This window comes from Anser cygnoides, chromosome 29, assembly GCF_040182565.1.
Source record: "Anser cygnoides isolate HZ-2024a breed goose chromosome 29, Taihu_goose_T2T_genome, whole genome shotgun sequence".
Classification (NCBI taxonomy): Eukaryota; Metazoa; Chordata; class Aves; order Anseriformes; family Anatidae; genus Anser; species Anser cygnoides.
In genome coordinates, this window is record NC_089901.1 from 857,104 (window position 1) to 918,051 (window position 60,948).

Genomic DNA, 60,948 nt, shown 5'->3' on the forward strand with positions numbered 1-60,948 from the left:
CTGCCTCAGCTTAACACTGTTCCCGCAGGTCCTGTCTCTGGTGTTTACAGTGAATAGGTCACCTGCCTCTCCACTCCCCCTCGCGAGAAAGTTGTAGACTGCGATGAGGTCCCCCCTCAGCCTCCTCTTCTCCAGGCTGAACAGACCCAGTGACCTCAGCCGCTCCTCATATGTCTTCCCCTCTAGGCCCTTCACCATCTTCGTCGCCCTCCTCTGGACACTCTCCAATAGTTTAATGTCCTTCTTGTACTGTGGTGCCCAGAACTGCACACAGTACTCGAGGTGAGGCCGGACCAGCACAGAGTAGAGCGGGACAATCACTCCCCTCGACCAACTAGTGATGCTGTGCTTGATGCATCCCAGGATACAGTTGGCCTTCCTGGCTGCCAGGGCACAGTGCTGCCTCATATTCAACTTGCTGTCAACCACAACCCCCAGATCCCTCTCTGCAGGGCTGCTCTCCAGCATCTCGTCACCCAGTCTGTACGTATAGCCAGGGTTGCCCTGTCCCAGGTGCAGGACCCGACACTTGCCTTTGTTAAACCTCATGTGGCTGGTGATCACCCAGCTCTCCAATCTGCCCAGATCTCTCTGCAAGGTCCACAACTCCTCCAAGTTTGGTGTCATCGGCAAATTTGCTCAAAACACCTTCTAGTCCTACATCCAAATCATTTATAAAGACATTGAAGAGGACTGGCCCTAAAATGGAGCCTTGAGGGACCCCAATAGTGACCATCTGCCAGCCAGATGTGACCCCATTCACCACAACTCTTTGAGCCCTGCCCATCAGCCAATTGCTCACCCATTGTATGATGTTTTTGTTTAGCTGTATTCTGGACATTTTGTCCAGTAGGATCCTATGGGAAACTGTGTCAAAAGCTTTGCTGAAGTCCAAAAAGATCACATCAGCTGGTTTCCCTTGATCGACTAGATTGGCTGACAGTCATTTGAATACGAGCCAGCAGTGTGCTCAGGTGGCCAAGAAGGCCAACAGCATCCCTGCTTGTGTACGAAACAATGTGGCCAGCAGGGCTAGGGAAGAGATTGTCCCCCTGTACTCGGCTCTGGTGAGGCCGCACCTCGAGTAATGTGTTCACTTTTGGGCCCCTCTTTTGGGGTGACCTTATTGCTCTCTATAGGTACCTTAAAGGAGGCCGTAGTGAAGTGGGGGTTGGTCTATTCTTCCACGTGTCTGGTGACAGGATGAGGGGGAATGGGCTAAAGTTACACCAAGGGAGGTTTAGGTTGGATATTAGGAAGAACTTCTTTATTGAAAGGGTTGTTGGGAAGTGGTTGAGTCACCATCCCTGGAGGTCTTTAAAAGACATTTAGATGTAGAGCTTAGTGATATGGTTTCGTGGAGGACTTGTTAGTGTTAAGTCAGAGGTTGGGCTAGGTGATTTTGGAGGTCTCTCCCAACCTAGATGATTCTGTGATTCTGTGACTCATGTCGCTCAACAGCCCCGTGTTTATGAGCAGCATTGGAGGCCAGCTCTGACAAGCACCTCACACAGCCCTGGCATTGCTCTGTGTGCCTCCAGAAACAACCCCCAGTGTCCCTGTGAGATTTCTGTCACACCCTCTCACAGGTTCATTGCAGGTGCCCCTCTCTGCTATGTCACACTACCCTGCCTTTCTGGACCGGGCCATCAAGCATTTGGATCAGAGAGATTTCAGGGGACTTGAAAAATACGGGCATCAAACGCATCTTCAGGAAGGGCAAGAAAAAGGATTGGCAGAATTGCTATTGTCACCTCTACCCCTGGGAACATGATGGGGAAAGTCCTGCCACAGCCATCTTCAGACACTCGGAGGAAAAAAAGGAACTGCTGAAATAGAAGGGGAGGGGAAAGAAGGGAACGTGGTGAACCTGGACTTTAGCAAGACCTTTGCCATGGTCTCCTGGAGTTTCTCTTTAGCCACATTGGTGATATTTGGACTGAAGAAGGGGATGATGTTGTGGGGGGGAAGGTGGCTGGACGTTAGTGGTACAAAGTCCTCCTTCCAGCCAGTTACCAGCAGCATCCCTCAGTGAAGGGCACTTGCGCCAACACTGTTGACCCTCTTTGTTCTCTCCCTTCAAGATGGCATGGAGCGCATTTCTCAATCTCGGTCTTTTAAACATGCATTATTCTTTAATTCAATGACTCTTTCCCTCGGAGTGCTCTTCGAGGACAGAATAAGTGGAAGGAAAAAATAGAGAAAAAGAAAGAAGCATTAGCATTGTTGGGAAATGTATTTTGGTAAATGTGTGCATAAAACTATTCATCAAGAAAGCATAATCTGGTTTATTGCACTTCTCCATGGTGCTGTCAATAGAAAACTGTGAAAATAAATAATGAACTTTCATAGAAAAAAAAGCTGGTGGTGCTGGCAAGGGAGACTCTTTAAGCTATTACATAGAGTCCTTTTTTGCAAAGCTTTCAGCTGTTTCCTCAATCTACTTTCATGGCTGGTTTCAGTTTTCCAGTCAGAGGTGGCCACTGCCTCCAGGATGTCCTGGGGTAGCCAAGACACCCAGGTGGGAAAAGTGACACAGGACCTAGGGGGCCCTTCTGGAGCACAAGCTGGGGGTATGAACTGGGGCTGGGACCCTCAGGGGCTGTGCAGGGCTGCTAGGCGTGCTGTGCAGGGCCTGCCTACAGCACAGTGTGTCCTTCCATCCCACTAAGATGTCACTTCTGTCCCAGAAACTGACCATCCCCATGCAAGGAGACAGGTCCTTGCAGGTCATGGAAATGTTTGAAAAGCTGCCCAGAACATGAGGACACATTTGGGGAGGTCAGGAGGCAAGATATCCAGAACTGCTCCAGACCATGTGGTCCATCCGACAGGAGCGAACTGCTCCAGACCATGTGGTCCATCCGACAGGAGCGAACTGCTCCAGACCATGTGGTCTATCCGTCAGGAGCAAACTGCTCCAACCTGGGTCCCCCACGGGCAGCAGCTCCTGACAGGTCACCTGCTCCTGCGTGGGCTCGTCTCCACGGGCTACAGATCTGGCCCAGAATCTGCTCTGGCAAGGGTCCTCCACAGACTACAACCTCTGTGAGTGCAGGACCACCTGCTCCACCATGGTCTCTTCTACAGGTTGCAGGGGGACAGCCTGCTTCACCATGGTCCTCACCACAGGCCGCAGGGGACTTCTGCTCTGGGACACGGAGCGGGTCTCCCCCTCCTTCTTCACTGACCTTAGCGCTTGCAAGGCTGTTTCTCACTCCTCTCTCTCTCCCAGCGCTGTTCTGCAGCAGCTTTTTTTTTTTTTTTTTTTTCTGAAATATGCTCTCACAGAGGCGCAAACAATATCGCTTATTGGCCCAGTTCTGGCCAGCAGTGGGGCCCTTATCTAACATGGGGCAGCTTCTGAATTCTGCTCACTGAAGCCACCTCTATGGCCCTCCACTAACAAAACCTTACCACATAATCCCACTACATGCAGTCACATGGCATTCAAAGATGAATGTGTGGGGCCATGGATCTGATCAGCTTGTAGGCAACAAGGAGGAGATGGGTGGGAATGCTCTGATGAGCTCAGCTCTGCCTCAGGATCTCCTGCACCAGCAAGAGGAATGTGACTGTGGCAGTGACTGTGAGGTCAATTCTATCTCTGCAGTTGATAGGGCAGCAGCAGGAACATGCCACAGAAAGGGACTAAGAGGTCACTTCTGCCTGAAGTAGCTGACAGGTCACCCTTGACTTAGACCTGGGATCTGTACTTTTTGGCTGACATCTGCCAGTGGCCCTGGTAGGCCAGCAGAAGGCACCTGGTTGGCATGCTGACTGTGGGATCCCCTCTGCCGACATACCCAGGAGGACCCAGACAGAAAGAAGGCCTGGATATGGGTTGTCATGTCCTTTCTGCTTGAGTACATGACTGGACGGCAGGAGGCACAAGGTTTGGGTGTGTCTAGCCAAGAACCTGCAAGACCAGCAGCAGGCCCATGGCTTGGAAGATGGTGGTGAGGTGACTTCTGTTTGTTTGGGTGACAGGCCTCAAGAAGGCTGATGGGTTGGAATGCCTACTTAAGGAGTGGTTTCCACCCTGATGAAGCTTTCTTTGGTAGTAGGAAAGAGCAGGAGAGAAAAACTGCCACAAATTGTGCTTGGAAGGTTGACATTGGCCACGAGGAGGAAGAAATGTCCCTCAGAGTAGTGCTGTGTTGCCAAAGGTCACCCAAAGAGTATCTATGATCAGACCCAAATTTTGTGTTTCAAGGAACAGATGGTGATGGTTGACAAGACATCAGTGAAATCACGGCAATGCCAGGATGAGAGCAAGGTGGTGAACAGAGATAGGTGTCTGCAGACTTCCAGGGAATAGGACAAAGTATGGGACAGCATAGGAAAATGTGGAGAGGACAAAGAGGTGGGTGCTGGCAAGAAGGACAGTTTTGTCCCCTTGGCTAGAGCTTATGAGTATATGAAATACAGTCATTGCAATGAGCCTCATTGCTTTCTTGTGACCCTGTGCAGAGGCAGGGGGGTGTCATACCATTGCTCTTCCTGTGGCATCACACTGCCCACCACATCCCACAGACCCCCGGGAAGAGCCCTGAGCCAGACACGGGGGTGCAGGATCTTCTGTCCCAGTGGCTGGGGTCAGAACTTGGCCCTTTTACTTCACCAAAACAAACCAAGACTTTTCTCAGCACAGTGCTTTGCCTGTCTTTAATCATGGCCTCCAATTATCTGCCCTAACAAGTCTCTGGGGAGGCTGTCTTAGTAACAGCCCTCAGTGGGGCCCATTAATACTCCAAGTCACTTCAACTTTTCCTGCTGACTTTACCGTCTTACACAGTTGCATCATTCTCCTCTCAGTACCTGAGCTTCATCGACTGAGCACCAAAATACACCAAGGAACTTATTAAAATGCAGAAAATCCTAAGGCGCCATATCTCTCCCACAGTTTTCTTCAAGTCTTCAAGACTTGTTCAGCTAATTGGAGAGCTTTCATGGAATAGTTACGAAGGAAGATTTCAAAAAGTATCTATTAGAAATATTTCTCATTTTAAAGGGTGAATTTTCTTGTGTTTCAGTTCAGATCATCATTCTCCAATTGATAGCGATCCAGGGATACTCCTAAGGGGATATGCATAGGGAGGAAAAGCAGACTCTTTGGTCTGACACTGCATGGACAACCTTGTTCCTCAGTACCTGCCATTTCTCTCAATGGCCACCTGGTCCTTGCATCACTTTTACTTACACCAGTCAGAAGTCTTCAGCTGGATGTTACAGCTCCTTTACACTAACTCCCAGCTGCTTTCCTTTCCTGCACTCAGGTGCAGGAGGGTTTTTCCTGCTTCAAACCAAAGAAAAAGAAATCATGTTGCAATTTTCCAAAGAACAAAGCAAGCTCCTCATCTTTTATGCCTCCTGTAAAGTTTACCTTCCCAGAAGGATGACTGCACAAGAATTATTTTATAATGACAGATAGGAAATTATAAATAATAGTGTTAGTATTAACCCATATCATATGAATTCAATGAGAAATGATGAGGTTCTTGCTAAGGAAACAATTAGACAGACTGCTGATAGATGGGCAAGCTGAGCTGTTTCTACCTGAAGCTTGAAGCGGCAACTGCGTCACTGAGCCCCTCCTGTGTGCTGGGGCTGCTCCCCCAGCTCCAGAGGAGTTGGGAAGAGTTGCCAGCTGATAACAGTGAATTTCTCTTGGCTGCTATATTATATTTATCTACACGTAAAGCCCAGTTTTACAGGTACATGAGACTATTAGGACATAGTAAGTTAGAAAAAACAACAGTCAGAATATTAAGAATAACATTATTTAAATGAAAGCACAGCTTGCGGAAAATATTAATAAAGAAAAATAACAAGAAATATTTTCCTGTTTCTGTATTAAACCTGGAAGTCAAGTAAACGTTATTGATTCCAAAAACGCATGTATTCAAAAACTTTCTTCACTGCATCCTTGAGGTCCTGGTTCCTCATGCTGTAGATGAGGGGGTTCACTGCTGGAGGCACCACCGAGTACAGAAAAGACACCACCAGGTCCAGGGATGGGGAAGATATTGAGACATTCAGGTAGGCAACCATGCCAGAGCTGACAAACAGGGAGACAATGACCAGGTGAGGGAGGCATGTGGAAAAGGCTTTGTGACGTCCCTGCTCAGAGGGCATCCTCAGCACAGCCCTGAAGATCTGCACATAGGACAACACAATAAACAGAAAACAACAAAAGCCTAAACATACGCTAAAAACAAGTGCTCCAACTTCCCTGAGATAGGCATCTGAGCTGGAGAGCTTGAGGATCTGGGGAATTTCACAGAAGAACTGGTCCACAACATTGCCTTGGCAGAGGGGCAGGGAAAATGTATTGGCCGTATGCAGGACAGCAGTGAGAAAGCCACTGCCCCAGGCAGATGCTGCCACCTTGGCACAAGCTCTGCTGTCCAGGACGCTCCCATAGTGCAGGGGCTTGCAGATGGCAACGTAGCGGTCATAGGCCATGATAGTGAGGAGGGAAAACTCAGCTTCAAACAAGAAAGCAAAGAAAAAGAGTTGGGCAACACATCCTTGATAGGAGATGGCCCTTGTGTCCCACAAGGAATTGGCCATGGCTTTGGGGAGAGTGGTGGAGATGCATCCCAGGTCGAGGAGGGCGAGGTTGAGGAGGAAGAAGTACATGGGGGTGTGGAGGCGGTGGTCGCAGGCTACAGCAGTGAGGATGAGGCCGTTGCCCAGGAGGGCAGCCAGGTAGATGCCCAGGAAGAGCCCGAAGTGCAGGAGCTGCAGCTCATGCATATCTGCGAATGCCAGGAGGAGGAACTCGCTCACAGAGCTGCAGTTGGGCATTTTCTGTCTTTGGACATGGTTGTCTGTTGAAGTGGAGAAGGCAGAACAAAGCTGGAAGAGAGTTCTCAGAGAAAAACCCATTGCAAGCTCACAGAGCTGCTATCGGACGTTATCTTTCTCTGGGCATGGGGTTCTGCCCAAGGAGAAAAACAAAACAAAACAAAACAAAACAAAACAAAAAAAATAAGAAATAAGAAGAGTACTGTGAGAAAAACTTGTTCCTTATCTTACTTAACACCCCCAAAATGTTTGCCCCCTTAGAGGCAGACTTTTCGCAGGTCACTTTCAGGAGTTCTGACTGATGCTGCCTGAGGGTGTCCCTGTGAGTAGGGGACTCTGCTGTGGGCAACAGAGGAATCACTCCTGCCCAACAGCAAGAGGTAAAGAGGAACATAAGGTAATTTCAGATTCAAGTCATGGATAATAACAAGCTTTCCATATTGTTGCTCACCATTCACCCAACTGCAGAGCAAGCAGTGGGGATTTCTTTTGGCATTTTTTGTCCAGCTGCCCACCCCACTCCTGAGGACTTTTACTAAGAATCACTGAATCAAAGAACAGTGGGGATTGGAAGGGACCTTGAAAGATCATCTAGTTCAATCCCCCTGCCGGAGCAGGAACACCTAGATCATGTCACACAGGAACGCGTCCAGACGGGTTTTGAAAGTCTCCAGAGAAGGAGACTCCACAACCCCCCTGGGCAGCCTGTTCCAGTGTTCTGTCACCCTCACTGTGAAAAAGTTTTGTCTCATGTATAAGTGGAACCTCCTATATTCCAGCTTGCACCCATTGCTCCTTGTCCTATCATTGGGTGTGACAAGAAAAGCCTGGCTCCGTCCTCCTGACACTCACCCTTTACATATTTATATATATTAATAAGGTCACACCTCACTCTCCTCTTCTCCAAGCTAAAGAGACCCAGTTCCCTCAGCCTTTCCTCGTAAAGGAAATGCTCCACTCCCCTAATCATCCTCGTGGCACTGCACTGGAGTCTCAATCTCTCTTTCTCTAAGGCAGAAATCCCTAGCAATCTGGGCGTTTCTGCTGCACTCCACGTAAAACCTTTTGGATCCTCAGAGACAAAGGGATGCTTCCTTTAATGCAGAGTGTCCTTCAGAGAAGACAGCCAGTCTGTCCATCAGGGCTGGTCTCCACTGCCCTGTCCTGGTGTCGCTTTGAGCGGCAGGTCAGTTGTACTCACAGGTTCGTAGAGTCATAGAATCATGGAATATCCTGACTTGGAAGGCTTCCACAAGGATCATCAAATCCTACCCCTAAATCTGTACATGAATACCCAAAAATCAGCCAATACGCCTGAGAGGATTGCCCAAATATTTGTTTAATTCTGGCAGCCTCAGTGCTGTGATCACTTCCCTGTGGTGTCTTTTCCAGTGCCTACAGAACCAGGACACTGCTGGGACCAAAGGAATCCAGGCTCAAAGTGCACATCTCCAGACCCCTCGCCCTAATCTCCTACTCCCCTTCCCCCAAGCACACTGAGGGCTCACTCCCTGTGCATGAGAAACCCCCATCCCCAGCCAGCCTGGAAATAAGAACAGCAGCAGCACGGCCAGCTGGAGAAGCCAGCAGGAATGCCAGCATGCTGCTGCCAGGGGAGGCAAGGCCAGGGAGGGACAGACGGACATTCAGCAGACCCTCCTCTGCTGCAGCTCTGCCTGCAGAGGAGGCAGCTCCTGCTGGGGACACCAGGGGCTTGAGGGCAGAGGCTGTGCTGGTGGGAGAGGAGAGCAGGGGGTGTCTGCCCTTCAGGGGATGGCAGGGAGCTGCTGAGCCCTCCCTCGCACAGCATTTGTGGCAGCAGCTCCCTCTCACCACCTGCCCATGTCCCTGTTGCCTGCCCATGTCCCTGCTGGGAGCTGGTTCTCTGTCCCCACGTCTCCTCCCTCTCCACGCTCACAGACCCCATCCAACAAGCAGTGTGTGCAGCTCTGCCCTGCACAGGACTCCTGAGTACAGGGCACTGTGCATGGGCATCACAGGGGCTGCTGCTCCTAAAGATCAGCTCTGATAAGCCCTGAGAAGACCACAGACATAATGCTGGTGTAGTCTTCAAGCTGAGGTGGCTGAAAGGACTTTAGTAATTTCATCGCTGCCATATTGATCTCTCAGCACAATACTGTAGGAGTCTCAGTCTCTTGTACAATCCTGAAAATCCTTTGCCATGAAACCTGTCTCCCTTCCACTGAAGGAATCTGAAAGCACAGAAACCAAACAAAAGCCTTCACTTTCAGAAAAATCAACCCCATCTGCATTGCCCTGCTGCAAGAGATCTTACAGTGTCAAGATTCTGCAAATCTGTCCTGCCACAGGCTGCCCGCCACCTGCTGCCCTCTGTTCTTGCACTCCTCACAGCCTCCAAGCCCTCTCTCCTTCTCCCCTCTCCCTGTGCCACCTGTGGTCAGAGCCCCCAGCCCTGATGCGCTGTGCAGAGGAGCTGCTCCTGGGCAGAGCTGTCTCTCTGCAGTGCTGCTCGCTTGCCGGGAGCTCCCTTTGGGCCCTGAAGCCCGGCCCAGCTCAGCAGCACAACACCCGACCATGGCATCGCTTGCTCTGTGCCATCGGGCTCCCTCGAGGTGTCCCCAAGGCCTCAGGTCTAACAGCTCCTGCAGGCAGCAAGGTATCTCCTGGGGTGTGGTGTTTGAAGCAGACTGAAGTTATCACTGACTGCTTCTCTCTGAACATGGGAGAGACGGATTTTAGAAGTGTGATTTGTGCTATTAAAGTTTGGTTGTTAAACGTGTGAAGAAATGATACCCACCCTTAACCCCTATTGTGTTCCCACTGTCTGGCAGGACACCTCAGCCATGACTGCTTGGGATCATTTCACCCCACTGAATACCCTTCTCCATTTCTTTTAGGAACTGAGAAAGAAACATCTTGCTCATTGGTGTCCTAACAAAATGGGAAGGGGGGATGGGGGGGTGGGGTGGGTGGAAGGATGCTCTAAAATGGTTTCCATGAAGGGAATGGGACACTAAGACACCATTCTCTGAGTTTCCCCAGCTGTCCGTCTGGAAGATCCTCTACCCATAGAGAAATCTCTTCTTCCTCTTTCACATGACCAGCACGGTGACTGGGATGTGGAACACCCTCATCATTGTGATGGTGGCTACAAGCAAACACCTGCAGATGCCATGAGGGTTTCACTGTTGGAGGCAACACTGAGAACACTGAGTACAGAGCTGAAACCACCAGGTCCAGGGATGGGAAGGTGATGGAGGGAGGCTTCAGGTAGACACCCATGGCAGTGATACTGTGCAGGGAGACCATGGCCAAGTGAGGGAGGCACGTGGAAAAGGCTTTGTGCCATCCCTACTCAGAGGGCATCCTCAACAGAGCCCTGAAGACCTGCACATAGGACAGCACAATGAAAATAAAACTACCAAAGACTAAAGAAACACTACACACAAGTGCCCCAACTTCCCTGAGGATCTGAGCAGGAGAGCTTGAGTTGAGCTTTGAGGAGAGCCTGAGGAGACCTTTGACTTGAAACAGAGCACTTTGACAGGAAACAGCACATCTTTACACCTGCTGAGGGTTCTGCACTCTATTCCATCATCCAGGTCATTGACAAATACGTTGAACAGGACTGGACTCAGTGTAGATCCCTGGGGGACACTGCTGGCTACAGGCCTCCAACTAGACTCTGCTCCACTAAGCACAACCCACTGAACTCTGCCATCTAGCCAGCTCACAATCCACCTCACTGTCCACTCGTCCATCCCACACTTCCTGAGCTTGCCTATGAGGATGTTATGGGAGACAGTGTTGAAAGTCTTGCTGAAGTTAAAGTACACAACATCCACTGCTCTCCCCTCACCCACTCAGCTAGTCATTCCATTATAGAAGGCTATCAAGTTGGTGAAGCATGATTTCCCTTGGTGAACCCATGCTGACTGCTCCTGATCACCTTCTTCTCCTCCATTTACTTGGAGATGACCTCCAGGATGAGCTGTTCCGTCACCTTTCGAGGGATGGAGGTGAGGCTGACCGGCCTGTAGTTGCCTGGGTCCTCCTTCTTGCCTTTTTTGAAGACTGGCATGACATGAGCTTTCTTCCAGTCTTCAGGCACCTCTCCTGTTCTCCATGACCTTTCAAAAATGATGGAGAGTGGGCCAGCAGTAACATCTGCCAGCTCCCTCAGCACTCATGGATGCATCTCATCGAGGTCCACAGATCTGTGGGTGTCAAGTTTACCTAAGGGATCTCTGACCTGATCCTCTTCAACTAAGGGAAAGTCCTCGTTTCTCCAGATTTCTTCCCTTGTCCCTAAGGTCAGAGATTCTGGAGGGCTGGTCTTAGCAGTGAAGACTGAAGCAAAGAAGGCATTCAGTAATTCTGCCTTCTCTGTATCCTTTGTCACCAGGGCAACAACCTCATTAAGCAGTGGGCCCACATTTTCCTTCATCTTTCTTCTGCTATTTATATATTTGAAAAAGGCCTTTTTGTTGTCCTTCACACCTCTTCTAAGATTTAACTCCAAATGTGTCTTGGATTTCCCTGTCGCTTCCCTGCATCCTCAGACAATGTCCCTATATTCTTCCCAAGTGACTTGTCCCCTTTTCCACATTATGTATACATCCTTCTTCCATTTAAGTCATTCCAGGATCTCCTTGATCATCCAAGCAAGTCTCCTGCCCCCTTAGTTTGACTTTTTGCTCACAGGAATACATAGCTCTTGAGCTTGGAGGACTTGGAGGTCAGTGTGCTATTGCTGCCGGTGTGGCAGCCATCGGCACTTGCTCTTCTTCAGCTCTCAGCAACCCCACAACAGAAGGGTCCTGTGTGAGACCAGGCAAGGTAGACAACTATTTGACGTTCTCTGTATTCAAGGCAGTTATGCCAACAGCCCACTGGTACCCTTTAGTTCAGTTGCTTACCCTTGGAAAAAGCCAGAAACACAGTCTGGAGGCATGTCGTTAGGGTTACCCAATGATGTTCAAATTACTTCAGAGCTATCGTGATTAGCCCAAAAGAAAGAAGGGGAAGGTGCCATGCCTTGTTCCCTCCACCAAGTGGATTCATGAGTGTCATACCAGTAGCACCTCAAATAATATTTATTGGTGCAGATTTAGGGAAAGCATCACAAGCCCATATCTGCTTTCCTAGTGGTAACTTAGTAGTTTCTTGCAATATGTAGTTGCTTTACAGGTAGGAATTTGTAGCAATTTGTAATAAAGACATTCATGAAAACAGCAACGAGGTGTCCATGTCCTTGTGTACTATGGAATCCTACCAACCTACTGCTGCGATCCATGGTTGGGCTGACCCTCATAGGTCCTGACCATTAATACTGTGATGCCCCTTGGAGTGGTCCTCAGAGCTGCAGGAGCAACCACAGACCTGGGGCTTGGTGACTGCCCTTTGCTGCAAAGAACAGACCCAGCCACAGGGGCTGGACCATTCAGATGCCCCAGTGCCATGAAACTGGCTTTTTTTCTGCTCAGGTCTGCTGCTCCCTCACACACAGCCAGGCCTGTGGCTCGTTTCCCTGTGGAGAAGGAGGAGGCAAAGCTCTGCTGGTGCCTGAGTAAGAGAGAAATACTCCACCTGTATAGGGCAGGGCTGGAGGGGAGGTGGCACAGGAGAGGCTCTGGCCTCTTTCTCCTATTCCCCACCCAGGGAACTCTGAGACCGCAGGTCAGTGTCTGTACTGCCCACAGGTGCCTGCCATCTTGTATCCTCAAGATCCAACTTCTCACCTTCTGTACGTAACATTTCTACTTTTTTTTCTCACGGTCTGGGGCCAGCATTGGTTGACCTGGTACCTGGCAGTGAAAGGCTGTGTCTCACACTGTTATGGTTTAACCCGGCCGGCAGCTAAGCACCACACAGCCATTCAGTCACCCTCCCCCTCCCTCTCTGGGGTGGGGGAGAGAAACAGGAAAATGATGCCTGTGGGTTGAGATAGAAACAGTTATTAGGACAGAAAAAAAATATATGATAATAGTACTACTAATAATAATGTGTATGGAACAAGTGACGCACAATGCAATTGCTAACCACCCACTGACCGATGCCAAGCCTATCCCCGAGCAGCCGCCCCCCCACCCCGGATAGCCACCCCTATATATTGCTTCGCATGATGTCAGATGGTATGGAATACCCCTTTGGCCAGTTTGGGTCAGTTGTCCTGGGTCTGTCCCCTCCCAGCTCCTGCTGCACCCCCAGCCTGCCCACCGGCAGGACAGAGCAAGAAGCTGAAAAGTCCTTGGCTTAGTGTAAGCACTGCTCTGCAACAATTAAAACATCAGTGTGTTATCAACATTATTCTCATCTTAAATCCCAAACACACCACCCTACTAGTTACTAGGAGGAAAATTAACTCTATCCTAGCTGAAACCAGGACAATTGAGCAGCTCTTTGGGTATATTCCTGACACCAGATTTGCAAGAAGCAGAGATGTGGCAGAGATGCTACTGTAGAGAAAACAGGACTTTCACCAAGGTACACGAGACCTAAGGGCTTAGTCAAGTACAAGAGCTCAAGAGAACTATGTGGAAGCAAAAAGAGAGCAGCAGTGAAAAGGCCACATCCTGCTGCTGGCCATGGCCATGGCTCCAGGGAAGCAGCAGCCCCAACCCAAACGCAGCAGAGAGGCAGAGCCCAGTGGGCAGTGAGGAGCAGCCCTGAGGGCCACCGGCGCTGCTCCTCCATGTGGCAGCTGGTCTCTTGGCCCTGAGCCCCTCCTGAATGCTGGGGCTTCTCCCCCAGCTGCAGAGGAGATGGGAAGAGATAGCATCTGAGACCAATGACGTTCTCATGGATTCTTTATTATCTTTATCCACACAAGAAGCCTAGTTCTGTAGGTATATAAAATGATTGGGTGAAAGTAAATAAAAAATAATAACAGATAGGATGCCACAAATAGAATTCAATCAAAAACACAATTTTAAGAAATAATAGTAATAATAATAAAAGAATTGCAAGCTATTGTATTAAGAGATTTTTCAGATAACCTGTGTGTCTATTTAATATTACAGGCACACTGTTGATGCTGAAGAAGCATGTATCCAATGAGTTTCCACAAGGCGTCCTTGAGCTCCTGGTTCCTCATGCTGTAGATGAGGGGGTTCACTGCTGGAGGCAACACTGAGTACAGAAATGACACCACCAGGTCCATAGATGGGGAAGAAATGGAGGGGGGCTTCAGGTAGGCAACCAAGGCCGTGCTGAGAGTCAGAGAGACCACAGCTAGGTGAGGGAGGCACGTGGAAAAGGCTTTGTGCTGTCCCTGCTCAGAGGGCATCCTCAGCACTGCCCTGAAGATCTGCACATAAGAAAATGAAATGAAAATAAAACATGCAAATGCTAAACAGAGACTAACTACAAGAAGCGCAACCTCCCTGAGGTAGGCATGTGAGCAGGAGAGCTTAAGGATGTGGGGGATTTCACAGAAGAACTGGTCCACAGCATTGCCTTGGCAGAGGGGCAGGGAAAACGTATTGGCCGTGTGCAGGACAGCATTGAGAAAGCCACTGCCCCAGGCAGCTGCTGCCATCTTGGCACAAGCTCTGCTGCCCAGGACGCTCCTGTAGTGCAGGGGTTTGCAGATGGCAATGTAGCGGTCGTAGGCCATGACAGTGAGAAGGAAATACCCTGCTCCAACGAAGAAAACAAAAAATAAGACCTGAACAGCACATCCTTGATAGGAGATGGCCCTGGTATCCCAGAGAGAATTGGCCATGGCTTTGGGGAGAGTGGTGGAGATGCATCCCAGGTCGAGGAGGGCGAGGTTGAGGAGGAAGAAGTACATGGGGTTGTGGAGGCGGTGGTCGCAGGCTACGGCGGTGAGGATGAGGCCGTTGCCCAGGAGGGCAGCCAGGTAGATGCCTAGGAAGAGTCCAAAGTGCAGGAGCTGCAGCTCGCGCGTGTCTGCGAATGCCAGCAGGAGGAACTCAGTGATGGAGCTGCTGTTGGGCATCTGCTATTTCTCAGCATGGGGTCCTGCTGAAGGAAGAGAAAGACAGAGATAATGTACCACAGACTGAGCAGAGGGAAACTCATTCCATTTTCTCATTTAAAATCACCAAAATTATTGTCAACTGGCAGGCAGTTATTTGGAAGTTCTCTTTAATGACTTCAATTTGATTCTGCCTGAGACTTTCTCTGGAGCAGAGGACTCCTCTGTGGGCAATGGAAGAATCAGTCCTGCATCATAGTCAGAGGTAGTAACATGGTAGGAACATGGGGTAATCTCGAATTCATTTCAGTCCTGGTATCCAAGAGATTTCCAATTTTAGATCAGAGGTGTGGGGATTTATTTATTTATTTATTTAGTATTGCTTTTTCTAGCTGCCCCACCACACTGGAGCAGTGTTTCTAAGGCATAAATCCTGGGCATTCTGCTGCACTCCAAGTGAAAACCTTGTGGATCCTCAGAGGAAATGAGACTGTCCCTTTTAGTGCAGAGGGTCCTTCAGAGATGACGGCCAGTCTGTACATCAAGGCTGGTCTCAGCTGCCCTGTGCTAGCATCTCTTTGAGCTGCAGGACAATTGCACTCAGAGGTTCTCCTGAGAAGAACCTGGAAACTGCTGAGTGCAGAAGAATCCAGGCTCAAAGTGCACATCTCCAGACCCCCTCACCCTGTCCCTGTACTCCCCTTCCCCCAAGCACCCCGAGGGCTCACTCCCTGTGCATGTGAAACCCCCATCCCCAGCCAGCCTGGAAACAAGAACAGCAGCAGCACGGCCAGCTGGAGAAGCCAGCAGGAATGCCAGCATGCTGCTGCCAGGGGAGGCAAGGCCAGGGAGGGACAGACGGACATTCAGCAGACCCTCCTCTGCTGCAGCTCTGCCTGCAGAGGAGGCAGCTCCTGCTGGGGACACCGGGGGCTTGAGGGCAGAGGCTGTGCTGGTGGGAGAGGAGAGCAGGGGGTGTCCCAGGGAAGGCGCCTGCCCTGCAGGTGATGGCAGGGAGGTGCCTGAGCCCTTCCTCACACAACATTTCTGGCAGCAGCTCCCTCCCACTGCTTGCCCGTGTCCCTGCTGCCTGTCCACGTCCCTGCTGGGAGTGCGTTCTCTGTCCCAACATCTCCTCCCTGTCCACACTCACAAACCCCCAACCCCAAAAGCTGTGTGCTCAGCTCTGCCCTGCACAGGACTCCTGAGTCCATGGGCATCACAGGGGTTCCAGCTACTAAAAAGAAGATCTGGTAAGTATTGAGGAGACCACAGACTTCATATTGGTGCAGTCTCCAAGCTAAGGTGGCTGAAGGGACTTTGTCAAGTTCGTTGCTGACACACTGGTCTGTCAGTGCAGTCAGTACTCTAGGAGCCTCAGTCTCCTGTACAATCTTGAAAATCCATTGTCACGAAACCTGCCTCCCCTCCACTGCAGGAATCTGAAAAGCACAGAAATGGAAAAGCCTTCCCCTTCAGATAAAACAAAGCCTCGGCCTTCCTCTTGAAATGCCCCCTCATAAATGCCATTCTCTAAAGCATCTTCTACTCCACATTAACTGTAGAATAAGAACAATCCTGACAGATGCTATCAGCTGTTGGATGTGCCAGCTGTAGAAGACCCCCTTTGCCAACCCTATCTGCATTGCCGTGCTGCCAGAGACTCACGGTGTCAAGAGTCTGCAAATCTGTCCTGCCACATGCTGCCCTCTGTTCTTGCGCTCCTCATTGCCTCCAAGCCCTCTCTCCTTCACTCCTCTCCCTGTGCCACCTGCAGTCAGAGCCCCCAGCCCTGCTGCGCTGTGCAGAGGAGCTGCTCCTGGGCAGAGCTGTCTCTCTGCAGCGCTGCCTGATTGCCAGGAGCTCCCCTTGATCCCAGGAGCCCAGGAGCTCTCATGTACAGTAATTTCTTCTCCTCCAAGCTACAGTTCTGTGGCCCCAGTCTCGTGGATCCCTTCTGTGGTTTTGCCCCGTTGCTGGAGCTCTCCTGCAGTGACACAGTGATACTCACAGTCTTTGCTTTCATAATCTGTATTTTGCATCAATTATTCCTCTTCCTTCCCATGCAGTTTTCATGTGTGTGCGTTCTGTGTTGGCAGGCCCAAGGCCTTATCCACCTGCTCTTCTGTCCTCATGAGTGTCACTGTTTCCTATGACGCCATCATCACTCTCCATGTGAAGCACAGAATGGCCCTCCTCAGAGATTTAAACCAAGCCCTTTCCCAAACCTTCATTATCCTCCTGGTTATTCCTCAGGTTGCTTAGCAGTGGTGTGGGAAGCGTGAGAGAGGTGCCTGTGGAGCTGCAGATGTTGTCATAAGACCTGTCTTAAAGACCTTGGAGAGTACAGATTGATCAAAGACTGTGGAATTGTGGCCATGGGGGTCAACAAGACCCATGGTTGGTGATAATATTGGACTCTTAACGATGAGGCCAGGAGGAATGTAAAGAGTTTAGAAGGAACAAAGAATGGTGATTCAGGAGACACCTTGCTGTCTAAGACTGCTTGTTCTCCAGCCGTTAAGAAATGGAAGTTGCTGGGTGTTTGATGTTGCCGGGCAAAGTTATTAACCCATGAATACATAGTGGAAAACAACTGCTATAGAGTGAATGGTATAAGAAGGGAGCCTGTCCTCAATAAGGGACTTGAAGTTATGCCCTCAATAAAGAAGTAGAAGTTAAGGATCCTTAAACAACCCTGGCCTCCATATGGCTAATAAGCCACAATAGATGTTCCTTGGGACTTGGAAAAGGCAGATGTCAAACCCGTCTTCTCTTAGAAGGCCGAGCAGAAGGATGATTAAACCTAACCAAGAATTAAAATGCCAGCCTTAACCCTAGCCATCAACCAAGAACTAAAAAATACTCTAACCCAAAAAGCTTGCTCTTTCCCTATACCTTGAGAAGGATCCCTGAGCAGAACACCAATCCCTGCCTCAAAGCCCTTGCCATTCCCTTAACCCTAGAAGGTGACCTCTAATCCCTAAATGTTAACCTGAACAGATAACCCCCAAAGCCCTCCAGCATGCACACAGCAAATCTCGTCTTCAACCCGACTCCTAACCCTAACTTCAGCTGTTTGTCCCTTTGGAGCAGGCCAGGGATTGTGAGGTCCTGGAGCAGTCACATGGCATTGGAAGAGGCACGTGAGGTGACAGGTATGTGATCAGATCAAAGGCCACAGGGAGGAGCTGGCTGGGAATGCTGTGATGAGGTCAGGTGTGCCTCAGGATCTGCTGGGCAAGCAGGAGGCACATGGCTGTGAAGGAGGCTGGGAGGCCACTTTGTCTCTGGAGCTGATGGAGCAGCAGGAGGAATGTGGCACAGAGAGGGACCGTAAAGGGCGGAAGCATGCACATGAAATTGAAGATGATGGCGAGGCAGCTTCTGTTCTGGTCAGGTGATAGACCACAGGAAGGCTGATGGGAAGGGAGTCACTCTTGAGGCATAGTTTGTGAGACCATAGAATCACAGAAAGGCTCATGTTGGAAGGGACCTTAAAGGTCATCTAGTTCCAACCGCCCGGCCATAGACAGGGATGCCCCCCATGAGATCAGGTTGCCCAGGGCCTCATCTAACCTGCTCTTGATCAACTCCAGGGATGGGGCACATATAAGGTCTCTTGGCAACGTGTTCCAGTGCCTCACCTCCCTCTAAGTGAAGAATTTTCTCCTAACCTCTAATCTAAATCTCACCTCTTTTTCCTTAAAACCATTCTCCCTTGTCCTGTCATTATCTGATTTAGCAAAGAGTCACTCTACATCTTTTTTAGAAGCCCCCTTTAAGTACTGAAAGACCACAAAAAGGTCACCCCAGAGCCTTCTCTTCTGTAGATTGAACAGCCCCATTTCTCTCAACCTTTCTTCATAGGAGACATGCTCCAGCCCCTTGATCATCTTCGTGGCCCTCCTCTGGACCTGTTCTAACAGATCCACATCCTTCTTATGTTGGGGACCCCAGACCTGGACGCAGGACTCCAAGCAGGTGCCAATGGTGGCATGCCTGAGGCAGCGTCACGCTAACCGAGACTCCCTGATTCCCATCCATGAGCTGGTTCATCGACTGGAGAGCCAAAGTGTAGATGTAGAACTTAGTAACATGGTTTAGTGATGGACTTGTCAGTACTAAGTTAAAGTTGCATGATTTGGGTTACACGTCCTTGAGTCACAGTGTAAGGCACAATGCAATTCTTTTAGCCTTCTGCATCTATAGCACAGGAAGTATGACTTTGCCCTACTCTATTGACTGAATCATAGAATCATAGACTCATAGAATATCCCGAGTTGGAAGGGACCCATAAGGATCATCTAGTCCAACTCTTGGCACCGCACAGGTCTGCCCAAAGTTTAGACCATGTGACTAAGTGCACAGTCCAATCGCTTTTTAAATTCAGACAGGCTTGGTGCAGTGACTATGTCCCTGGGGAGCCTGTTCCAGTGTACGACCACCCTCTCGGTGAAGAACCTCTTCCTGATGTCCAGCCTAAACTTCCCCTGCCTCAGCTTAACACCATTCCCGCAGGTCCTATCACTGGTGTTTACAGGGAACAGGTCCCCTGCCTCTCCACTCCCCTTCGCGAGGAAGTTGTAGACCGCGATGAGGTCCCCCCTCAGCTTCCTCTTCTCCAGGCTGAACAGGCCCAGTGCCCTCAGCCACTCCTCATACGTCTTCAACGTATACAACTGAACAGGTCTTTTCACATTACTCAATTTTTTTTTCCGTGGCTGGAAGGGGACAATTTCCCAAAAGAGGCCAAGCTTATGGGTACAGCTACAGCCACTTGAAGATATATTTTCTTTAGTTTTCATCCTGAGTTTTCCACAGAAGACCCAAGAGAGACCATGGATGTCCAGGTGTCTACTAAGATTCAAGCTGAATTTCTCAGGTTCCAATGGTCATTTCAAATTTTTTTTTTAATTATATCATTTTTATTTTATTTTATTTTATTTTATTTTATTTTATTTTATTTTATTTTATTTTATTTTATTTTATTTTATTTTATTTTATTTTATTTTATTTTATTTTATTATTTTATTTTTTATTTTATTTTTTCCCAAATAACCCCTGACTTATCTTAGAAAGGGTTTCATGTTGTGCAGCTGTGCTGCAGTTACAGGGACAAAGACCACTGCTGGCAGTGGAGGTGTCAGACCCCCGCAGGCTGCTTTTCTTCCCAAGGGAGGTCTCCAAAGAAGTCACCCTGGATCAATATCAATAGGATAATGATACTCAAAACTGAACTGCAGCAAAATTCAGCCTTTAAAACAAGAAAATATTTTTATTAGGTGCTTTTTGAAATCTTCTTCCTTAACTACACCATACAAACTCTGCAATTAGCTGTACAAGGCGTGAAAGCTTGAAGAAAACTATGGAAGAGATGTTAGGAGTTCCTTCATTTTAATGATATCCATGGTGTATTTGGTGCAGAGTACATGAAGTGCAGGTGCTATTGATGATGAAAAAGCATGTATCCAAAGAGTTTCCCCAATGCATCCACATGGCTGTGAAGGAGGCTGGGAGGCCACTTTGTCTCTGGAGCTGATGGAGCAGCAGGAGGAATGTGGCACAGAGAGGGACCGTAAAGGGCGGAAGCATGCACATGAAATTGAAGATGATGGCGAGGCAACTTCTGTTCTGGTCAGGTGACAGACTACAGGAAGGCTGATGGGAGGGGAGTCATGCTTGAGGTAAATATTGTGAGACCATAGAATCATAGAATGGCTCATGTTGGAAAGGACCTTAAAGGTCATCTAGTTCCAACCGCCCGGCCATAGACAGGGATGCCCCCCATGAGATCAGGTTGCCCAGGGCCTCATCTAACCTGCTCTTGATCAGCTCCAGGGATGGGGAATCTTTAAGGTCTCTTGGCAACGTGTTCCAGTGCCTCACCTCCCTCTAAGTGAAGAATTTTCTCCTAACCTCTAATATAAATCTCATCTTTTTTAGCTTAAAACCATTCTCCCTTGTCCTGGCATTATCTGATTTAGCAGAGAGTCATTCTCCACCTTTTTTAGAAGCCCCCTTTAAGTACTGAAAGGCCACGAAGAGGTTACCCAGGGGCTTTCTCTTCTCCAGGCTGAACAGCCTCAGCTCTCTCAGCCTTTCTTCATAGTGGACGGGCTCCAGCCCCTTGATCATCTTCTTGGCCCTCCTCTGGACCCGTTTTAACAGATCCACATCCTTCTTGTGCTGGGGGCTCCAGACCTGGATGCAGGACTCCAAGTGGGGCCTCACAAAGGCAGAGCAGAGGAGGATAGTCACCTGCCTCCACCTGCTGGCCACTCCTCTTTTGATGCAGCCCAGGATGCAGTTGGCCTTCTGGCCTACAAGCTCGCAGTGCTGGCTCATGTCGAGCTTTTTGTCCAGCAGAACCCCCAAGTCCTTCTCTGCAGGGCTGCTCTCAATGAGTTCTTCTCCCAGCCAATCCTCCTGTCTGGGATTTCCCCAGCACAGGAGCAGCACCTTGCACTTGGACTTGTTGAACCTCCTTAGGTTCACAGGGGCCCAAATTTCAAACTTGTCCAGGACCCTTTGGATGGCATCCCTTCCTCTGTTGTATCAACTACACCACTCAGCTTGGTGTCATCTGCAGTCTTCCTGAGGGTGCATTCGATCCCACTGTCCATGTCATTGATAAAGATATTAAACAGCACTGGTCCCAGGACAGACCCCTGAGGTACACCACTAATCACCGGTCTCCACTTGGACATAGAGCCATTGACCACTGCTCTCTGGGTGTGACCTTCAAGCCAACTCCTTATCCTCGCAATGGTCCACCCATCAAAAGCATATCTCCAATCTGGAGACCAGGATGTCATGTGGGACCATGTCAAAGTCTTACAGAATTTCAAGTGGATGACATCGTTCAGTCTTCCCTTGTTGTCTGATGTGGTCACTCCATTGTAGAAAGCCATCAGTTTGGGCCGGCACAATTTACCCTTTGGTGAAGCCATGCTGGCTGTCTCTAATCACCTCTTTGTCTTGCATGTGCCTTGACTTTGATTCCAGGAGGATCTTTTCCATGATCTTGACAGGCACACAGGTGAGGCTCACCATTCTGTAGTTCCCTGGGTCCTCCTTTCTACCCTTTATAAAAATGCGAATGATATTTTCCTTTTTCCATTCACTAGGGACTTCACCCAACTGCCACCACTTTTCAAATATGATGGAGAGAAGCTTGGCAACTACATCAGCCAGTTCCCTCAGGACCCTGGGATGCAAGTCATCAGGCCCCATAGACTTGTACACGTTTAGTTTCATCAGGAGGTCTCAAACCTGCTTTTTACTTACAGCTGGTGGGACTTTGCCCCCCAGCCTCCGTCTATGGATTCAGGGAAATGAAAGACTTGGGAAACCTGACTGGCAGTGAAGACTGAGGAAAAGACGTTGTTGAGTCCCTCAGCCTTCTTCATGTCTGTCAGTACCAGTTCACCCTTCTCATCCATTAGAGGGGGTACACTCTCCTTGGCCTTTCTTTTCTGAGCAATGTATCTATAGAATCCCTTCCCATTATTTTTTGCACCCCTTGCCAAGCTACGTTCCATCCGTGCCGTGGCATTCCTTCTCCCATCCCTGCACATGCATGGCTGGGGGAAATTAATGATTTCAGAGAGGTAAGAGGGTTCATGTAATGTTGAAGCTGCAGTAATATTGATTTAAAAGAGTCATTTATGGCCCTTACCTTATTTTAACCAGTAATTTAAATCCCTAAAACATAAATGCTACTCCAACACTCTGACAAGAATCCACTACTCTAATGCTTGAATTCAAAGTATGCTTTGAAGCAAAACTCAGGCCTTAGCCACTTTTCCTTATCTTTACTCTCTTGCTCACCCTAATCCCTTCTCTTAAGACTAGCATTAAAATGCTCTATGTAATCCTAGACTTCTTGGCAGACCTGATACCCACAGAAAAACACCAAACCTTCCCATTAATCCTTTGTTTACTGTCTAACCCAGAAAGTTGAGCTCTAGTCCCGTGGGTATCTGAAAGTGGTCAGCTCCGCCAAGGAATGTGACTGTGGCAGTGACTGTGAGGTCACTTCTGTCTCTGCCGTTGATAGGGCAGCAGCAGGAAAGTGTCACAGAAAGGAACTGTGAGCTCACTTCTGACTGAAGTAGCTGAGAGGTCACCTTTGACTTAGACCTGGGATCTGTACTTTTCGGCTGACATCTGCCAGTGGCCCTGGTAGGCCAGCAGAAGACACCTGGTTGGCATGCTGACTGTGGGATCCCCTCTGCCGACATACCCAGGAGGACCCAGACAGAAAGAAGGCCTGGATATGGGTTGTCATGTCCTTTCTGCTTGAGTACATGACTGGACAGCAGGAGGCACAAGGTTTGGGTGTGTCTAGCTAAGAAGCTGCAAGGCCGGCAGCAGGCCCATGACTTGGAAGATGGAGGTGAGGTGACTTGTGTCTGGTTGGCTGACAGGCCTCAAGAAGGCTGATGGGTTGGGATGCCTACTTTAGGAGTGGTTTCCACCTTGATGGAGCTTTCTTTGGTAGTGGGAAAGAGCAGGAGAGAAAAACTGCCACAAAGTGTACCTTGGAAGGGTGGCACTGGCCATAAGGAGGAAGAAATGTCCAGGGGAACAAAAGGTCTTGCTGCTAGAGACTGAGACAAAGAAGGTATTAAGTGCCTCTGCCTTTACATCATCTCTTGTCACCAGGTTTCCCCCCAAATGCAATAAAGGATGATAAAGCCTTCAATCTCCTACCCGTCTGGGAATATGAGCTGCAATTCCATTCAACTGGTTACTCCTGTATTATCCAAACTGTCCTGCAACTCCTGATGCTGCTATCTTGTCAGAGATAGCACAATCACACAAAGGTAGAACTGTCTGCCTGCAGACATTAACAGCTGACAGAATGGAACATCAGTGTGGGGGAACCTTGAAATACTCCAGGATTTTGCCTACAGAAACCTCTTGACATTTACAAGGAGAACAGCCTAGTCCTACACTAGTGGAAGAGTAACCCCACACATCAGGGCATACTGGGACCCTGCTGAGTAAGCGGTCCCAAGGAGGAAGAGGGCCTGGACACCTCGAGGGATGCCATATGAGCAGTGGTGCCTGCTCACCAGGAACCAGGCCAGCTTCCTACTGAGCTGTATTACAAGGAGCATGGCCACCAAGAAGATCTGAGTTATGATACTCAGCTCAGATCCAGTGTGCAAACTCACCCACAAGGCTCTGCAGCCAGCAGGGAAAGATGTGGAAGTCTGTGCTTCCCTAATACAGCTTGGCGTGGAGAGGAGCAATGGCTGTGGCAAGGCTGAGAGTCCCAACAGGACCCAGGTCATTGTGTCCACAGCTATGGCTGTTGTCTCTGCCACTGAGGCCTATGAAGAGACAGTTTATCATTAAAGCACCAGGGCCTCATTGCCTCCTCAGCCCCACCCATGAATCAGGCAGGGGTCATACCATTCTCCTGCACTTGGCAATACACATCCCCATCTCCTACTGCACCAGGAAGAGCCCTGAGCAAGGTGTGAAGGGAAAGGATCTCCCTTCCTAGGGACCAAGGGTCAAGGCCTGGCCCTTGTGCTTGGTGAAACACATGCAGTTTTCCTACACATCAGTGTCACCTTCACATTGCCTTTGTCTACTTGTCCTCACTGCTTCTAGTGTTTTGCTCTAATGAGCTCCAAGGGAGGCTGTGTCAGTGCTGGCCCTGGGGGGGACACTGCAGGAAACTTGCATCACACTTGGACTTCTTGAGAGATTTCTTCAATTGTCTCTCAGTGCCTGAGATTTTTTGGGCTCATCACCAAAGCCACCAGAGGGGTGATTACAATGCCTTGGGCTGGGCCTCTGGTGCTGAGCTGGGCCGGGCTCCTGGGCCCAAGGGGAGCTCCTGGCAAGAGGGCCCTGGTGCAGAGAGACAGCTCTGCCCAGGAGCAGCTCCTCTGCAAAGCACAGTAGGGCTGGGGGCTCTGACTGTAGCAGACACATGGAGAGAAGAGAAGGAGAGAGGGATTGGAGGCATTTGGGAGCGGGAGGGTGCTAGGAGCTGACTAGAGGAGAAATCTGCACAGCCCTTGACAAGGTAAGTCTCTGGCTGCAGGGCCATGCAGCTGCAGGTCCTGGAAGGGTCTCCTCCTGGGTCTTGTTTCTGACAAGGCAGTGGGCAATGGAGTAGGCTTTGAGAGTCCTGCTGGATTGCACTGTGAGGTGAGGAAGTCTGACAGAAGCCCCTTGGAGTGTCGTAACCTAGCCGCCCCTGGTCAGCTAAGGCAGGGGTGACTAAGCCTCCTCCAGACACTGCAGGGAGTGCAGATGGGCTGCTGGGACACCCCAGCTTGCAAATATCTATCTCTGTCTGTGGGGAATCCTTCTGGGCTGCAGGCTACTCTCCAGCAGGACTCATTCCTCCCATGGCATCCTAGTGTTATGCAGGTGCCCCAAGGAGAAGACACCTCCATTCTAATTTCATGTCCGTGCTGCTGGATGGCTGTCTCTGGGCAGCTGGAATGAGGCCTCTGCACCCCTGGCTGGGAGGGAAGAACTGAGATCCTGCTCAGGTACACCAGAGATGAGGTGAGGGTTCTGTCCAGCCTCAAGTGGACTGGGGCTTTTCTGATCTCAGCTGTCTCTACATTCTTCCTGTGGATACACACAAGTGTGGTCGTTGTCCTAAGAGTTATAGCGGTAGCTACTAGAAAATAAAGCAAAGAGTATCTACCTTGTTCTACAGTGTGGTCGTATGAGTTCTTTGCAACAGCACTGCAAAGCTCATTCATCTGGTAAGTGGATTGCACTTGCATTTCCCCAGTGTTACTGCTTTCATTCTGCTGCACAGCAGGAAGGACTACTCTGGAGCCCTCAGCACCCGTGCTCCCAGTGCCACTTTCAGCCAGCACCAGCCACAGCTCAAGCAAGAGAGCTGCAGAAAGGTTCTCCTGAAAAGACAGAGGCTCAAGCTGCAAGTACTCTAAGAATTGTAATAGGTTTTCCTCAGAGAAGCCTGTTCTTTGTTCTGCCTATTTCCATACTTGCCAGTACCCTCTGCCTTCTCCTCTGCAGGCTTTACTATGCTGTTTCAAACTTCGTACTATTTCCTTGAAAACTGCAGATACCTATCTCTGTTCACCACCTTGCTCTCATCCCAGTCTTTCCATCTTTTCACCAATGTCTCGTCAGCCCTCACCAGCTGTTCTTTGAAACACAAAATTAGAGTCTGATCATAGATACTCTTTGGGTGACCTCTGGCAACACAGCACTACCCTTTGAGGGACATTTCTTCCTCCTCATGGCTAGTGCCAACCTTCCAAGATGTACTTTGTGGCAGTATTTTCTCTCCTGCTCTTTCCTACTACCAAAGAAAGCTTCATCAGGGTGGAATCCACTCTAAATTAGTCACCCAACCCATCAGCCTTCTTGAGGCCTCTCAGCCAACCAGACACAAATCACCTCACCACGATCTTCCAGGCCATGGGCCTGCTGCTGGCCTTGCAGCTTCTTGGCTAGACACAACCAAGCCTTGTCCCTCCTGCTGTCCAGTCATGTACTCAAGCAGAAGGGACAGGACAACCCATATTCAGGCCTTCTTTCTGTCTGGGTCCTCCTGGGTATGTCGGCAGAGGGGATCCCACAGTCGGCATGCCAACCAGGTGCCATGCCAACTAGGGCCACTGGCAGATGTCAGCCGAAAAGTACAGATCCCAGGTCTAAGTCAAGGGTGACCTGTCAGCTACTTCAGGCAGAAGTGACCTCACAGTCCCTTTCTGTGGCACATTTCTGCAGCTGCCCTATCAACGGCAGAGACAGAAGTGACCTCACAGTCACATTCCTTTTGCTGTGGCAGGAGATCTTGAGGCAGAGCTGAGCTCATCAGAGCATTCCCACCCATCTCCTCCTTGTTGCCTACAAGCTGATCAGATCCATGGCCCCTCACTTTCAGTTTTGAATGCCATGTGTCTGCACAGCCACCTCACGATTCCTGCCCTACCCCAGGGGGCCAAGCACTTTAAGTTAAGGGTTAGAAAAAGGGTTAAAGGTGAGAAGGTTAATGGACAGGAATAGGGGCTTTGCGTGTCAGCTGTTCATGTATGGCATTATGGACTAGGGCTCACCTTTCTGGGTTAGAGATTAAGCAAATGTGTAGTGGGAGGGTTTGGTGTTCTGCTTGGGGCGTCAGGTCTGTGGGTAGTGTATGGGCAAGTTCTCTGGTTTAGGGTTTTGTTTAGGTCTGCAAGTCTAAGGTTAAATAGAGCATTTTAATGCTAGCGTTACAGGCAGGGATGAGGGTGAGCAAGAGAGTAAGGGTAATGTAATGGGGCTACGGACTACTTTTGGCTTCAAGGGATATTGTGGTCAAACGTTAGAGCAGTGGGTTGCTGTCAGGGGGTGGAGTAGCATTTAGGATTAGGGATTAATGTTACAGGTTAAAATAGGGTAAGGGCTTCACATGACTGCTTTAAGACAGCTTTACTGCAGGATCAACATTACCTGAGCATTCTTATGTCTTCAAAATCAGTAGCTTCTGCTGTCCAAGCTCATTTTCCCTCCCCCAAATCTCACATCATTCCTGTCCAGGCTTCTCCTGACTTCCACGTACCAGTCATCTTCTTAGGGGCAGCTTCCTGATGTTGTTCATGATCTCAGAGTATCTGTCTCACCTCTGTTGGCTACTCTGTTCCTGAGAAAGAAGCAGCTCCTAAGCCAGCATGGAGAAGGACACAAAGATCTGTAGGAGCACCCTGCACAATGTGCCCAAGAGCTCTGCACCACCGCAGAAGTGCACATCCTGCCTACAAGGCAGTTCCAGACTACAACAGTACAAGTGTTGGTTCCAGAATGGCTCCTATGGATCCAGAGTAAATTTTCCCAGCCCCTCATGCATGCTTCAGTTTCCCCTGTGCATCTTGGAGGCAGTGGCACCCTCTGCGTAGAAAACTGAAAGCCGCCCTGAAGGATGGATGAAGGACGTGGTGGGACAGCTTGCATGACTGGAATGCTGTCATGGAGGGCTATCTCCCCTGTAGGAAAGACAGGCTGGGGAAGCGAGAGGGAGGAGGTACCCTTTATATGAGGGAGCAATTAGAATGTACCCAGCTCCACTTGGGGGAAGGTGAAGAACATGTGGAGAGCTAGTGGGTGAGAATTAAGGGGTGGGCTGGTATGGGGGACACTATTGTGGGGGTGTACTACAGGTCACCAGATCAGGAGGAGGGGGTCGATGAGGCCTTCTACAAGCAGTTAGAAGTAGCCTTGCAATCCTGGGCACTGGTTCTCATGGGGGACTTCAATTATCCAGGCATTTGTTGCAACAGATAAGGTAAGCAACTCAGCCAGGCATGCGCAATCTAAACGGTTCCTACAATGTGTTGAAGATAGTTTTCTGACGCAGGTGGTGGAGGAGCCAACGAGGCAGGGGATGCTTCTAGACCTTGTTCTTACCAACAGGGATGGGCTTGTTAGGGATATGAAGGCTGAGGGCAGCTTGGGATGCAGTGACCATGAGATGGTGGAGTTCAAGATCTGGAATGGAAGAAGTAAGGCAAAAAGCAGGATTGCTACCCTGGACTTTCAGAGAGCCAACTTTGACCTCTTCTGAGACCTACCTGGGGGTATCTCATGGGCTACATCTCATGAGCTGGGCAACATTTAAACAGCACTTCTTCCAAGCTCAGGATCAGTGCATCCCTAAGAGTAGGAAATTGGGGAAAGGGTGCAGGAGACCTGAGTGGATGAGCAAGGAGCTCATCGACAAGATCAAAAGGAAGAGGAAGGTCTATGAAATGTGGATTTTTACACATTTCCACATCTTTTTTTGAGGGCCTGTCCTCTTGGGAGGAATATAGGAGTGTTGTCAGGGCCTGCAGGGACACGACGAGGAAGGCTAAAGCCCACCTGGAGATGAAGCTTGCGAAAGAGATAAAGGATAATAAGAAGGGTTTTTTAAAGTATGTAAACAGTAAAAGAAAGACTAGAGACAATGTGGGTCCCCTGCTGAATGAGGGGGGTGTCCTGGTAACAGGGGACGCTGAGAAGGCAGAGATACTGAATACCTTCTTTGGTTCGGTCTTTGCTTCAAAGATTCCCCCGCAGGACTCCTGGATACTGGAGGGAGGAGAAAGAGTCTGGGAAATGGATATCTCCTCCCTGGCTGATGAGGGAGTTGTTCGGGAGTGTCTGATTGGGATCAACGCACACAAATCCATGGGCCCCCTTGGGATGCATCCACATGCGCTGAGGGAGTGAGCAGAGGTGATCGCTGAACTGTTCTCCATCATCTTTGAAAGGTCCTGGAGAAAGAAGAGGTGCCTGAAGACTGGAGGATAGCCAATGTCACTCCGGTCTTCAGGAAGGGCAAGAAGGAGGATCCAGGAAACTACAAGCCAGTCAGTCTCACCTCTGTCCCTGGAAAGGTGTTGGAACAGGTTGTTCCGGATGCCATCTCCAAGCAATTGGAAGAGAAGAAGGTTATCAGGAGTATCCAGCATGGATTCACCAAGGGGAAGTTGTGCTCAACAAACCTCGTTGCCTTCTATGATGGCATCACCAGCTGGGTAGATGGAGAGAGAGCAGTGGATATCATCTACCTTGATTTTAGCAAGGTTTTTTATACTATCTCCCACATCTTGATAGCAAAGCTGAGACAATGTGGGATAGATGAGTGGACAGTAAGGTGAGCTGAGAACTGGCTGACTGGCCGAGCTCAGAGGGTGGTGATCAGCGGCGCAGAGTCTGGCTGGAGACCTGTGACTAGCAGTGTTCCCCAGAGGTCAGTGCTGGGTCTGGTCTTGTTCAACATCTTCATCGATGACCTTGATGAGGGAATAGTGTCCACCCTCAGCAAGTACACCAATGATACAAAGCTGGGAGGAGTGGCCGACACGCCAGAAGGCTGTGCTGCCGTTCAGCGAGACCTGGACAGGCTGGAAAGCTGGACAGGAAGAAACCGAATGAAGTTTAACAAGAGCAAGTGTAGAGTCCTGGACCTGGGAAGGAACAACCACATGTATCAGTACGGGCTGGGGGATGACCTGCTGGAGAGGAGCTCTGAGGATAAGGACCTGGGGGTCCTGGTGGACAACAGGTTGGCCATGAGCCAGCAGTTTGCCCTGGTAGCCAAGAAGTCCAATGGGATCCTGGCGTGCATTAAAAGGAGCATGGCCAGCAGGTCAAGGGAGGTGATACTCCCTCTCTACTCTGCCCTGGTCAGGCCTCACCTGGAGTACTGTGTCCAGTTCTGGGCTCCCCAGTATAAAAAAGACAGGGATCTCCTGGAAAGAATCCAGTGGAGGGCCACAAAGATGATACGAGGCCTGAAGCATCTTCCCTATGAGGAAAGGCTGAGAGACCTGGGTCTGTTCAACCTTGAGAAGAGAAGACTGAGAGGGGATCTTATCAATGTTTACAAATATATTAAGTGTGGGAGACGGAGGATATGGCCAACCTCTTTTCAGTGGTGTGTGGGGACAGGACAAGGGGCAATGGCCACAAAACAGAGCACAGGAAGTTCCGCACCAACATGCGAAAGAATTTCTTCACGGTGAGGGGGATGGAGCACTGGAACAGGCTGCCCAGGGATGTTGTGGATTCTCCTTCTCTGGAGATATTCAAGGCCCGTCTGGACACCTACCAGTGCAACCTGCTCTAGGGAACCTGCTTTGGCAGGGGGGTTGGACCCAATGATCTCTTGAGGTCCCTTACAACCCCTACAATTCTGTGATTCTGTGATATACCATGGTACTCAGCAATAAATATCGGGGACAGCTTTCCATGTCAAGATAGCAGTTTCTCAGAGACTGTCTGCACAAATGTCTGCTGGTGGGAATTGCTGAGATACTAAATATTCATCATGTTTGGCATTTGATTTTCTGTTCTTTATTCTTTTCCTTTCCCTTCCTTATGTGTCTTTCTCTCAATTTGTGAGTTTTAATTATTTTTGCTGTTCCCATCCCTCTCCCTCTAGAGGAGGAGGAAGCGGGCAGCTTGTACATGTGTAGTTGCTGGCTGGGGTGAGCAAGGAGGAGGCTTGCCATAGTGCAAGCAAACGGAGGTCCATGAAGCTGCAAGAGCCCTGGTCTTTTGCCTGGGAGATCCCCAGCATAAAGTGCCTGTGCCCCTCAGGGCCTGGCCCGCCCCCCAGGCCAGCACAAGAGGCCTGGCCCAGGCACAGAGCAGATCCAGATCCCTCTCCAGGATGCCATTTGCTATCAACCCCAGCACCAGTGGGACACATCCAGGCAGTTAAGTCAAAGGCCAGTTATTGTTTGCTGGGTAATGGGCAAGCAAGAAGGCACCTCCCAGTCCAGCCTGTGGTCCTACACTGATCACCGTGGGAGTCAGATCCATGGTGAAGCCCAGGAAAGCAAGAGGCCTTTTCAGTGAGCATCTCCTTTTGTGTATTCCTGACATGGGCTTTGGAAGAGGAATGCAGAGATTTGGCAGAGATAAGACTGTTAAGACCACAGGACTGTCACCAAGTCACGAGATCTCAGGGCTTACCCAAATGCAAGGGCACAAGAGAACAATATGGAAGGCAAAAGAGAGCAGCAGTGAAAAGGCCAAGTCCTGCTGCTGGCCGTGGCCATGGCTCCAGGGAAGCAGCAGCCCTGACCCGAAGGCAGCAGAGAGGCAGAGCCCAGCGGGCAGTGAGGGGCAGCCCTGAGGGCCTCTGGGGCTGCTCCTCCATGTGGCAGCTGGGCTCTTGGCCCTGAGCCCCTCCTGCATGCTGGGGCTGCTCCCCCAGCTCCAGAGGAGATGGGAAGAGAGAGCAGCTGAGACCAATGAAGTTCTGATTGCTTCTTTATTGTCGACATCTACACTGGAAGCCTAGTTCTATAGGTAGATTTAATCAAAATAAATAAATTAATTAACAGGAAGTATGCTTGTAAAAAATAATACTATTTAAATAAACATCAAAGTATATGAAAATATTAGTAATGAAAAATTGTAGGAAAAATTGTCACATCAGTTTCTCAAATACCTTGGTAATCTTATAATAGTAAAAATAATAGTATTATTATTACTGATTAAATTATTAATAACACATGATTAAAATGATATGATATCATATAAATGATTTGAATCACAAAAATGTTAGCAATATTGATGTCTAAGAAGCACATATAAAAACAATTTCTTCACTGCATCCGTGAGTTCCTGGTTCCTCATGCTGTAGATGAGAGGGTTCACTACTGGAGGAATTATGGAGTACAGAACTGCCACCACCAGGTCAAGGGATGGGGAAGAGATCAAGGGGGGCTTCAGGTAGGCAAACATGGCAGTGCTGACAAAAAGGGAGACCATGGTCAGGTGAGGGAAGCATGTGGAAAAAGCTTTGTGCCGGCCCTGCACTGAAGGCATCCTCAGAACCACCCTGAAAATCTGCACATAGGAATCAAAATGAAAACAAAAAAAACAATGGTTAAACAGGCACTAAACGCAACTACTCCAACTTCCCTGAGGTAGACATCTAAGCAGGAGAGCTTGAGGATCTGGGGGACTTCACAGAAGAACTGGTCCATGACATTGCCTTGGCAGAGGGGCAGGGAAAATGTATTGGCCGTGTGCAGGACAGCATCAAGAACCCCACTGCCCCAGGCAGCTGTTACCATCTTGGCACAAGCTCTGCTGCCCAGGAGGCTCCCGTAGTGCAGGGGTTTGCAGATGGCAACATAGCGGTCATAGGCCATGACTGTAAGAAGAGAAAACTCTGCTCCAGACAAGGAAACAAACAGAAAGACCTGAGCAGCACACCCTTCCTAAGTGATGGCCTTGGTATCCCAGAGAGAATTGGCCATGGCTTTGGGGAGAGTGGTGGAGATGCATCCCAGGTCAAGGAGGGCGAGGTTGAGGAGGAAGAAGTACATGGGGGTGTGGAGGCGGTGGTCGCAGGCTACAGCACTGAGGATGAGGCCGTTGCCCAGGAAGGCAGCCAGGTAGATGCCCAGGAAGGGCCTGAAGTGCAGGAGCCGCAGCTCCCGTGTGTCTGCGAATGTCAGCAGGAGGAACTCGCTCACAGAGCTGCTGTTGGCCATTTGCTGGTTCTGGGCTTCGGGTCCTGTCTAAGGAGGAGAAAATCATTAATAACCAAGAAGACTTACTTGAGGAAAACTTGTTCCATTTCTCACATAAGCCCCTCAAAAACACTTGTCCCATTTCAGGCAGATATTTGGTTGGCATGTCCCTTTCTGGAGTTCCGCTTGATGTGGCCTGAGGGTGTCCCTGGGATATGGGGAGTCAGCTGTTGGCAATGCAGGATTTAGTTCTGTCCCACAGCCAGAAGTAAAGGGGAACATGGAGTAATCTCAGATTCAATCACCTGATAGTAAAGATCTTTTCCATATTGTTGCTCCCAATTCACCCAACTGCAGAGCAGGGCTGCTGGGATTTATTTATTTATTTATTTTCTGTCTAGCTGCCCACCCCACTCCTTAGGACTTTTGCTAAGGATGAAATCCTGGGCATTTCTGGTGCACTCTAAGTGAAAACTTGTGGATACTCAGAGGCAAAGAGACTCTCCCTTTAGTGCAGAGTGTCCTTTAGAGATGACTGCCAAGGCTGGTCTCATTTGTCCTGTGCTGACATCTCTTTGAGCTGCAGGACAATTGCACTCGGAGGTTGATAGACTCATAGAATCATAGCATTTCCTGACTTAGAAGTGACACAGAAGGACCCTCAAATCCCACCCCTGCATCTGTACATGAATACCCAAAAATCAGCCCATATGCCTGAGAGGGCTGCCCAAATGTTTGTTTAATTCTGGCAGCCTCAGTGATGTGATCACTTCCTGTGGTGTTTGTTCCAGTGCCTACAGAACCTGGACACTGCTGAGAGCAAAGGAATCCAGGCTCAAAGTGCACATCTCCAGACCCCTCACCCTCTCCCCACAGTCCCCTTCCAGCCAAGCAAACCGAGGGCTCATTCCATTTGCATGTGAAACCCCCATCCCCAGCCAGCCTGGAAATAAGAACAGCAGCAGCACGGCCAGCTGGAGAAGCCAGCAGGAATGCCAGCATGCTGCTGCCAGGGGAGGCAAGGCCAGGGAGGGACAGACGGACACTCAGCAGACCCTCCTCTGCTGCAGCCCTGTCTCGTTGCAAATGTTCTGTGCTCTGCTCTGGCCTGCAGACACCTCCCAAAGACAGGGCACTGGGCATTAGAGGATTTGCAGCTCCTGAAAATCAGCTTGGATAAAACCCAAGGGAACCATAAATATGTTGTTGGTGCAGTCTGTGGGCTGAGGTTTTGGAAGGGACTTCACAAATTTCATCACTGACATATTGATCTCTCATTGCAATGCTCTAGTAGACTCAGTCTCCTGTACAACCCTGACAATCCATTACCATGAAACCTGCCTCTTCTCCACAGCAAGAATTTGAAAGCACAGACTGCAGAAAAATCTTACCCTGCATGTAAACCGAGCCTTGATCTTCCTCTTGAAATATCCAGTCATAAATGCCATTCTCTAAAGCATCTTCTACACTTTGCTGGAGAAACAGAGAGAATCATCCTGACAGATGCTACCAGCCATTGGATGTGCCAGCTGTAGTAGACCCCTTTGACAACATCATCTGCATTGCCCTGCTGCCAGAGACTCACAGTGTCAAGAGTCTGCAGATCTGTCCTGCCACACACTGCCCTCTGTTCTTGCGCTCCTCACTGCCTCCAAGCCCTCTCTCCTTCTCTCCTCTCCCCGTGCCACCTGTGGTCAGAGCCCCCAGCCCTGCTGTGCTGTGCAGAGGAGCTGCTCCTGGGCAGAGCTGTCTCTCTGCAGCGCTGCCCGCTTGCCAGGAGCTTCCCTTCAGCCCAGGAGCCCGGCCCAGCTCAGCAGCACAACACCCGACCATGGCATCGCTTGTTCTGTGCCATTGGGCTCCCTCAAGGTGTCCCCAGTGCCTCAGGGCAGACAGCTCCTGAGGGCAGCAGGGTCTCTCCTGGGGTGTGTTGTTTGAAGCAGACTGAATTCACCACTGACTGCTCTTCTCTGAACATGGGAGAGACGGATTTTAGAAGCGTGATTTGTGCTATTGGACCGTGGTTGTCAGACACGTTGTGCTCTAACCTGGCAGGCCGCTCAGCACTACACAGCAGTTAGCTCACACTCACCTCACCCCCCAAAAGCTTATGTGTTGAGATAAGGGCATTTTAAAGGACTGAAAGGGAAGATAAATAATAATAATAGTAATTATTATTATCATTATTATTATGTACAAAGCAAGTTATGCACAGTGCAATTACTCATCACTTTCTGATGTCCAGCCTGTCCCCAAGCTGGTAGAATATTGTGGTAACTATCTGCACCTGCTCTTCTTTGACCTTCAACAACTCCAGAAACAGAAGGGTTCTCCCAGAGACTGGGCAAGGTAGACAGCTCTTTAATATCCTCTGTCTCCAAGGCAGCTATCCCAAAACCCCATCAGTACCCTTTTGGATCTCTGAAGTACCCTCTCATGGGGAAGTCTATGTCAAGGTTTCATAGATCAACATTCTTCTCCCTCCTTTCTTTTCTGGGTAGTAGTTCTTTTCCATTCTAAGGAGCCTGATTTTCACATCCATTGTTTTCTCCTGCATACAGAGGCAACGGATACTGGCACAGGTTGGTGCTCTGGCCTAGCAAGACCAGACCTGGGGGATCTGGTCTAGTCCCCAGACTAGACCTGGGGCCTGTCACAGGGGCTGGAGTGGCTGCAGGACATGTCAGAGGTGTTGGAGTAGCTGCAGGGCCTGTCACAGGGGTTGGAGTGGCACTGACTGAGGCTCAGTAAGCACAGACCAAGTCCCAGCATGTTGAAGTGATTTGTGTCCCTTTGGAATTGCCAGGGTGATAACACCTCCTTTTCAAGCATTTCTACAGTTTTTAAGGATTCTGCACTTGCTCAGGAGTGAAGTTCCAAAGCATTGGACGTGCCCAATGCTCTAGGTGCCTGCCCATATCCTCCCACACTCCCTGCCACTCCTAACTCTCCTGCTTTCAGACAGATCTCTGGATGACATTCTTAAGTAGTTGTTTATCCTTAAACAAAAGTTGAAACACATTCAGGAGACATCACAATAGGATCAACCCAAGGATATTCAAAGCTTTGAAGAGCTATTGTAATTAGCCTGGAGGAGAAGGGGGAGGTGAAGGAGAAAGGGAGAGTGAATAAGTGGGGAAGTGTCCCTTCCCTTTTCTCCCCCTAGATTGGCTCCCTAAAGCAAAAAGGTCAAGAGCGTAATTCTTAAGTTTCTGAGTGATGGTTCCTGAGGTATGGAGGTGATGGCAATGCTCAGTACAAATAACAGATTTTTCACATGACCAGACATTTTATAGAATCATAAGCCAGTGTTACACAACGTAACAAAATAACTTTAAACCAGCCACAGAAATGATAAACAACACAACAGGAACACATGCAGTAAGTAATGTGCTATACAACACATTTCTGAAAGCAAGCACAACAGACCTGAGATCCAAAAAGTCGACATTGTGATCAGCAACTATTAAACTGGTCTGATGCTTATAACAATTTAATTTTAGCACTCTCTGGTAAGATCTGTCATTATCTCAACCCTTCGTGCCACACACTAGGTGCCAAAAAGACTGCCGTGGTTTAATGCAGCAATTCGAGTACATGTAATTATTCAAACAAGTCCAGAGGAGGGCCACAAAGATGATCAAGGGGCTGGAGCACGTCTGCTATGAAGGCACACTGAGCGAGTGTGGTGCTTTTACCGTGCTAGGCAGCTGAACACCACAACCGTTCTCTCACTCCCCCTCCTTAGATGAGGAGGGGAAGAAGTAAAGAACAACTCACGGGTTGAGATAAGGATGATTTAATTAAAGGGAAGGAAAAAAAAATTTATTATTAAGGAAAGATTATTATTAATTAAACAATTTAACTAAACATTTAACTAAACAATAAAGGGGGAACTACACTAAAGGGGAAAAAAAGGAAAGGGGAAAAGGGAGGGGGAAAGGGAAAACTAGACAAAACAAGTAAAGGCTATGTGGAAGTGCAGAGGAAAGAAATTACTCTCTACTTCCCACAAATGAGCGATGCTTGACCATGTCCTTGAAGCAGGGCCTCAAGGCACGTAGCAGGTTTTCGGGAGGAGGACAGACGTTTTCACAACGAGAGCCCACCCCTCCCCTCTTCCTCCTTTTTCCACCTTTTAGTGCTGAGTGTGACATCATATTCACAGATTCACAGATTCACAGATTTCTCTAGGTTGGAAGAGACCTCAAGATCATCGAGTCCAACCTCCGACCTAACACTAAGTACTCCACTAAACCATATCCCTAAGCTCTACATCTAAACGTCTTTTAAAGACCTCCAGGGATGGTGACTCCACCACCTCCCTGGGCAGCCCGTTCCAATGCTTAATAACCCTTTCGGTAAAGAAGTACTTCCTAACATCCAACCTAAAACTCCCCTGTCGCAACTTTAGCCCATTCCCCCTCGTCCTGTCACCAGGCACGTGGGAGAATAGACCAACCCCCACCTCTCTACAGCCTCCTTTCAGGTAACTGTAGAGAGCGATGAGGTCGCCCCTGAGCCTCCTCTTCTCCAGGCTGAACAAGCCCAGCTCCCTCAGCCGCTCCTCGTAAGACTTGTTCTCCAGACCCCTCACAAGCTTGGTCGCCCTTCTCTGGACTCGCTCGAGCACGTCCATGTCCTTCCTGTAGCGAGGGGCCCAAAACTGAACACAGTACTCGAGGTGCGGCCTCACCAGAGCCGAGTACAGGGGCACAATCACTTCCCTCGACCTGCTGGCCACACTGCTTCTTATACAGGCCAGGATGCCGTTGGCCTTCTTGGCCACCTGAGCACACTGCTGGCTCATATTCAGCCGACTATCCACCAATACTCCCAGGTCCTTCTCGGCCAGGCAGCTTTCCAGCCACTCATCTCCCAGCCTGTAGCTCTGCTTGGGGTTGTTGCAGCCCAGGTGCAGGACCCGGCACTTGGCCTTGTTGAACTTCATGCAGTTGACCCCAGCCCATCGCTCCAGCCTATCCAGATCCTCCTGCAGAGCCTTCCTGCCCTCGAGCAGATCGACACACGCACTTAGCTTGGTGTCATCTGCAAACTTACTGAGGGTGCACTGGACGCCCTCATCCAGATCATCAATAAAGATATTAAAGAGGACCGGCCCCAGTACCGAGCCCTGGGGGACTCCACTAGTGACCGGCCTCCAACCAGATTTGACTCCATTCACCACAACTCTCTGGGCCCGGCCATCCAGCCAGTTTCTAACCCAGCGAAGCGTACGCCAGTCCAAGCCCCGAGCAGCCAGTTTCTTGAGGAGAATGTTGTGGGGAACTGTGTCAAAAGCCTTACTGAGGTCAAGGTAGACCACGTCCACAGCCTTTCCCTCATCCACCAAGCGCGTCACTTGGTCATAGAAGGAGATCAGGTTCGTCAAGCAGGACCTGCCTTTCATAAACCCATGCTGACTGGGCCTGATCGCCTGCTTGCCCTGCAAGTGCCGCGTGATGACCCTCAAGATAATCTGCTCCATGAGCTTCCCCGGCACTGAGGTCAAACTGACAGGCCTATAGTTCCCCGGGTCTGCCCTCCGGCCCTTCTTATAGATAGGCGTCACATTGGCTAGCCGCCAGTCAACCGGGACCTCCCCCGATAGCCAGGACTGCCGATAAATGATGGAAAGCGGCTCGGCCAGCTCCTCCGCCAGTTCTCTCAGTACCCTTGGGTGGATCCCATCCGGCCCCATCGACTTGCGCACATCCAAGCTCCGTAGCAGGTCGCCAACCATTTCCTCATGGATAGCGAAGGCCACATCCAGCTCCCCATCCCCTTCCACCAGCTCAGGGCACTGGGTGTCCGGAGAACAACCGGTATTGCCGCTAAAGACTGAGGCAAAGGCGGCATTAAGCACCTCAGCCTTTTCCTCATCCTTAGTAACTAGGTTTCCCCTCGCATCCAGTAAAGGATGGAGATTCTCCCTAGTCCTCCGTTTCGCGTTGATGTATTTGTAAAAGGATTTTTTGTTGTCTTTAACGGCAGTAGCCAGATTGAGCTCCAGATGAGCTTTGGCCTTTCTAATTTTCTCCCTGCACAGCCTCGCTACATCCTTGTAGTCCTCCTCAGTGGCCCGCCCTTTTTTCCAAAGATTATAAACCCTCTTTTTTCTGCTAAGCTCCAGCCGCAACTCTCTGTTGAGCCAGGCCGGTCTTCTTCCACGCCGGCTCATCTTTGGGCACGTGGGGACGGACCGCTCCTGTGCCATCACGATTTCCTTCTTGAGGAGCGCCCAGCCTTCCTGGACTCCTCTGCCCTTCAGAACCGCCTCCCAAGGGACTCGGCCAACCAGCGTCCTGAGCAGCTCAAAGTCAGCCCTCCGGAAGTCCAAGACAGCAGTTTTACTGGTCCCCTTCCTGGCCTCGCCAAGAATAGAGAACTCTACCATTTCGTGGTCACTCTGCCCCAGACAGCTTCCGACCACCACATCTCCCACCAGTCCTTCTCTGTTTGTGAAGAGAAGGTCTAGCGGGGCACCACCCCTGGTAGGTTCACTGACCAGCTGCGTCAGGAAGCTATCTCCCACGCTCTCCAGAAACCTCCTAGACTGCTTTCTCTGTGCCGTGTTGTGTTTCCAGGATATGTCCGGGAAGTTGAAGTCCCCCACGAGGACAAGCGCCGACGATTTTGCAACTTCTGTCAGTTGCCTATAAAACTCCTCATCCGTCTCCTCATCCTGGTTCGGCGGTCTATAACAGACCCCCACCAGGATGCTAGCCTTGCCGGCCTTCCCGCGGATCCTAACCCACAGGGATTCAACCTTATCATTCCCAGCCTGGAGTTCCACAACATCAAAAGATTCTCTAATGTAGAGAGCCACGCCACCACCCCTTCTGTGCTGCCTGTCCCTCCTGAAGAGCCGATAGCCAGGCATTGCAGCACTCCAGTCGTGGGAGCGGTCCCACCACGTCTCCGTGATGGCAACCAAGTCGTAGCCTGCCTGCTGCACAATGGCTTCCAGCTCCTCCTGTTTGTTACCCATGCTGCGTGCATTAGTGTAGATGCACTTCAGCTGGGCCATCGCCTTCTTCCCCGGCCTAGCCATTGTTTCCCCCGGCACAGCTCCGACAAGCCTTGTTTGAGCCCCGTCCCCCTTCTTACCTAGTTTAAAGCTCTCTCTATGAGCCCCGCCAGCTCCTGGCCTAGGATCCGTTTTCCCCTTGGAGATAGAGACCCGTCTGGGGCCATCAGGCCGGGTGCCGAGTAAAGCTCCCCATGGTGAAAAAACCCAAAATTTCTATGCTGGCACCAGCCTCTGAGCCACCTATTAACCACATGAGCTTTCCGTGTCCTCTCCGTGCCTCTCCCTTCCCCCGTAGGGATGGACGAAAACACCACCTGCACTCCCGCTCCCTCCACCAATCGTCCCAGCCCCCTATAGTCCTGTTTGATGGCCCTGAGGCTTCTCTTTTCAACATCATCGCTGCCAGCCTGGACTATCAAAAGCGGGTAATAGTCAGAGGGGCGAACCAGGTTTGGAAGCTTCCTGGTAACGTCTCTGACCCTGGCCCCAGGGAGGCAGCAGACTTCCCTATGTGTGGGGTCAGGCCGACAAATAGGGCCCTCCGTTCCCCTGAGGAGGGAGCCGCCCACAACAATCACCCTTCTTTCTTTCTTGGTGGAGGCAGTCCTGAGGCGTGGAGTCAACTTCCTCACCTCAGGCATCCTCCCGGGTAGGCTTCCTACCTCATCCTCACCCACGGGTCTCTCGAGCCCCAGGGCCTCAAACCTATTGTTCAAGGGCACCTGGGAAGGCGGTGCCGGCAGGGGAGGGCATCTCCTGCGAGGTCGAGCAGGGACCTGTCTCCATTCCTCCTCAACTCGCAGGTCCCCTCCCTCTGCCCGATGGCAACAGGGCAGGGGGTCCACCCCCCTTTGGGGCGTCTCACCCTGGTCCCTCTCCCTCCGGTCCTGCAGGGAGTCGCTCCACCAGTCTATCTCCCGCTCGCACTCCCTGATATCCCTCAGCCTCTGCACCTCCTCCTTGAGCTCCGCCACCATGCGGACCAGGTCGTCCACCTGCTCGCACCTCACGCAAGCAGTCTCCCTGCCTCCTGCCGATGGCAGCAAGAGGCTCAGACACTCCCCGCATCCGGAGACCTGAACTGCCGCATGTTTGGACGGGCAGTCGGTCTGGTTGTGCACTGACTTCCTAGAGAAGGCACCGTGCCTGGTGGAGACCATTGTAGCCCAGCTGACAGGAGAGTGCCGTTAGAGGAATTGTCCCTAAGGGCGGGTGTGAGCGCTCCGCCCTGCCTGCCCGCCCTGCCCGCGCTCACTGCCTCGCTAACTGCCGCGTCACTCCCACCGCGTCACTCCCTGTTTGCCGGCCCTGTTCGCCGCGCTCCTGGTCGCTCGCGCTCCCTAAGGGCTGCCTTTGAACGGCCGGGGGGAGGAGCTGTCGCTGACGCTGCTGGCCCCGCCTACGCCTCGTCAGCCTCCCTCACGAGGGCTGCCGGTGCCTGGCGGCTCCCTCACGTAGGCTCGATGCCCGAAAAATAGCCCTGCCTGTCCCGATCCCGCGCTCCGCTGCAGCACGCGTCTGCCCCGGAGCCGGTCGCCTCGGCAAGTGGCTCTGAAAAGGCGGTGGTGCCCGATTTAAAAGGCCCGCCGCTGACGCTGTCGCTGTCGCTGACGCTGACGCTGCTGGCCCCGCCTACGCCTCGTCAGCCTCCCTCACGAGGGCTGCCGGTGCCTGGCGGCTCCCTCACGTAGGCTCGATGCCCGAAAAATAGCCCTGCCTGTCCCGATCCCGCGCTCCGCTGCAGCACGCGTCTGCCCCGGAGCCGGTCGCCTCGGCAAGTGGTATGGAATATCCCTTTGGTTGGTTTAGGTCAGCTGCCCTGGTGATGTTTCTTTTCTCACACCTTTGCCCACCCCTAGGGCGGTTAGAGAGAGAGTCCTGATGCTGTGCCAGCACTGCTCAGCAGCAGACACAACACTGGTGTGATACCATTGCTGTTTTAGCTACGAGTGCAGAGCACAGCACTCTATGGGCTGCTGCAGGGAAAGTTAACATCCCAGCCCGACCCAGTACAGCGAGCTTTGAGCAATCTTCCAGTACTTAAAGACGACCTACAGCAAAGCTGGGGAGACAGTCTTTGTCAGGGAGTGTAGTGATAGGACAAGGAGTAATGACTTTAAACTAAAAGAGGGTAGCTTTAAATTAGATATATGGAAGAAATTATTTACTCTGAGGATAGTGAGGCACTGGAACAGGTTGCCTGGAAAAGCTGTGAATGTCTCATCCTTGGAAGTGTTCAAGGACAGGTTGGAACGAGTTGAGCAACCAGGTCTAGTAGGAGGTGTCCCTGCCCATGGCATGGTGGTTGGAATAAGATGATCTTTAAGGTCTATTCCAACCCAAACCATTCTATGATTCTATGATCCCATGTTTCTATGATTATCTGACACTGCTACCATTGTCCGTGTGAAGCCAATAAAGGCTCTCCTCAGAGATTTTAACAAAGCCCTTTCCACATCTTCATCATCCTCCTGGTCGATCGTCAGGTTTCATAGAGGTGGTTTTGGAAGGGTGAGAGAGGTGCTGGTGGAGCTGCAGATGTCGTCATAACACCTATCTCAAAGACCTTGGAAAGGCCAGATTGACCAAAGATGTTTCTCAGGACTTAGAAAAGGCAGATGTCAAACCCATCTTCTCTTAGAAGGCCGAGCAGAAGGATGATCAAACCTAACCAAGAATTAAAATGCCAGCCTTAACCCTAGGCATCAACAAAGAACTAAAAAAAACTCTAACCCACAAAGCTTGCTCTTTCCCTATACCTTGAGCAGGCATCTTGAGCCAATCCCTCCCTCAAAACCTTTGCCATTCCCTTAACCCTAGAAGGTGACCTCTAATCCCTAAATGTTAACCTGAACAGATAACCCCCAAAGCCCTCCAGCATGCACACAGCACATCTCGTCTTCAACCCGACTCCTAACCCTAACTTCAGCTGTTTGTCCCTTTGGAGCAGGCCAGGGATTGTGAGGTCCTGGAGCAGTCACATGGCATTGGAAGAGGCACGTGAGGTGACAGGTATGTGATCTGATCAAAGGCCACATGGAGGAGCTGGCTGGGAATGCTGTGATAAGGTCAGGTGTGCCTCAGGATCTGCTGGGCAAGCAGGAGGCACATGGCTGTGAAGGAGGCTGGGAGGCCACTTCTGTCTCTGGAGCTGATGGAGCAGCAGGAGGAACGTGGCACAGAGAGGGACCGTAAAGGGCGGAAGCATGCACATGACATTGAAGATGATGGCAAGGCAGCTTCTGTTCTGGTCAGGTGATAGACCACAGGAAGGCTGATGGGAAGGGAGTCACTCTTGAGGCATAATTTGTGAGACCACAGAGTCATAGAATGGCTCATGTTGGAAGGGACCTTAAAGTTCATCTAGTTCCAACCCCCTGGCCATAAGCAGAGATGCCCCCCATGAGATCAGGTTGCCCAGGGCCTCATCTAACCTGCTCTTGATCAACTCCAGGGATGGGGAATCTCTAAGGTCTCTTGGCAACATGTTCCAGTGCTTCACCTCCCTCTGAGTGAAGAATTTTCTCCTAACCTCTAATATAAATCTCACCTCTTTTACCTTAAAACCATTCTCCCTTGTCCTGTCATTATCTGACTGAACAAAGAGTCACTCTTCATCTTTTTTAGAAGCCCCCTTTAAGTACTGAAAAGCCACAAAGAGATCACCCCAGAGCCTTCTTTTCTCCAGTCTGAACAGCCCCAGCTCTCTCAGCCTTTCTTCATATGGGACATGCTCCAGCCCCTTGATCATCTTCTTGGCCCTCCTCTGGACCCGTTCTAACAGATCCGCATCCTTCTTGTGCTGGGGGCTCCAGACCTGGATGCAGGACTCCAAGTGGGGCCTCACAAGGGCAGAGTAGAAGGGGACAGTCACCTGCCTCCACCTACTGGCCACTCCTCTTTTGATGCAGCCCAGGATGCAGTTGGCCTTCTGGCCTACAAGTGCACACTGCTGGCTCATGTCGAGCTTTTCGTCCAGCAGAACCCCCAAGTCCTTCTCTGCAGGGCTGCTCTCAATGAGTTCTTCTCCCAGCCGATCCTCCTGTCTGGGATTTCCCCAGCACAGGAGCAGCACCTTGCACTTGGACTTGTTGAACCTCCTTAGGTTCACAGGGGCCCAAATTTCAAGCTTGTCCAGGACCCTTTGGATGGCATCCCTTCCTCTGTTGCATCAACTAAACAGCTTGGTGTCATCTGCAGTCTTCCTGAGGGTGCACTCCATCCCACTGTCCATGTCATTGATAAAGATATTAAACAGCACTGGTCCCAGGACAGACCCCTGAGGTACACCACTAATCACCGGTCTCCACTTGGACATAGAGCCATTGACCACTGCTCTCTGGGTGTGACCTTCAAGCCAACTCCTTATCCTCGCAATGGTCCACCCATCAAAAGCATATCTCCAATCTGGAGACCAGGATGTCATGTGGGACCATGTCAAAGTCTTACAGAATTTCAAGTGGATGACATCGTTCAGTCTTCCCTTGTTGTCTGATGTGGTCACTCCATTGTAGAAAGCCATCAGTTTGGGCCGGCACAATTTACCCTTTGGTGAAGCCATGCTGGCTGTCTCTAATCACCTCTTTGTCTTGCATGTGCCTTGACTTTGATTCCAGGAGGATCTTTTCCATGATCTTGACAGGCACACAGGTGAGGCTCACCATTCTGTAGTTCCCTGGGTCCTCCTTTCTACCCTTTATAAAAATGCGAATGATATTTTCCTTTTTCCATTCACTAGGGACTTCACCCAACTGCCACCACTTTTCAAATATGATGGAGAGAAGCTTGGCAACTACATCAGCCAGTTCCCTCAGGACCCTGGGATGCAAGTCATCAGGCCCCATAGACTTGTACACGTTTAGTTTCATCAGGAGGTCTCAAACCTGCTTTTTACTTACAGCTGGTGGGACTTTGCCCCCCAGCCTCCGTCTATGGATTCAGGGAAATGAAAGACTTGGGAAACCTGACGGGCAGTGAAGACTGAGGAAAAGATGTTTTTGAGTCCCTCAGCCTTCTCCATGTCTGTCAGTACCAATTCACCCTTCTCAACCATCAGAGGGGGTACGCTGTCCTTGGCCTTTCTTTTCTGAGCAATGTATCTATAGAATCCCTTCCTGTTATTTTTTGCACCCCTTGCCAAGCTCAGTTCCATCTGTGCCTTGGATTTCCTTATCCCATCCCTACACATCCAAAACTGAAGCATGCGTGAGGGCCTGGGAAAGGTAACCGTGGTTCTATAGAAGCCATTTCGGAAAAAAAACTTATGGGTAGGAAGCACAATTTTGTGGAGGTGCAGAGCTGATGGGCACATTGTGCAGGATTTTCCTAAAGACCTATGTGTCCTTTTCCCTCCTGACTACCATGCCACTTCCTTGTCAGGAATGGAGTAGCCAACAGAGGTGAGAAAGTTAATCTGCAATCATGAATGTCATCAGAAAGCTGATCCCAGTAAAATATGGGAAGGTCAGGAGCAACCTGGAAAAGAGAGATGTGAGATTTTGGGGTGGGAAGAGCTTGGCCAGCAGAAATTAATGATTTCATAGAGGTAGGAGGGTGCATGTAATATTGATGCTGTGGTAACACTGACTTAAAAGAGTCATGTATTACCCTTACCTTATTTGAACCAGTAATTTTAATCCCGAAACCTAAATTCTACTCCAACAGTCTGACAGGAATCCCCTACTGTAATGCTTGAACTCAAAGTATCCCTTGAAGCAAAACTCAGGCCATAGCCCCTTTCCCGTACCTTTATTCTCTTACTCACCCAAATGCCTTCCCTGTACACTAGTATTAAAATGCTATATTGAGCCCTAGACAAGTTCTTGGCAGACATAAACAAAACCCTAAACCACAGAGCTTGCCCATACCCTAACCGCAGAAGAACACCAAAAATTCCCAATAAACCTCTGTTTACTCTCTAACCCAGAAAGGTGAGCCCTAGTCCCTAGGGGGCTAGGGAGAGGTTACCTCTGCCTCAAGATCTCCTGCACCAACATGCTGGTGCACCATGTGACTGTGGAAGTGACTGTGAGGTCAATTCTGTCTCTGCCGTTGATAGGGCAGCAACAGGAACGTGTCACGGAAAGGGACTGTGAGGTCACTTCTGTCTGTAGGTGGCAGGTTATCCTTGACTTAGACCTGGGATCTGTACTTTCTGGCTGACATCTGCCAGTGGCCCTGGTAGGCCAGCAGAAGGCACCTGGTTGGCATGCTGACTGTGGGATCCCCTCTGCCTACATACCCAGGAGGACCCAGACAGAAAGAAGGCCCGCATAGGTGTTGTCCTGTCCCTTCTGCTTGAGTACATGACGGAACAGCGGGAGGTACAAGGCGTCGTTGTGTCTAGCTAAGAATCTGCAAGGCCAGTAGCAGGTCCATGGAAGATGGTGGTGAGGTGACTTCTGGCTGGCTGGCTGACAGACCACAAGAAGGCTGATGGTTTGGGATGCCTACTTTAGGAGTGGTTTCCACCCTGATGGAGCATTCTTTGATAGTAGAAAAGAGCAGGAGAGAAAAAATTGACACAAACCACCCTAGAAGGTTGGCACTGGCCATGAGGAGGAAGAAATGTCCAGGGGAACAAAAGGTCTTGCTGCTAGAGACTGAGACAAAGAAGGAATTAGGTACCTCAGCCTTTACCTCATCTCTAGATCATCACCAGCTTTCCCCCAAATGCAATAAAGGATGATGATTCTCCTTAATCCTCCTTTATTTAAAGTGTTTATATATGCAGTTTTTATTGGCTTTGACAGTAATAGAAGGATTGAGTTCCAGTTGGGCATTGGCCCTTCTGATTTTGACCTGCACAGCCCCATAACATTTAGGACACAGCTCCAGACAAACTGACAGCATGCATGACAAGGAAGCACAGAAGAGGTGGAACCTGGCAGCCTTCCATCCCCTACCCTTCCGTGACTCTGTGCTGCAATTCCATTCAACCGGTTACTCCTGTATTATCCAAACTTTCCTGCAAGTCCTGATGCTGCTATCTTGTCAGAGATAGCACAGTCACACAAAGGTTGAATTGTCTGCCTGCAGACATTAACAGCTCATAGAATGGAGCGTCAGTGTGGGGGAACCTTGGGAAACTGTAGGATTTTGCCTACGGGAACATCTTGACATTTACAAGGAGAAGAGCCTAGTCCTGAACCAGAGGGAGAGTAACCCCACCCATCAGGACAGACTGGGACCCTGCTGAGTGAGCAGTGCCCAGGAGGAGGAGGGCCTGGGCACCATGAGGGATGCTATACAAGTAGTGGTGCCTGCTCACCAGGAACCAGGCCAGCTTCCTACAGAGCTGCCTTACGAGGAGCATGGCCATCAAGAAAATCTGAGTTATCATACTCAGCTCAGATTCAGTGTGCAAACTCACCCACAAGGCTCTGCAGCCAGCAGGGAAAGATGTGGAGGTCTGTGCTTCCCTAATACAGCTTGGCGTGGAGAGGAGCAATGGCTGTGGCAAGGCTGAGAGTCCCAACAGGACCCAGGTCTCTGTGCCTGTGGCTATGGCTGTTGTCTCTGCCACTGAGGCCTGTGAAGAGACAGCTTATCATTAAAGCACCAGGGCCTCATTGCCTCCTCGCCCCCACCCATGAATCAGGCAGGGGTCATACCATTCTCCTGCACTTGGCAATGCACATCCCCATCTCCTACTGCACCAGGAAGAGCCCTGAGCAAGGTGTGAAGGGAAAGGATCTCCCTTCCTAGGGACCAAGGGTCAAGGCCTGGCCCTTGTGCTTGGTGAAACACATCCAGTTTTCCTACACATCAGTGTCACCTTCACATTGCCTTTGTCTACTTGTCCTCACTGCCTCCAATGTTCTGCTCTAATGAGCTCCAAGGGAGGCTGTGTCAGTGCTGGCCCTCAGGGGGACACTGCAGTGCATCACACTTGGACTTCTTGAGAGATTTCTTCAATTGTCTCTCAGTGCCTGAGGTTCATGGGCTCATCACCAAAGCCACCAGAGGGGTGATTACAATGCCTTGGGCTGGGCCTCTGCTGCTGAGCTGGGCCGGGCTCATGGGACAGAGAGAGCTCCTGGCAAGAGGGCCCTGGTGCAGAGAGACAGCTCTGCCCAGGAGCAGCTCCTCTGCAAAGCACAGCAGGGCTGGGGGCTCTGACCACAGAAGACACACAGAGAGGAGAGGAGAGAGGGATTGGAGGCAGTTGAGAGTGGGAGGATGCTGAGGGCTAACTGCAAGAGAAATCTGCACAGCCCTTGACAAGGTAAGTCTCTGGCTGCAGGGCCATGCAGCTGCAGGTCCTGGAAGGGTCTCCTCCTGGGTCTTGTTTCTGGGAGGGCAGTGGGCAATGGAGTAGGCTTTGAGACTCCTGCTGGATTGCACTGTGAGGTGAGGAAGTCTGACAGAAGCCCCTTGGAGTGTCGTAACCTAGCTACCCCTGGTCAGCTAAGGCAGGGGTGACTAAGCCTCCTCCAGACTACTGCAGGGAGTGCAGATGGGCTGCTGGGACACCCCAGCTTGCAAATATCTATCTCTGTCTGTGGGGAATCCTTCTGGGCTGCAGGCTGCTCTCCAGCAGGATGCAGCTCTCTCATGGCATTCTTGTGTTATGCAGGTGCCCTAAGGAGAAAACACCTCTGTGCTAAGGCCATGTCCTTTCTGCTGCATGGCTGTCTGTGGGCAGCTGGAGTGAGGCCTCTGCACCCCTGTCTAGGAAGGAAGAGCTGAGATCCTGATCAGGCCCCTGAAGACAAGGTGAAGGTGAGGATTCTGTCCAGCTGCGCTTGGACTGGGGCTTCTCTACTCTCAGATCTCGGCAGTTTCTTCTCAGGGAAGCATCTGAGTGGGATGATCCTGCAGCTCACAGAGGGGTAGCACAGGACAGCTGAGAACAGGACTGGTGGGCAGAGCTGCTCTGCTCAGTCTTCACCAAGGGACAGTCACTTTGCCTCCTGGCACCCACAGGATTTCACCAGGAGTGCGCAAGTAATGTCAGGGAGTTCCACCATCCAATACCTCTCCTATGTGTTATAGCAGCAAACAGGATAACATAAAGTGAGGAAAATACTTGCAGCTCTGCTCTGCAATCAGCTCAGTTGTTTGCAATGATACTGCAAAGCTCATTGATCTGATATTTGTCTGAGTTGGAGTTTGCCACCCTTCTGTTTTATTTCCTATTTTCCTCAAAGAAGTCTGCTCTAACGTTTTTCTGCCTTCTCCACTTTAACCCACAAGCAAGTATAAAGTCAGACAATGTCCAACATCAGCTCTGTGAGCGAGTTCCTCCTGTTGGCATTCACAGACACACGGGAACTGCAGCTCCTGAACTTTGGGCTCTTCCTGGGCATCTACCTGGCTGCCCTCCTGGGCAACGGCCTCATCCTCACCGCCGTAGCCTGCGACTGCCGCCTCCACACCCCCATGTACTTCTTCCTCCTCAACCTCGCCCTCCTCGACCTGGGATCCATCTCCACCACTCTCCCCAAAGCCATGGCCAATTGCCTTTGGGATACCAGAGCTATCTCCTATGAAGGATGTGCTGTACAGGTCTTCTTTTTTCTTTTCTTGATTGGAGCAGAGTATTGCCTTCTCACTGTCATGGCCTATGACCGTTATGTTGCCATCTGCAAGCCCCTGCACTACGGGAGCCTCCTGGGCAGCAGAGCTTGTGCCAAGATGGCAGCAGCTGCCTGGGGCAGTGGGGTTCTTGATGCTGTCCTGCACACAGCCAATACATTTTCCCTGCCCTTCTGCCAAGGCAATGCTCTGGATCAGTTCTTCTGTGAAATCCCCCACATCCTCAAGCTCTCCTGCTCAGATTCCTACCTCAGGGAAGTTGGGGCACTTGTGTTTAGTTTTTCTTTGGGCTTTGGTTGTTTTGTTTTCATTATGTTATCTTATGTGCAGATCTTCAGGGTGGTCCTGAGGATGCCCTCTGAGCAGGGCCGGCACAAAGCATTTTCCACTTGCCTCCCTCACCTGGCAGCTGTCTCCATGTTTTCCAGCACTGCCATGTTTACCTACCTGAAGCCCCCCTCGATCTCCTCCCCATCTTTGGACCTGGTGGTGTCATTTCTGTACTCGGTGGTCCCTCCAGCAGTTAACCCCCTCATCTACAGCATGAGGAACAAGGAGCTTAAGGATGCAATGAGGATACTCTTTGGATACTTGCTTCTTCAGAATCAGTAATGACTTTCAGTTCCCAGTTTATTTCAGAATTTATTAGGAAAATCTTTTGTTAATTTGTTTTTATAAATAATTTAAGGTTTTTTTTGGTTTTGATTTAAATAAAGGTATTTTTATCATCCTGGTTTTTTTTTGTTTGTTTGTTTCTTTCTTTTCATTTCTTTTATCCAGTCATCTAATATACCTAAAGGAGCAAGCTTCCTGTGTAGACAAAGACAATAAACAATCCATCAGAACTTCATTTGTCTCTGCTGCCATCCATTCCCATCTCCTCTGGAGCTGGGGGAGCAGCCCCAGCACGCAGGAGGGGCTCAGGGCCAAGAGCCCAGCTGCCACATGGAGGAGCAGCCCTGGTGACCCTCAGGGCTGCCCCTCACTGCCCACTGGGCTCTGCCTCTCTGCTGCCTTCAGGTCAGGGCTGCTGCTTCCCTGGAGCCATGGCCATGGCCAGCAGCAGGATGTGGCCTTTTCACTGCTACTCTCTTTTGGCCTCCTCATTGTTCTCTTGTGCTCTTGTACGTGGGTTAGCCCTCAGACCTCGTGTACCCTGGTGACGGTCCTGTTGACTCTACAGTGGCATCCCTTTCCCTGCAAGCAGCATCTGGCAATGTGCCCTGTGACACAGCTGGCTTCCTTGATAGCAGCACAGGAACAAGAGGGGCTGCTCAGGGCAAACCCAGAAGCCTGGACGCCTCTTCCAAAGCTGCTGTCAGGAATAGAGCCATGGGTTCTCCAAGGCAAGAGACCAGGGCTCCTGCAGCTTCATGGACCTCCACTGCCATGGTTGGCCCCAGCCCAGGAGCCCGTAGGAAGGCCCAGAGCCACCATCGCCCCAGCAGCTGCAGTGCCTTGCAAGGGGCTGGGGCTGTGGTGACCATGCCCAGAGCACTGCAGCAGCCTGCGGTGGGCACTGCCTTGGGGCCAGCCCAGCCTGGGCTGCTGGGCTGGGCTGGGCTGGGCTAGGGAGAGGGCAGGGAGGTGGGGAGAGGTGGGCAGGGGCTGAGCTGGGCTGGGCAGGGGCTGGGCTGGGCTGGGCTGGGCTGGGCTGGGCAGTGCGTGGCAGAGGGCAACAGCAGCATCAGGGAGCGGTGGGAGCATGCAGGGGAGGGCTCCCAGCAGGGCTTACCACTGCAGAGCTAGGGCTGCGCAAAGGGAGCCCAGAGCTGCAGGGGCAGGGGAGAGGAGGCCGCTCTGGGCCCTTGCTGGCCTGGGCAGAGCAGCAAGGGGGCCCAGGAAATTCGTCTCCTCACCCAAGCCTGCCAGGACCTGCAAGGCAGCCATGGAGAGTCCAGGGCCAGGTTCTGCCCCGTGGCCATGAGCCCTGCATGCCCTCCTCCTGCCATGTTCCATGCAGTGGCTGCAGCAGTGGGGGCCCCCAGCCAGCTCCTGCAGGAGGCTCTGCCACCTGCCTCACCCCAGCCCTCTCCAGCGCCCTCCTTGCTGCTCTCTGATGCACACCACGACCTCCCAATGCATACCAGCCAGCACATCTTCTGAGGGCCAGTGTGGCTGCTGCAGGGGCAGGGAGCTCAGCATGGCCCTTGCAGACCCCTGCCCTGGGCCTGCCTCTCCCCTTGTCCTTGGACCCGGCCTTGTCTCTGCTGGCAGGAGCACTCTTGGCATGTGCTTCCTGGCCTCACCTCACCTCCACACAGCTGCTGCCCACTCAGGCTGCTGGCACAAACATGTCCTCACAAGCAGCACCACCCCTTGGGCTGCTTCTCCTGGCCTCTCCCACCCCACTGCCTTGACTCCTTGTCTCTGCTGGGCCCCACCTTCCATACCCAAATGCATCCCTTGGCTGTCACCTCCCTCTCCTCTGCTTCATGTGGTGACAGAGCCAGGGTGGGACGTGTTACCTTTATTTGATACAGTTATTGTGTACTTGGCATTGGTGATGGCACAAAAGGACAGTTCCTTCACCAGTAATCAACATCCTTCTTCATTTTAGGCCACAACTCCACATCCTTCACTGAGCTTCAAGTTTGTTTTTTTTTCTGTATCTTGTGGATGAACTGGATTAGGTCTCCCTGATTAGTCTGAGGCACAATGCAATGCTTTTTGCCTTCTACCACTACAGCACAATATGTATGACTCTCCCTTACTCTGTGCATTGACCTGATGGGTCACTTCACATTTTTCACATTCATATCCCTAGTTGGAAGGGAACAATTTCCCAAAGTGGAGAAAGCTGATGGGTTCTGTCTCAACCATTTGACCTGTCCTGTTCTTGAGTCTTGCAGCCTGAGTTTGCCGCAGATGACCCAGGATGATAAATGGATGTTCAGCTGTCTAGTAGGAACAAAGGAGAGTATCTTGGGTTCCCAATGGCCTTTTCAACTTTGTATCAGTCTCAGGAATTCACTGAAAGAGGGGTTTTGTCTTTGAAGGGGTTTTGTGTGCTGGGCTGGACTGTAGTTGCAGGGATAAAGAGCACTGCTGGCAGTGGAGGTGCCCTGGGAACTCCATCTATATCCACCTGAATCCCCCAAGGGGCTCTGGTCTCCTGCAGGTCCTTTCTGACAACTGCAAATCCAGGGAAGTACCTCAAATACAGTGGGGTCTCTGGTGGCTGTCCCTGATTGCTTATGGTCAGACAGCAAAGCTCTGCCTCAATACCCAGTAATTTCTTTAGTACTTAACTAATAGAGTAACTACTCATCACTTCAGATGCTCCAATCTCTTCCATAAAATGTTACACAGTGTAGTTTCTACCATGAAGAAATGTGAATTTTCAGGATGTATGTTCATTGCAGGAGAAGAAATACTAGTGTTCACCTGTATTCACATTGTTATCGCTTTCCCTGTCATGATGTGCTTCCTCATCTTCCAGGTACATCCACAAGTTTTGATTAAAGAGACAATGGTGAATCTCCCTTTTCCAGCTGCCTGTCTGGACCTATGCACTTCTCATGGTTCTCCTGGTTTGCCCTCCCCTTATTCTTTGATCATTCAGATGGTTCTCACACACCCAGTTGCTACTTTGAGCTTTGAGTTAGAAGCAGCCCAGCTTGCCTATCTATCAGCAGTCTGTGTAATCGATATCTTACCAAGATCCTCATAATTTCTCATGGAATTCATATGGTATGGATCAATACTTACATTATTATTTTTAATTTCCTATGTACCAGTATAAAATACTTCTTGAACTTTTCTTGATCTTTTTAGGAAGGTAAACCTCGCAGGAGGCATACAAGATGAGGAGCTTGCTTTTTTCTTTTTTTTTTTTTATTTTAAATTCCTACATGTTTTCCTGTTGTTTGTTTGGAAATGGGAAGATCCCTTCTGCACCTGTGTACGGCCAGGTCTCTAAGGAAAGCAGGTAGGAGCTGGTGCAAAGGAGCTGTAACATCCAGCTGCAGACTTGAGTGAAGTCTGGTGTAAGGAAAGTAGAAGCAAGTGCCAAGTGGTCAATGAGAGAAATTTCAGGGCTGGGGTGGTGAGGAGCAAGGTTGTCTATGCCGTGTCAGACCTCAGGAGTCTGCTTTCCTCCCTATACAGGTCTCCAAGGGAGACACCCTGGATCAATATCAATTACAGAATAGTACTTCAAACCGAAACTCAACTAAACATATCCTTTAAGATGAGAAAAGATTTTTATTAGGATCTTTTGGAAATCTTCCTCCTTAACTACACCATGAAAGCTCTCCAATTAGCTGTACAAGTCTTGAAGACTTGACCAGAACTATAGAGGAGATGTTAGGAGTTTCTTCATTTTAATGAGTTCCATGATGCATTTTGTTGCTCAGTCTATGAAGCTCAGGTCCTGAGAGGAGAATGATGCAATTGCTTAAGCAAGTAAAGTCAGAAGGAAAAGCTGAACTGACTTGGAGTATTAATAGGCCCCACTGAGGGCTGTTACTAAGACAGGAGGCCCTGATTACAGACAGGCAAAGGCACTGTGCTGAGAAAAGTCTTGGTTTGCTTCAATGAAGCAGAAGGGCTAAGGCCTGACAGCAGCTACTGGAGGGGTATCCCATGTCTGGCTCAGGACTTTTCCTGAGGATCTGTGGGATGTGGTGGGCAGTGTGATGCCATGAGAGCAGTGGTATGACACCTCCCTGCCTCTGCACAGGGTTACAAGGAAGCAAAGAGGCCCCATTGCAATGAGTATAACATGTCTCCTCATAAGCTCTAGCCAAGGTGAAAAATACATCAGGGCTGTTGGGGCCTACCATTCTTGCCAGCAGCCTCTGCCTTCTCCTGTTCAGGCTCTCCCATGCTGTCCCACACTTTGCCCTATTTCCTTGAAGTCTGCTGACACCCATCTCTGTTCACCACCTTGCTCTCATCCCGGTATTTCCATCATTTCACCGATGTCTCATCAACCCTCACCAGCTGTTCCTTGAAACACAAAGCTAGGGTCTGATCATAGATACTCACCAGCATCTTCCAAGTCATGGGCCTGCTGCTGGCCTTGCAGCTTCTTTTGTAGACACAACCAAACCTTGTGCCTCCTGCTGTCCAGTCATGTACTCAAGCAGAAGGGACAGGACAACACCTATGCGGGCCTTCTTTCTGTCTGGGTCCTCCTGGGTATGTAGGCAGAGGGGATCCCACAGTCAGCATGCCAACCAGGTGTCTTCTGCTGGCCTACCAGGGCCACTGGCAGATGTCAGCCAAAAAGTACAGATCCCAGGTCTAAGTCAAGGGTGACCTGTCAGCTACTTCAGAGAGAAGTGACCTCACAGTCCCTTTCTGTGACACTTTCCTGCTGCTGCCCTACCAACGGCAGAGACAGAATTGACCTCACAGTCACTGCCACAGCCAATTTCCTCCTGCTGGGGCAGGAGATCCTGAGGCAGAGCTGAGCTCATCAGAGCATTCCCACCCATCTCCTCCCTGTGGCCCACAAGCTTATCAGATCCATGGCCCCTCACATTCATCTTTGAATGCCATGTGACTGCAGAGAATTCTCACAATTCCTGCTTTGCCCCAAGGGGCCAATCATCTAAAGTTAAGGGTTAGGAGAGGGGCTGAAGGTGAGGAGGTTAATGCACAGGAATACAGGCTTTGGGTGTTAGGTGTTCATGTATACGATTAGGGACTAGGGCTCACCTTTCTGGGTTAGAGATTAAGCAAAGATTTAATGGGAAGATTTTGGTATTCTTCTGTGGGTATCACATCTGTGTTTAGGGTATGAACAAGCTTTGTGGGTTAGAGTTTTGTTTAGGTCTCTCAAGCAGTTTTCTAGGGTTACATAGATCGTTTTAATGCTAGTGTTAAGGGCAGGGATCAGAGTGATTAAGAGTGTAGGATCAAGGGGAAGGGGCTGAGTTTTGGCTTCAACGGATGCTTTGAGGTCAGGCATAAGAGTAGTGGATTCCTGTCAGGCTGTGGAGTAGTATTTAGTTTTAAGGATTAATGTCACTGGTTAAAACAGGGGAAGGGCTTTACATGACTGTTTTAAGTCAGTGTTACAGCAGAATCAACATTGCCTGAACCTTCTAACCTCCCTCAAATAATTTATTTCTTCTGGCCAAGCTCCTCTTCCCTCTCCCAAATCTCACACCTCTCCTGGCCAGGCTTCTCCTGACTTCCCCATATCACCCATCTTCTTAGGGGCAGTTTTCTGTTGGCTTTCATGATCTCAGAGTACCTGTCTCACCTCTGTTGGCTACTCCATTCCTGAGACAGACACGGCACCTAAGGCAGGTTGGAAGAGGATGCAAATGCCTGTAGAAACACCCCACACAATGTGCCCAGCAGCTCTTCACCACTCTAAAACTGTGCTTCCTGCCTCCAACTTTTGGATCTAGAATGGCTCCTATGGATCCAGGGTAACTTTTCCCAGGCCCTCATGCATGCTTCAGTTTGCCCCAGGCATTTTGTAGGCAGTGGCCACTTCTTTGTAGAGAACTGAAAGCAGTCCTGAAGGATGACTTTAGGCAAAAGCTGATACCTCTGACATAACAACCCCTATCTAAGACCTCTTCCCCTATGGGGCTTACCAGGTATGTAGGAAGAGCTGATCTCACAACCTGCACGCACAGCAAGTGCCTTCTGCTTGCCTTTCAGGTATATTTGCAGATGTGAGCCTAAAGGCACAGATCCCAGCCAGGAGTCAAGGGATGACCTGTCGGCTACTTCAGAAAGAAGTCACCTCAAAGGCTGTTTAACAGCCATTCACTTCCTGCTGCACTTAGAGTTTCTGAGGCACCACTGACCTCATAATACCACACCTATAAAACATCCCTTTTCGGCCCAGGACCTGCCCAGGTAGAAGTGATCTGCTTGTGATCCTTCAAGCCCATGGCACTGCTGCTGGACTCCCAGCCTCTCTCATTCATGGGAGCCAGTTCCGTGCCAGTGCTGTGAGGTGCTAGGGCAGGAGGGAACTTGCAGTCAACGTCCAAGCCCAGTACCTGTTGGTGGTCTCTCAGCTCCTTGCGCACAGAGAGGATCACGTTCACGTCCAGAAGCCATGAGCCTGAAGCTGGCCTAGAAGACACTCAGAGGAAGCGCCCTCCCAGCCCCAGCCCCAGCTGGCGGTGCTGCTCTGCAGAGCGAGTGGGCTGTGGTGCCTGGGGCACGGTGGCACTCGACAGGGCTGTGCTGGGCAGGCTGGGAGGCAGACCCAGCTCATGGGGTCACTGCCATTGCCCCAGGACTGCAATAAATCACTTGCCAGACTCCTTTGCTAGGGCTGTTGCATGGCTTGGGGTTGCAGAGCTCTCCTCTGCCTGCTCACACCAGATTGAGCACTTGAGCTCTGGTCAGTCCACCTTGGACAGGCTCACACTCTGTGGGTTCCATTCACTGCAGTCTCTCGGGCTCACACTGCCCCTGAAGATGTCCCCGCATGCTCTGCACACACCACTCTTGCCCACAGGTCCCACATGTCTCTTCAACCCTCCCCTCTTCCCCTGCAGTAGTGGCACCTCATCTCAACTAGTGGCAGATGATGAGTTATTCCATATTAATCTCTTTTTTTGGTGTGCATTTCTTTCTTTTTCTTTCTTTCTTTCTTTCTTTCTTTCTTTCTTTCTTTCTTTCTTTCTTTCTTTCTTTCTTTCTTTCTTTCTTTTCTTTCTTTCTTTTTCTTTCTTTCTTTCTTTCTTTTTCTCTCTTTCTTTTCTTTCTTTTCTTTCTTTCTCTTTCTTTCTTTCTTTCTTTCTTTCTTTTTCTCTTTCTTTCTTTTCTTTCTTTCTCTTTCTTTCTCTTTTTCTTTTTCTCTCTTCCTTTTTCTTTCTTTCTTTCTTTCTTTCTTTCTTTCTTTCTTTCTTTCTTTCTTTCTTTCTTTCTTTCTTTCTTTCTTTCTTTCTTTTTCTTTTCCTTTTTTTTTTTCCCTCTTTATGTGTCTTTCATTCAATTTCTTCATTTTACTTACTTTTGCTCTTCTCTAACCTATGCCTTTAGAGGAAGAATAAGACAGCAGTGAAAGTGCAGGACCCCTGGTCTCAAGCCTGGGAGATCCCCAGTATAGAGCGCCTCTGCCCCACAGTGCCAGCCCCGTGCAGGGGAGTCCTGGCCCAGGCACAGAGCAGCTCCAGATTCCTCTCCAGGATGCCGTTCACCATCAGCCCCAGAATCTGGGAAAGAGTCCCAGGCAGGTAAGTCAAAGGCCAGTTACTGTTCGCTCATCCATGTGCAACCAAGAAGGCAGCTCCCAGTCCAGCCCTCGGCCCTTCACTGATCACTTTGGGGCTCTGATCCCTGGTGAAGCCCAGTAAAGCAAGAGGTCTGTCCAGGGAGCAGCTCATTGGGTGTATTCCTGACACCAGCTTTGGAAGAGGTGCGCAGAGATGTGGCAGAAATGCCTCAGTAGAGACAATAGGACTGTCACCAAGGTACAGGAAATTTGACAGCTAAGAGAAATGCAAGGGCACAAGAGGAGAGCATAGATGTAAACAGAGAGTAGCAGTGTAAAGACCACATCCTACTGCTGGCCATGGCCATGGCTCCAGGGAAGCAGCAGCCCTGACCCGAAGGCAGCAGAGAGGCAGAGCCCAGCGGGCAGTGAGGGGCAGCCCCGAGGGCCACCGGGGCTGCTCCTCCATGTGGCAGCTGGTCTCTTGGCCCTGAGCCCCTCCTGCATGCTGGGGCTGCTCCCCCAGCTCCAGAGGAGATGGGAATGGATGGCAGCTGAGACCAATGAATTTCTCATGGCATTGTTACTTTCTTTATTTACACAGGAATATAAATTCTAAATGTATGTTAAATGACTTACTGAAAAATAAAAATAAAATATTAACAGGTAGGAAATAATAATAAAGAAAACTAATTAGAACAAACCATTTTAAGAGTTTTCCAGAAAGCCTGTGAGTCCCATTAGTATAATAGGCACATTATTTGTGATGAAGAAGCAAGTATCCAAATAGTTTCCCCACTGCATCCTTGAGCTCCTGGTTCCTCATGCTATAGATGAGGGGATTCACTGCTGGAGGCACCATGGAGTACAGAAATGACACTACCACGTCCAGGGTGGGAGAAGAGATGGAGGGAGGCTTCAGGTAGGCAAACATCCCAGTACTGACAAACAGGGTGACAAGGGCTAGGTGTGGTAGGCACATGGAAAAGGCTTTGTACCAACCCTGCTCAGAGGGCATCCTCAGCACAGTCCTGAAGATATGCACATAAGAAACAAGAATGAAAACAAGACAACCAAATAATAAAGAAACACTAAACACAAGTGCCCCAATTTCCCTGAGGTAGGCATCTGAGCAGGAGAGCTTGAGGATCTGGGGGATTTCACAGAAGAACTGGTCCACAGCATTGCCTTGGCAGAGGGGCACTGAAAATGTATTGGCCGTGTGCAGGACAGCAGTGAGAAAGCCACTGGCCCAGGCAGCTGCTGCCATCTTGGCACAAGCTCTGCTGCCCAGGAGGCTCCCATAGTGCAGCGGTTTGCAGATGGCAATGTAGCGGTCGTAGGCCATGACGGTGAGAAGGGAAAATTCTGCATCAAAAAAGAAGACTAAAAACAGTACTTGGGCAGCACACCCTTCGTAGGAGATGGCCCTGGTATCCCAGAGAGAATTGGCCATGGCTTTGGGGAGAGTGGTGGAGATGCATCCCAGGTCGAGGAGGGCGAGGTTGAGGAGGAAGAAGTACATGGGGGTGTGGAGGCGGTGGTCGCAGGCTACGGCGGTGAGGATGAGGCCGTTGCCCAGGAGGGCAGCCAGGTAGATGCCCAGGAAGAGCCCAAAGTTCAGGAGCTGCAGTTCCCGTGTGTCTGTGAATGCCAGCAGGAGGAACTCGCTCACAGAGCTGCTGTTGGGCATTTGCTGACTCTGGACACAGTTGTCTGCTGAAGAGAAGAAGGCAGAACAAAGTTAGAACAGACTTCTCTGAGGAAAACCTATTGCAATTCTTAGAGCACCCCCCAGCCTGAGCTTCTCTCTTTGCAGGAGAACCTTTCTGCAACTATCTTTTTTTTTCTGCAGAATTTTCTTTACTTTGTTTTCTAGTAGTCACCCCTGTAATGCTTAGGACGACGAACATGCTCAGGGATTTCTCTAAGAAGAAAGTAGAGACAGGTGAGATCACAGAAGCTGCAGTAGAAGTGCAGATGGACAGAATCCTCACCTTGTCTGCAGGTGACGGACAGGGATCTCAGCTCATCCCTCCTAGCCAGGATTGCAGAGGCTTCACTCCAGCTGCCCACAGACAACCATTCAGCAGCACGGACATGGCCTTTGCAAGGAGGTGTCTTCTTCTTGGGGCACCTGGATAACACAAGGATGCCATGAGAGGGCTGCATTCTGCTGGAGAGCAGCCTGCAGCCCAGGAGGATGCCCCTCAGACAGCTGAATATTTGAAAGCTGGGATGTCCCAGCATCCCAGCTGCACCCCTGCAGTGTCTGGAGGAGGGTTGGCCACTCTGGTCCTACAAACACAAGTCTGGACTCTGCCTGCTGTGCTGGCCATGCCTGCCCCACAGCCCATGGGCTGCAGGGGCAGAGGAGGCCAGGGAGGAGCTGCTCCAGGGGAAGGTGTCTGCAATGCAGGGCATGGCCGCGAGGTGCCCGAAGCCCCCTGCCATGTGTCTCTGGCAACGGCTCCTTCTGGCCACCTGCCCCTCTCTCTGCTGCCTGCACCTGTCCCTGCCGGGAGCTGCTGCTCTGCGCCCACCTTTTCTTTCCCCCTGCCCGTGCTCACAGACGCCATCCCTCGCGGCTGTGCTCAGTGCTGCCCTGCAGCACCCTGCCACCAACAGGGCACTGCCAAGGGGCACCTCCATGGCTGCAGGAGCTACAGGGAGGCTGATAGAGAGCCCAGCATGGCCAGCCAGGGCAGGGTGTTCTGGGCTGACAAGGGGCACCTGGCTTAGGGCACTCCAAGGGGCTTCTGTCAGACTTCCTCACCTCGCAGAGCCATCCAGCAGGAGCCTCAAAGCCTACTCCATTGCCCACTGCCTTCTCAGAAACAAGAACCAGAAGGAGACCCTTCCAGGAATTGCAGCTGCATGGCCCTGCAGCCAGAGACTTACCTTGTCAAGGGCTGTGCAGATTTCTCCTCTAGTCAGGTCGCAGCATCCTCCCACTCTCAACTGCCTCCAACCCTTCTCTCCTTCTCTCCTCTCCCCGTGCCACCTGTGGTTAGAGACCCCAGCCCTGCTGTGCTTTGCAGAGGAGCTGCTCCTGGGCAGAGCTGTCTCTCTGCACCAGGGCCCTCTTGCCAGGAGCTCTCTCTGTCCCACGAGCCCGGCCCAGCTCAGCAGCGGAGGCCCAACCCAAGGCATTGTAATCACCCCTCTGGTGGCTTTGGTGATGAGCCCAAAAAATCTCAGGCACTGAGAGACAATTGAAGAAATCTCTCAAGAAGTCCAAGTGTGATGCAAGTTTCCTGCAGTGTCCCCCTGAGGGCCAGCACTGACAGCTTCCCTTGGAGCTCGTTAGAGCAGAACATTGGAGGCAGTGAGGACAAGTAGACAAAGGCAATGTGAAGGTGTCACTGATGTGTAGGAAAACTGGATGTGTTTCACCAAGCACAAGGGCCAGGCCTTGACCCTTGGTCCCTGGGAAAGGAGATCCTTTCCCTTCACACCTCTCTCAGGGCTCTTCCTGGGGTAGCCAGAGGTGGAGATTTCTTTCTCTTCATGTCTAGTCTCA

At 50.5% G+C, this 60,948-nt stretch overlaps 2 protein-coding genes across 2 annotated transcripts; one reads left to right on the top strand and one right to left on the bottom strand.

The window, feature by feature from the left end:
• Positions 1–28,825: 28,825 nt before the first annotated feature.
• Positions 28,826–59,118, bottom strand: LOC136787536 (olfactory receptor 14A16-like). Its single transcript, XM_066984846.1, has 2 exons — positions 58,225–59,118; positions 28,826–29,324 (listed from the first exon to the last, which is right to left on the bottom strand). The coding sequence occupies exons 1-2, from the start codon at positions 59,116–59,118 to the stop codon at positions 29,307–29,309; spliced, it is 912 nt and encodes a 303-aa protein (XP_066840947.1). The 3' UTR covers positions 28,826–29,306.
• LOC106049602 (olfactory receptor 14C36-like) lies at positions 48,962–49,897 on the top strand. Its single transcript, XM_013201968.3, has one exon. The coding sequence runs from the start codon at positions 48,962–48,964 to the stop codon at positions 49,895–49,897; it is 936 nt and encodes a 311-aa protein (XP_013057422.3).
• Positions 59,119–60,948: the final 1,830 nt, after the last annotated feature.

Coding starts and splice junctions, on each gene's coding strand:
- LOC106049602 (XM_013201968.3), top strand. CDS start 48,962: ATGTCCAACATCAGCTCTGTGAGCGAGTTCCTCCTGTTGGCATTCACA.
- LOC136787536 (XM_066984846.1), bottom strand. CDS start 59,118: ATGCCCAACAGCAGCTCTGTGAGCGAGTTCCTCCTGCTGGCATTCACA.